The 60,948-nt window shown below is 42.9% G+C and overlaps 1 protein-coding gene across 1 annotated transcript; it reads right to left on the reverse strand.

The window, feature by feature from the left end:
- Nucleotides 1-6,989: 6,989 nt before the first annotated feature.
- On the reverse strand, nucleotides 6,990-53,559 carry GUCY1B1 (guanylate cyclase 1 soluble subunit beta 1). Its single transcript, XM_032466232.1, is given in 15 exon segments — nucleotides 6,990-8,151; nucleotides 9,130-9,256; nucleotides 9,590-9,675; nucleotides 9,677-9,745; nucleotides 10,232-10,372; nucleotides 11,388-11,625; nucleotides 13,942-14,139; nucleotides 16,678-16,811; nucleotides 18,512-18,628; nucleotides 20,385-20,615; nucleotides 23,479-23,676; nucleotides 35,722-35,840; nucleotides 37,313-37,413; nucleotides 52,633-52,706; nucleotides 53,177-53,559. Coding segments are annotated over 15 exon segments (1,860 nt in total). The 5' UTR covers nucleotides 53,180-53,559; the 3' UTR covers nucleotides 6,990-8,127.
- Between the last annotated feature and the right edge of the window lie 7,389 nt (nucleotides 53,560-60,948).

The following is a 60,948-nucleotide window of genomic DNA, read 5'->3' on the forward strand; positions in this document are numbered from 1 at the left end:
CTCTGTGTACGTACCTGTAATCTGAGAGGCTGCCGAGCAGGCTGGTTGGAAGTGCAGACCTTTGCATCCGGTTACCACATATAATCACTGGCTGTTCCACTCGGCCCCTGTTTGACCTTAGGAAAGTAACCCAAACTTTCTGTGCTCCAGTTTCCTTTTAAATAAAATGTAGGTGATAAGAATATCTTCTCAATGGGTTACTACAAGGTTTAAACACATGCAGAATGTTTCAAATAATGCTGGGCAATGGGGGCATGCTGTAGTGACTGTAGTATTGCCCCCTGTTGCCGCCTGGAGGTGTGGGTTTTGGCATAAGCTTCAGGGAAAGCGGGGGTTCTGATCACCCCTTATCTGAACCTGTTCACATTAGCAGTTACAGCACAGACAGCATTTAAAGAAGTGTACATTTTTCAAAAGGGGTTTGTAACTTTTATTGTAGCGTTAACACCGTTTTTAAAAAGAACTCCTTTTTAAAAAGGCTTTGTGTGTTAAGAAATGAAAGGACCTGGGTTTAAAGAGTTTCAAATCTCAGAAATTCATACATCAGGAGCAACTTTTTGGTAAAATCACAGAGAAAGTCTTGTGGCTAGTCTGAAGAGTTCCTGCAGTTCTGGGACATTTTGTTGAGCACAAATTTTTTAAAAATTAAGACTTTTTAAATTATTATTTTTATTTTGGTGGGACCAGTAATTAGTTTTATTTATTTATTTATTTTTAATGGGGGTACCGTGGGTTGAACCCAGGACCTCATGCATGCTAAGCACTGAACTATACCCTCCCCCTCCAGAATCCTGCATGTATATACGTGTGCAAAACTTCTAGTGGTAGTCATCTGCAGTATTCACTTTTAGTTAATGCTTTGGTAATATTCTTGTCAAAGTACAAAAATAGCAGGTTGGGTCGAGGGGGAAAGAACAAGCTTCAGCAAGAATACAGATGAAAAGGAGAAAGGAGCGTGGGTGGTGATGACGAGCAAGATCTTTAGAAAGGGTCTTGCTTTGTCAGAAGATAATCAGTGCTGCTGGTGCTTTGTAATTGCTTCTTATGCAGAAATTGCAAAAGAACTGCCAAGTGAAAATGTAAGGTCCTGTGTCATCTCAAAACCTTAGGCTGCTAATGTTAGCGACTTACAAAAAGGTCCAATTTCTTCTTCCTTAAATATTTTTCTAAAAATCTCTCAGATAGAACTCATTTTTCTTTATTACTCTGCTGATCACCATTTAAATTGTGTTTAAGTTCAAAAGAAATGCTCTTTTCAAAACTGCATGTTATAAATTAAAATTGGAAAGTATAATGTTGAAAAATGAAAAAATACACTTTTTTCCTTTATTCAATGACCACTTTCAACTATTCATCTACTTTTCTTGTTTTGTTTTTATAAATAACGAAGTAGGACTCAATGTGCTGGCAAGGAGGAAACAAAACAAATACCTAAAATGGTGATTCGCTTTTTACAGTTTTTTTCCAGTTGTATCCATGAGCATCCTGTGTATCAACGACAACCACTGACTTCCCGTAATCAGCCAGCACTTGAGAAGTGGCTGGTGTTACATTAATTAAACAAGGAGGTGGTCGACATAAACAACCCAAACTCTGACACTGCAAATCCTCATGGTTAGAACACTGAAATATGAGGACAGCCAGTCACAGTCGGCCAACTAGCCTTTAGCCTGCAGCCTATCAACAATTTCTCTACTTTGCTTCCACCTTTTCTCCATGAAATTCTCTCCCGAGCTAGGAAGAGGTCTTCTAACTACTTCCGGTCGGTGCTGCATTTTCGCTCAAATAAACCTTAGAATTTTTGACAGGCCTCAGTTTATCTTTTACATTAGTCTACACTGAGATGTGCTGCAGATAGAAAATGCATATCTTAGGATGAAACACAGAATACAAATGTTTCATTAATAATTTTTTGTATGAACTACCTGATGAAATGATAGTATTTTGGATATATTGTGTTAAATGAAATATATAATTAAAACCAATGTCCCCGTTTCTTTCTACTTTTTAAAGTGTGGCTACTAGACATTTTTAAATTTAAAAGTTCACCTCCTAGGTGACTTGCATCTCTGTCGGACAATTCTACTGCTGCTCCATGCTGCTGAGAAAGCCCACCCTTGCTGTTTTCTAAAGAGGCTTAAAAAATTGTGCTTTGGAGGAAAAAACAGCTGTATTAGTCCATCCAGGAATTGCAACCACTCGCCTATGTAAATCTTGTTCTGTACTTGAAATTGAAGATATAAAACTATTAAACAGGTATGTTGCAAAACGTCATTGCACACACACTGGGCACCAGCAAGAGGCCTTGGGCTCCAGACACATCTCCCTCCCAGTCTGTCCCGCACAGAGCTCGTTCCCCACGGGGCTCCTTTGACAGCCCTCCAGACTTTCTGCTCAGACCTCAATCTGAATTCTGCCTGCTTTGGGAGACTGGCACTTTCCTGTGTCTCTGCTTCCAGGACACAGACCCCGCCTACCCCACTCAGGGCCCCTGCCTGTGCAGAAGCAGAGGAATCAGTCTCCGACTCATCCTGGGCCTTCACTGTAATGGTCTTTGCATCAAGACAACGGAAACGTCTTTGGTGACGTTATTTGTTCTAATACAGTCAAAGCTATGTGAGCTCACAGTGTCAAGTTGCGGTGCTATGGTTGCCAGAACTTTATGATTGTATTATAATCATGGGTCTATACAAATTATATTGAAGGTTATTCATGTGATGTGGAGAACCACAAAAGGGAAAGTATTTAGGGATTTTTAAAATTTTATTTTTAAAGTTGGTAAAAATATTTTTCTCAGCTTTATTAGGTATAAATGACAAATAAAAATTGCCTGTGAATGTGTGTGGCTGGTGTGTGTGTGTGTGTGTGTGTGTGTCTGTTGTGTGTGTGTGCCCACGGGTCGGTATTTCTCAGGAATCCTAACTTGATTCAAATTACAGTTGTGATTATATAATGAGTCTCCGTACAGAGGAACAAACGCGTGCATTCACTCTTAGTTACAATGGTCTCCGTGTCATTTCAAAGGAGAGGATCAGATTATCTGTTTATACACAATTTGATGTTAATATATTGTAAGTACACCATGATTTTGATTGTCCTAAAGAATTCTACCTCTGTTAATACAGTGTTAAAAGTTTTAAAAATTTGCAACAAGATTGTAGCAAATTATTGTTTAAGGAAAATAAATCATGTAAAAATTCTTTTTTAAAAGGTATTTAAACATAAATGTTACATTGAAGTTTATTCATGTGATGCAGAAAACCACGAAAGGGAAATTTTATACCTATTTGAGGTGTACACTGGGCTGCTTTGGTGTATGTACACCTTGTGAAATGAGCACCACGATCAAGCTAATTAGCAAGTCAGTTTGCACACTGTTATTTCTAGTATACGTCATTCACTGGGGACATCGTGCTGTATATTCGTCTCCGGAACGTATTCATCCTATGACTGAAAACCTGTACCCTTCTTCCAACTCCTGTCCCCTGGCGACCACCCTTCCACTCTATTTCTGTGAGTCCAACTTTCTTAGATTCTACCTCGAAGTGAGATCATGCAGCAGCTGTCTTTCTGTGTCTGGCTAATTTCACTTCACGTAAGGTCCTCAAGGTCCGTTGCTATTGTTGGAAATGGCAGGGTTTCCTTCTTTTTATAAACTACGTAACATTTCATTATATATATATATATATATATATATAATATATATATATTATATATATATACTCTTTTCTTTTTTTAAACGGAGGTACTGGGGGTTGAACCCAGGACCTTGTGCATGCTAAGCCCACGCTCTACCCCTGAGCTATCCCCTCCCGCAATGCCATGTTTACTTTGTCCATTTATCCACTGATGGATACCTAGGTTGTTTCCATGTCTTGGTATGGAATTCTTTATTTCATGGGAAATTTTTGTAAGTTGACACAAAGTGGGCAATACGTTTTATTAGTAATAATAAAAGCATTAGGGGAGACATTATAGCTCAAGTGGTAGAGCATATGCTCAGCACGCACAAGGTCCTGGGTTCAACCCCCAGCATCTCCTCCAGAAACAAATAAACTCAATTACCTCCCTGCTCCCCCTTCCGCCAAATTTTTTTTTAGTTGAATAATAAAAGCATTTACATGTCACACTCACTGATACTTGCTGTCTTCAGTGTTTAAGGGGTTATTTTCACTTCAAAAGGATTACTGCTTGAAAGAGAGGTACATTTTCTCCCCTTTTTTTGTGCATCGAAAACACAGCTCTTTATTCGAGGATTTGAACGTGAGTAACGTACTTAGATAAATGTTATAGGGCTGATGTTGAATAGAAACACATACAGCAAGACTCTTACATCCTAATACGACCTAGTCATTCTGATTTTAGCTTAAGTCAAAAGTCCTCACCAGGTGTCTGCCTCAGAGTGGTGTATTTCGTAGGCGTTCGCTTTAAAATCTCTCAGCTCATCCACTCATTGTTCCTCGACTGTTAAAAAGAGTCCAGCAGAGACTTCAGAGTGTCTCAGAATTCCCAAAGGTCCAATCCAAAGTCATAGTATCCCTGCCCTGAAATGCTCACCCAAGGAATGATGGAATTTGAGGGCAAGGATTAACTTTAGATAATCGTCTGGTCCTGCTCCTTTTCACTGGTTAGGAAACTGGATCCTAAAGGGTCCAATGACTTGTCAGGACGCAAGTTTGGGTTTTTGGCCGGGACTGGATTCCAGTTCCCGACTGTACAGTGATTTTTTTTGTTTTGTTAATTTATCCTATACTATTTCCTCTCTTCGATAGAGTAGAAGTCGCAAGAACGAATCATTCAAGTGCATTTTTTATTAATGCAAAACATGGGGCTTTCCAGTTTTCTCCTTGTGAATAAGCAGTGCTTTCTCACGTGTATTTGACAGCTTTCAGCAAGAGCTAGATGCAACTTAGTTTGTCTATAATAGTTCTGTACAGAATTACAGCTTCTGTTACCAATTATCTGTTTTAACCAATGTACACAGCTTCCTCCAGAATTAGCAGGAAAAATCTGGGTGACATTTCTGAACAGGATATGTGTGAACAGATTTTGCAGTATGCAAATGTTTAATGTCTATCAGGTTAGAAACAACTATTTTCCTGACAGTTCTTCGAACATAGGGGAGAGTGGAGGGATAAACTCAAGACTGCACACAGGAAGGACAGGAAGGGTCTTCAGCTGACAGCCAGGGTGCTGAGCTGCACCTCCAGGGTAGACCCTGTTCCCCGTTCCCCCGCTCCCCCCACCCCTTAGATAGTAAGCAGCGTTCTCTGCTGCCCTCTAGAGGCTCCCAGAGCCACTCATCGGGGCAGCAAAGAGACCTCTAAAGGGAAGCAGGTAAGGGATTATTTTTCCCCTTTAAGAATTCTGCACCCATGTATTATGTAGAGTGTTCCCCCCCCCAACCACAAAGCAATTCTCAGGACCCCACCTGGTGTCCTCCAGTTCAGCTCCATTCTGACACCATCTATGCAAAGCTAGCTCCTGATTCCTCAGGGTGGGGCTCAGTCCTACAAGGCTGTCAGAGCTCAGTGGCAAGGCCAGGTTGTCACCTGTGCTTCTGACCAGCTGGCAATAGAGCTAAGGTTCCCCCAACTCCCTGTTTGGGGCCGATTAAATTGCTAGAGCGGATCACCAACGCAAAGAGCCCTTTGGCTTACTAGATGATCAGCTTGTCATGAAAGGAAAGCCAGAGGGAGGAAGCTCGCGGCCCCGCCCCCTGGGCACACCTCTGTCCCTGCATCTCCACGTGTTCCCCACCCCGAAAGCTCTCCCAACCTTCCAGGGTTTATGGAAGCCTCACTACAGAAGCCCGTTTGATTAAATCATTGGCTATTGGCAACAATTTGACCTCCAGACCCTCTTCCCTCCCAGAGGTCAGAGGTCAGGGTGGGACTGAAAGTTCCAACCCTCTAATCTCAAGGTGGGTTCTCCTGGGAACCCGCACCCCCAAGTGCAGCCCCCGAACCACCTCATCAACGCAAAAGACACTGTCATTTTCATCACTGAGGAAATTCCTAGGGTTTTAGGAGCCCTGAGCTAGAACTGAAGATGCAGACTAAGACCAAATCTATGTATTTCTCATTCTAAATCGCATCACACCTTTCAGTGGCCAACAGAACATGTCATCTGGTGAAACAATCACAGATTCTAATAAGATGAAATAAGAAATTGGTTCCAAAATATACCTGTGTTCGTGTATAAATTGCTATTCTACTGTAAAATCTAAAAAACATGTACATGTATCAATTCAACCTGATAAACTCCTACCTGTGAGATAAAACCCGTATTTTATGGCAAGACATGAAAAATTTAACCGTGAAAAGCTTTCTCTGCCCTTTGGCCTCCTCTCCCGGCAATGAGCACCGTGTATCCACATTAGGCACCACTAAACCTGCCCCATTGGCAGAAATGTTGCCAGAGAGTAGCTTCTTGACGGAACGAATTCAAGAGTCAGGCACAGGAAAGGGAAAGCAAGTTTATTTAGAGCGATGCACACTCCCCAGACAGACACGGAGTGCAGGCTTCTAGACTGCTTCCGCTCCATTAATTCACCTTTAAACTAAACCATCATAAAATCCAGGGGACCCCTGCCGCCTCCTTCCCATCCCACCTGGTTCTCATTCTCTACATCTTTTTTCTGTGTCTGGAGAATGTTTTATCACCATATCAGACACTTTAGTTATCTCTATACAGGTCTTCCACCCCTAAAAGACTAGGCACTTTTCAGGAGCTGGCATCACTTTACGTTTATCCGCGTGTCCATCCCTCCAGGTCCAGTCTCCTCCTGTCACTTTGTTGGTACCAAAGAAAAACGCTTCAGAAGATGCTCGGTGAAGAGGTGGCGTTCAACTGTATCAACAGCAGCGGGGAAGCAACATTCAAGTTGACACTTGCTAAAATTATAAAGTGGACTTACAAAAATGGCACTGATCAAATGCTCAATGAGAACTTGAATATCATTTGTATTGAATTAAAAACCATCCAGAGACAAGTGGAAAAAATAATTTATTGCAGGTTCTCTTACGCATGAACACGGAACATGTACACACATGTCAGTGTGCTGATGCGAGATACTCAAATTCAAGACAGACATCTTTACACAAAAGTAGCTGTACTTGATTTCAGAAGGATGGCTATGAATAAATTATCAGAGAGAGAAAGGACAATGGGCCAATGAATCCAACAGGAATGCATTCTAGGTCAAAATTAAAGTCACTTTTCTGAACCTGATGCCCTGGATATAATCACATTCTTGTAAGCTGAAGGGAAAGGAGCTCATTTCTGGAAATAAAAGGCCAGGGAAACCCAGCATTCTTCCCAGAGCTATCCCTGGCTGTGGTTGGAGCCCTAAAACGTATCCCAAACTGCCGTAACAGCTCATTGTGAAACAGCACCGCTCCCTGTAACAGCTGTGTGTGGTTTACTGAGAGTCGTAATACAAGGAACACGATGCAAATGACAGCATTCTAGAGCGATGATAATCACCACGTGATCTGAGTGAGTAACCAAACATCTTAGTCCCAGAGAAGTGTGCTGTCTCTGTCTGAAGCAAAGTCTGCACAATTCAAAACAGTCCCCATGTTCTCAGCACGGTTACATTCATTCTTATTTGAGGAGTCTGAAAATAAACCACTTTTTTTCTCTAAAATTGTGAATTCATTCTTTTAGAAAACGACTTCTCTAATGATATACACCGACATGATAGAACTTTTTTATATGTTATTGTCATTAAAATTTACATACACATATCTAGAGACAGCACTCAACAGATTTGGAAAAACCACGGTGTAACTACTCATGGCCAAATACTGTTCAGTTTCACGTCATTAAATTCATCGAGTATCTATTGGGTGCCTACGACTTGCAAATCACCACGGCAGGTGATGCCTGTAGTAGATTTTAAGACACGTGAAGCTCACATCGTCCACATCTAAAGGCGTAATATACTAAACCTTGAAAATTATCAAAAGCAGAGCTGAAATTGAATAATGAACAGTGAAAGATACACCCAGGAGAAAGGCTTGGGAAAACTGAGAAGGACAGAGGGGACGGCTGTCCCTAGGACTGGCGTGTGTCATGTGGGGATAACCCCACCTCTGTCCTCTTCGCCCCGTGGTCCAAGATTCAGTCGTCATCCTGCTCTGTCTCCTTTAAAAAGTGGAAGAAACACGCGATTAATTTCTAGTGATGATAAAGCTTCTCGAACTCCCCAAAAATATTTCCTTTCTAAACAAGCGCGATCTGCATTCCTATCTACGGTTCTTCTAGGTCATTCCCACCCTGACGCTGGAGGAAACAGGCACCAAGTGAAGGAGCAGCACTTGAGGTGGGGTTTAACCTAGAAGGACACCAGTAAGCATGCCAGGACTGCTATTTAAAGGGAAAACAGCGCAAAGAAGATAAAGATAAATATTTTAAAACTTGGCATTCCATTCCTTTTAGGACTTCTACCCTGAAAGCATTTTGAGGGAATGCATATATCCAGGAAAAGAGAGAAAACCAAGCAGCCCCACTGCCTCTACGGAACCAATACATCAATCCGGGGACAAAGTATCAAACTTGTTTCTGACCCAACCCAGGGTGATGGGAACCAGGCGGGGCAGGACCTCAGGGTCCGGAGTCCACCCACTGTGGTCCCAGGACTCCAGGGGGAGCCCCAGTGTTCCCAGCCCCTCGAGCACACGCGTTCTGGCTGGGGTCAGCTCTAGCACGAACCGAGAGCTTCCCTAAGGAAATCACATGGACTCTGGAACAGTACACATCACTTGTCTCTCGAGGAAAAACACACGAGGGACTAGCATGTCCAAGACCCCCAAACATTCCACCGGGGGACAGCATGGCCCTTGGAAGGATCTGAGTCTTCAGAACAGAAGACAGGTCTTCTCCATCTAGTGCTCTGGGTTCTAATTCATTAGCGGACAAAAGCCGGCAACCACCAAGAATCCCCTGGGATCTCTGCATTGTTCTCACCAGCTCGTTAATGAATCAGTGCTTCCGCTGCTTCACTTAAGGGTTCGTGGAAGCAAGAACTCTTTTCAAAGGCAACATATTTTCAGTGATTAAGATTTAGCCACCCATATTTATACTCTGCCCTCAAAGAAGGAATTACCCTCTGATTAGTCATACCTTTGGTCCTGTGTTTTTTCTCGAAAGAAACCAAACTTGCATTGGCTCCTTTTTGCCCTTCATGGACACTGGGCCTCTGTGCTCCAAGTGGAACTGTGGGTCTGAATTCTCTGGTGTCATAAGACATCTGAAAGACAGGGGACAGGGGCAGGGAGAGGTGGGTGGAGTGTGGCTTATGGGGAAGTGACATCTACCGAAGTTATAAACTGAGACGGTCAGGACACCCACTGAAGTTATCTGAAGGGACCTCAAGTTTTGAGTAACAATGATCATATCAGAGATTCCTAAGACAATGTAGAACCATTTAAAATGGAAGTAATGGCACAATCTTCTCAAATAAGAAATGTCATCCTAGGAGCAGAGGTGATCACTGTTAGAGGAAATAAAACCCCTCAGGGAGTCAAACCATGGGCAACGGGGCATTTCTCAAGTCAGTAAATCCGAGGATGTGTTCTCTTACCTGTATGTATATTCAGACACATTTATTTTTCCTTTTTCTCCAGTGGTTTCTGTTCTGCTCGTGAGGTTGACAGTATTTCCGAAAAGGACAGTACCGTGGCATCCTCTGCCCGATGACACCAGTAACCACCTCCCCCGTATGAATCCCGATTGTTATCTGTCGAGACCAAAGCTTTGCTTCAGTGACGCCAGCGACACAAATTCTTTGCTTACTTTATATTATGGAACAATGTCATCATATGAAAACCGCAAGAATTCCACATATATTAGACAGAATCAAAGACCCTCACGAAATCTGTCTTTCAAGACTTTCTGTAAAGTTTGAAGCTTTCAAAGATAAGAATCTGGTAACTTAATATGAGATACAGAGAAGAAATTAAAAAAAAAAAAAAACCAGAAGCGATAGGAGGTTTTATCTCATCCTCATGACTTTCAGCACATGAAATAAACTAGGTAATTTCAAATAGGCGGAAAGATTTTCCATTTCTATGGAAGAACACAATACAGTGGGTTCAATAAAACATCAGTCTTCATTGGCAAGATGCTCTTCCTTGTACATCATTAACGATTATCTGATCAAGGATATAAATCAGTTGTCTGACAAGGTCTACCACCACCGTTATGATGTCTATTTTGTACTAACCTGAACAGATTCACCATCTACTTGAACCTGGCCAGCGATTTCCATCATGTCCAAGGCCAGGTGGCAGATGGACCTAGCGTGGTGTATGCAGGGCTCTGGTAAACCACTCACCGTCATGTACTTGTCACCAACGGTCTCCACCTAAGAGCACAGACACTTACACGTGCATCAGGTAGTTATCAACAGGACGGCTTCATTTGCTATCCTGATACACAGAGCATCTTTCCAATGCTATCCGTAACTTTATAAACTCCCCTCCCGTGAATCTGATACATTCAGCTCCAACAGGAAGCAACCTCCTCCTTATTTGAAATTTCACACCTGGCACTCGAGATCCTTGATTACAGGCAGGTGCAGACGCAGCATTACTTCTCCTCCAGGAAGCCCTGGTTTCTCACCTCAGATACCCTTCCAATCCAGTAGAACAATTTATGATCCTATTTCCCCCTAAAACAGGGATGGTTTGAAGGGCCCAAGAGGCACTGCCTGAAGTTCAGTGATTTATCCTGGTCATTAGCCGTTTATTTATATGATGTGCTCACCAAGTGTGACACTGGAGCTCAGAAGAGGTCTATGAAATAAATACGCCCCGCGGCGCTCACATGCCTCCAGATGCCTGGGGGTGTTGCAGCATGCACTCTTGCCTTTATGAGGCAATATTCCACTGACTTCATTTTTCCAAGATCATATTTGTTTCCAATTGAAACAAAGGGCAGAGAGGCCTTAGAACTGTTTGTCTTCAAGCTGATGCTACGTGAAAGCAGGTCTGAGTCCCCAGGACCCTCCTCAGGCTCCCCGACTTCTTTACCGTCCAAATCATTTATAGATTTCAGTAAAAACGTCTCTCGCAGAGCACCGAAGCCAGTGCTATGTTTACGTTACGCGGGATAAACCACCTGCATGGACTTACTCGTGTCATCGCACGTAAGCTGCTGAACATTTTATTTTAACTAGGGAAGCGTCTGCGCCATCCGTCTTGGTTACGAGGAAGGGAGTGTTTTAGAACAAGAGGTAATTATTTAAGAAAATGGTAAATAGCCACGGCCTGCGAGCTGACTGCAGCGAGACTGCGGGGCTCCGGGCAGCGCCTGGGAGCCGGGCCTGAAAACCCAGAATCCAGAAGGGCGCCCGGAGGGCGGGCGGGGACCCCACTTGCCTTGTAAACAAAGGGGTTTTTCCGGGAATCCGTCAGGGTGTCGAAGCGGGTGTAGAGGTCGTTGAGAAGGTTGACGATCTTCATGGCGCCTTCCCCGGACGCGTGCTTGCTGCAGAAGGCGTTGAAGCCCACGATGCCGCTGAAGAGGATGGTCACGTTGTCGTACCTCTTGGCAGGCACGGGGCGCTTGTGTCGCAGCTCGTTGGCCACGGACGGAGGGAGGACGGAGTACAGCAGCCTGTTGGGGGCAGGACAGGCCGTGAGGGGGCCGAGGGCCGGCCCACGCCCTGCGCCCCGAGGACGCCCGAGCAGCCACACGTGTGAGTCGGGGACAGACAATGTAAAAAAGAATACTTGGTTTGAATCACAGGAAACGGCCCCAAATCCAAATGCATTCAAGCCGAATCAGAATAAGCCAACAAGCAGAGAGACGAGATAAAGGACGGACAGCAGAAGTCAAAGCTGCGTCTGCGGTCCCGGACTTGGGCCCTCCCACCGCGACACTCGCGGGCGAGAGCATCTTTGTTCGCACAGCCCCGTGTGGGCTGTGGGAACCACCAGCCGGAGCACGCGGCCTCTCAGGTGCCAGGATCCTTCACGTGTCCTTCATTCAACACTAATAGAAGCAGGTCCCCTCCCCACCCCCTGGCTCCCTCGTGCCTCAACCCCAGGCAGGACACAGAGAAAGCAGGTGCGAAACAGTCTAGGCAAGACAGTCGTTTCCACTGACAACCCGGGACCACACTGATGGCACCAGGGCTGTGCCAAGGGGACCAGAGAGGAAGCACCGCAGGGCAAGGGTGGGCGCTGGACAGAAACTACCGGCTTCAGATGACGACCCCGGACCAGACGATCCCGAGGGACAAATGACACCCCTCGGCCCCTGCCTCCCTGCGCCTCTTCCCTTCTCCGCGCCTCTCCCTCCTCGAGCCCCCTCCCTCCCACAACCTCTCCCTCACTGCGCCTCCTCCCCCCAGTCCCATCCCACCCTGCGCCCCCTCCCTTGCCGCAGCCCCTCCCTCCCCGAGGCCCCTCCCTCCCTGAGCCCAAGCATCCAGTGCCGGTTTTCAATGTGCCCAACGGAGCTGAGCGCCTGTGGTTCCTAGATTCAGTGGCTTGTCTCCAGTCCATTTCTAACTTTCAAACAGAGAACATTTTATGAAAGATTTGGGAGCTGTATTTGAATATTAAATGTGGGCAGTAGAACAATTCCGTTTCAACAAAAATGATGAGTCAGTGTTTAGAATTAAATCACCTTGAACAAAAAATGAAACCGAGGTGGTTTTTAATATAACAGCCCGAGCAGGGCCCTGAGTAACTCAGCCTTCCAAATCCATGTGCCTGTGAGCCTTAGTCCTACACACTACCTGATGAGCTCCATATATGTGTTATTCTTGACGGATGGAGCTATACCACGTACTAATATAACACACATTTTGTGTTGTTTTTCACAAGTAGGAGGAATGTGAGTTGCCCGCCCCCATCCCATATCCTTTTGGAAATTTGCAAAACACCTGGAAAGATGAAGGAGTTCGGTTCAGGTCATGAGGAAAAATCAAGTGGCCTCAGAAGAACCACAGCTTCCAGCTGCATTATACAAAGGCAGGGCAAGCCAGGTAAGGTTTCATCCAGGCTCCCGATAACAGCTGACAGGTATATGTTCCCCCACCCATGGGCAACAACACACGTATCTAAGCAAGAACAGCGCAGAAAATGAAGCTGGTTCCGAAGTTCTGGTGTTCAAGCAGCGACACAGTTCTTAAAGGAAGAGACATCAGCTCACCTCGCCAACAAGGTGACTTCCTATTACAGAAATGTTAGAAATGAACACACAAGGCCCTAGGTAAGATCCTCCCATCAAAGTCAGAGATTCAGTGCCTTTACTTAATATACTCAAGGCGGCCAAGGATGTGAACTTGTTTAAATGAGTTACTTGAAAATAAAATGTTGTCTTAAATGTTCCTTGACCGATATTTCACAATTGACTCCACCATTCAGAGACAAACAATAGCTCTGTATCTTGGTACTTTTGTTCCTTTAGCACATTACAAATGGAGTTGTTGTCATCCCAGGTGACATTACAGCCTGTCAGATTCACATCTGCCAAACCCTAAAATGATCTGCAAGTCCAGGAAAATCAATCTTTTATAATATAACGGCCAATCCGAACTAAGCTCCGTGTTCAGTGCCCCCCTCAGCACTGGCCAGCCCCGGGCACAGAGAGGATGCTCAGGACACCCCACCCCGCTCGTGTGAGACACGAGTGCACGGAGAGCTGGACTTGATCTATGCATCTGAACTGTCCCAGTGGCTTTCAGAGGGATGCTTTGGTGTACGTTCTTTCCACTTGGTTTGTCACACTAGAAGCCTTGCCCCTTTATCACTGAGACTGACTTATCCTTGTGGACAAAATCCCTGTTAAGTGATGTGGAAGAGACCCCTGCTGCCCAGACCCACAGGGTTAAGAGTCTGACCCTGCGCTCGCCAGCAGCAGAGCCGGTGGCTATGGGGGTTAGAGCCACGCACTTCCTCCCCGCGAGGGGGACATTCTTACGTGTCTGTCTTCTTCTTCTCGTCCTCCAGGGCCCGCAAGGTGAGCTGCAGCCTGTCTGTGAGGATCTCCAGCTCCTGGGTCAGCTTGTACTCCTCTCGGAACTGCTCCCCCAGCAGCACGAGGTCCCGCGTGGCATCGTGCAGGGGGATGTCGCTCAGGTACAGCCCCCTCCGTGTCAGGTCGTCCAGGTTCATCACGCTGTCCGCAGAGAAGCAGGCAGAGTCAGTCCCTGGTGTCCCCGGGCAGCACCGACCCCTGCCCGCCGCTGTGGAGCCTAGCCCTGTCCCCCACCCGTCAAAGGGCGGGGCTGAAGGGGAGCCAAACACTGGAGGGAAGCAGCAGGAATGTGACGCCCTTCTTTTGAATGTCTAAATAGAGCAGTGAACTTGACCTGCACCCTGGCCAAGCTGCACTTTCTGATGCCCTCAGCCGAAACTGAAAGATGCTGTGAGAAACTGACTGTAAGCTGACTACTTCAATCCAAAAGAAAAAAAGAAAAGAAAAGATACTGTGAAAAACTGCCCTGTGGAATCTGCTCAGGTTTCATTTAACACAAGGCTGTCATTTGATGTTGCCACATTTTCCCCTCATTACAGAGAGATGGAGGAAAAGCCATCTTTACTCTCTTTAACAGGGACAGTAACAGTTTGTTTTGAGAAACTCGTTCACTGTTGCCTCATGGGTTCTGTGACTCTTTTCTCCTTCAGACACAGTGATTAAAACGTTGCGATCTGTGGCCCATCTCCCACGGGACGTTACATAGGACTTCCTAACATGTATTTTTCTGTGTTTCTCATTTCAGGCTCTGATGTCTTCTGCTACTCTCTTTATTTATCTTTTTTTTGACTAATTTTTCTCATTTATTGGAAAGATTATTTGTTCTGGCTGAGCTGTATGTGTTTTTGCAACTTATGTCATTTTTAGGAACATGGTATTTATTGATTCAGTGAAGATCTGGCAAGGGAAAAGTTAACTGCTTTCTAAAAATGTATTCTTTGGCTAAAATGGCTTCCGGTTACATGATTGGCTTGAATTCGTTAAATGCAAAGTCATTACGTCTGGTCATTAGCAATAATCATTTCTCTAAAGCAACATAATGGAGTTGTGACTTCACTGAAGAATTTTGGATTAATAAAATGTCTCCATGTGATGCATTCTCAGCAGGAATGTGCATAAATCAAGGCAAAAATTAGCATGCCAATGAAGAAAAATAAAATGAGCCAAGAGTTTATAATTGACACACACCCCTGAGGAAAGAGGCCAGATCACCCACCAAATGGTACACAAGACCTGACAGCAGCAGAGGAAAAATGATTATAAGCTTAAAATGAAAATGAATGGTTAAATATGCTCATATGGAGACAGAAAACTTAATCAAATTATAAGTCTCATTGTTCTAAAAATTTATGTATTATTTATTATTTTAATGAGCTATTAACTTTTCTCCTATATTTAAACTATCACCTTGGAATTATTTATTTTATAAGTAAAACTGCTTTTAGCTGCTGTCTTAGTTAATTTGAGTATAAATTTTCTATACACATGAGCAGGCCCCATGCATGTATCAAGCTGTGAGTGTGTCTCTATGAAATCGATTTCTGCATGTGGTGATTAGCAGACAGACTCCAGATTCCCTGCTTATGTTTCTAAAGAAATCATTTTTCTCCATGAACAGAAATTGTCCCTGTTGAGAAGCTGTCATTCTGCTGATGCTCAACTAAGAAAGAGGCAGAAGGAAAAAACACAGCAGATGAAGATGTAGTGACAGCCCCATAGGTTATTGCTTAAAAACCATAAAGAGTTTGGGTCCCCTAATTTTGTCTCTTTTATTTCCATAATATATATTCTCAGGGGGGAAGAAACCCATCATTAGTCTAATCTTTAATACTATATTTATAATTTTAAAGAAGGTTGCTTCAAAATTTATTAGATTTTTCAGAAATTTTAAGACAGTATCTTCAAATAAAAAGTGATCATTTGGACTTTAAATTTTTAATCACTAGCCCACCAAAACATGCTTTCTCGAGTGTTTACTGAACAATGTGCCCAGATTTCGGTTATACAAAGTAATAAATTCACAAAATATCACCTAACACTGAGTTTTACAATTATGTATTGCTGCTGTCCTAAAGCGAATTTCGATACAGGTTTCTAACTCTGAATTCTTATGCATCTTTCAATAAAACGCTTTGTCAAATTGGGAAACTACCAACTTACAGTTTTATTTCCCTCTGGAGTTTACCATAAATAATATAATTTAAATAAATTTCAACTTAATAGTGTATTTTGCATAGTGTATCTCTGTTAAAGTAGCTAAATATTTTTAATATAAAAGTTTAAATCCAGAAATAATTAGAAAAGTAATCTCTTGGGTGCCAAATATACCCACATATTCACCTATCGTACGAGATGCTTTATAGAATCAGTTGTCTATGTGACATCTCTCTGGGAGGTACGGAGCCACAGAATTAACTAACTTCAGATCAGGCATCCCCTGATCTAATAGCATAAACACTCCGCAAGTTGCTAAGACATGGCAGATAAAACAGAATTCACGATTTCTTCTGAGTTTATCACAAACGTTAAATGAAAGTACCTTCATTATGGAGAGAAGTTTAACAGAGCTGTAAAATCTAGTTACACTTTGTGCACCCGACTGAATAAAATGTCACCGAATTCCTTTGTTAGCTAACGGTGGGTACTTGCAACCATTATAATTAATCTAAAAAGGATTACCTTGGTGAACACAGGAAGAGAATGCTGTCCGCTTCAGGCAGGTAGATCATCTGACCCTTGAGACGTAAGCAGCTGATCTCGGTGCCGGTCAGCTCATCCTCACACTCTAATTTCTCTACATCCAGCAATCCTTCCTTGAAAGGGCAAGACACAGCCATTAACTCCTGCCCTTCTCCCCACCTGACAGATCAGCAAAGGACATGCCGAGCCCGCTTCCCACCAAACCCAGGGCACCAGTTAGAACAGGACAGGCAGCAGGCACCCTCATGTCACTGAGAAGGTCAGCTGACCTCCTCCTCTGAACCCAGAAGAGCTACTTTCACACTTGTTTTTAGAGTAAATGGAAGAGCCAGGGTTTGGACCTGGGCACTTTTCCTCCAGAATTCCAGCTCCATCATTTGAAAGCTACAATACTGGTAACATCAACCAGAAATACCAAATAATGAATTCAAGACCGATTTATTGAGAAGTAGTTCTTTAACAATACAAAAGCTTTCTTCGGGGTGAGGGGTGGGAAGGGACAGACTGGGATTTCCAAATTTGTAGATACTGACAGGCATATGCAGAACAGGTAGACAAGATTACACTGTACAGCACAGGGAAATATATACAAGGTCTTATGGCAGCTCATAGCAAAAACAAAAATGTGACAATGAATATATGTATGTTCATGTATAACTGAAAACTTGTGCTCTACACTGGAATTTGACACAACATTGTAAAATGACTATAACTCAATAAAAAATGTAAAAAAAATTAAAAAACAAAACTGCTTGGCACAGAGATCAAAGACGGGGATCATCCATACAGCGTGGAATCTCAAAATTACCGAGTCACTATGCTGCACACCTGAAACTAACACAACACTGCAAGCCAAGTATCCTTCAATACATGTTTTATAATTTTTTTAATTGAAGTCTAGTTGATTCACAGGGTTGTGTTAGTTTCGGGTGTACTGCAAAGTGATTTAGTTACACATGTATTATCTTTTTTTGATTATTTTCCGTTATATGTTACTATAAGATATTGAATATAGTTCCCTGTGTTGTACAGTAGGACCTTGTTGTTTATCTATTTTATATACAGTAGTGTGTATCTGCTAATCCCAGATGCCTACATTCAAATTTTTATTTAAAGCATCTATGAATCTTACTTCTGATTTTCCAGTCTGGCTCCAGCACCTAATCCCAGGCAGGCTCCAGCAAAGACCCGACCAAGCCTCTCCACTCCCCACCCCCGCATTCACAGAGCAGCTGGAAGCAGTTAGTTCCAAATGCGTGAAGTGTGTGGGTATGACTCTGGGAGGCAGGAGGAAGGATGAAATGCATCCTCAGGGGCACTTCTGCTGTATCAGTACCAAGAACAGAAACTATGAGATCTGGGTGCTACCTACATTATCAATTGAATGAAAATGTTACCACTTTTATTCCCTCCCCCCTCAAAGTGGTAGAAAGAATAAAAGACAATTTAAGGAACAATAAACCAGTGGCTTTGAGTAAAGTTAAAAAAAAATCTTTATGAGTTCTGATTTCTAAAATAGGACACTGTGGCTGTACCAGGAGTAAAAGATGTTGGTTTTCATATGTGCAACTGGGCTGTTCCAGCAAGATGTTCTCAGAATTTACTTTTGTTAATTCTAATCAGCTGACTGAGCTCCATGGCCCCTCAGGCAACCCCAAATCAATAAGGTTGCCCTTGAAATAGGGTCCTTCAGGGCTGGCTCTGATCTCCCTGCCTTACCATCTCACAGAATGTTACTAACTACCCCTCTGGAACATGTCTCATCTGTGACATACCTTACTTTCCACGTTTAGAGAAACAGTATCTTGATTACCTTGCTTCTCAAGACGAAGACCGTGTTAATGTGTGAGAGGATGCCATGGAAACTAGTGTCAATGTGAGGGCGGACCAGGGAGAAGACAGACAGGAGGCTGCAGGTCCCCGGCTGGAGCTAAAGTGCAGATGAAAAGAAAAAGACAATTTTGAGTCAGAAGAATTCTTGCAATTTGGCATTAATTATTAGATTAAACCAGCTCAATAATACTTAAATGTAGAAAATCATAATTATTTGCAGAAAAATTACCTCCACTATGAACTCACACCTGCACTTATGCAACTCAGTGACTAAACGAACATCGTGTGGTTGTGTGAACAAAAAATCAGACAGAAAAAGAGAAATACTGTATGTTGTCACTTGTACGTGGAATCTAAAAAAAATGACACAAATGAACTTATTTACATAACAGAAACAGACTCACAGACACAGAGAATAAACGCATGGTTGCTGGAACGGGGAAGGGGGTGGTGGTGGAGGATAAATTGGGAGTTTGAGATTTGCAGACACACAATACTATATATAAAATACATAAACAACAAGTTTCTACTGTATAGCACAGGGAACTATATTCAATATCTTACAGTAAGTGATAATGAAAAAGAATATGAAAACAAATATATGTATGTCTATGTATGACTGAGACATTATCCTGTACACCAGAAATTGACACAGCATTGTAAACTAACTATACTCCAATAAAAAAAAATGAATATACTAAACTAAAAAAACAAAACACATAAAACCGAATATGGCTTCAGACAACTAATATTCAAATCTAAAGCTAAGCTAAATGAGAAAAGACTTTTTAAAGAAAAAAGAAGAGAATTTGACTTTCAAAATATAGCATGAAGTGTTGAACATGTATGGCTTAACATGAAACTTAAATACCACAATCCCCCAGAAACACTCAGTTTATCAAGAGATGGCTGATCCAACAGTAACAGGTAACACTTAACAACTGCTCACGGGACCAGGCGCTGGACTAAATGTCCTTCCTGCACCCTCTCTCCTCACGTCACAGCAAAGGGAAAAGCGGGGGGAGGGCAGAGCTCCGTGGTAGAGCACGTGCTTAGCATGTAGGAGGTCCTGGGTTGGACACCCAGTACCTGCATGTACATACGTAAGTACATTCATACACACATACATACCTAAATAAACAAAACAAACAAATTAAATTACCCCTTCCAAAACCAAAAATATTCAAAACAAAGGGAAAACAGGCAAAGAGAGGGAAGAAACACGTTGTCGGTCATGCCTGGGGGAGAGAGCCCCACCCACACACTATTCTGCTTCCAGACTTACAGGTTTATGTCAAATTCCATTGCAGTTAATCCTGAACTATTACGTCTCCTTAATTACAAGCAAAAAGTATCTCTAGACATACGTTAGAAGGTGAGAGAAAAGAGGAAGTGGAAAGAAAGGAGTTTGCAAATGGGTCTGAATGATCCAAGCCAAATGTGCACTCAGCATCACCCGGTGCTGTCCTTTGATGCGTTTTCTACTAAACTTCATGGTAATCTCTTCCCCTTTCCTCTTTGGTATATTTTACATTTCCTTTTCCTTGCAAATGTCATTAGTTGACTTTGAAAGCTATACTCAGATAGTAGATATCCAATGAATATTTGCTCAATGGTGAATAAATTCAGTGAAAGCTAACTGCTACTAGAAAGTCACTCACTTTCTCACTAAAACAAGTATACAGTTCCCACATAATTTTCCCACTGTCCTTTTCCTTGGGATTAAAACAGGAAAAAAAGCAGCTGTCTTAGGGCACAAGTGCACTCAGCTTCCATTACACAACTTGTGTGGTGCCCAGTGTGCTCCACACGGCCTGGCGTGTAACCGAGGGGCTAGATGAGTGAGGGGCTACCTGCGGGAGCACGCGGTATATGGCGTTGCCACACTGGGTGACCACCAGGTTCCGGTCAAATATGATGTGAAAAGGGAAAGCTTTGCAGAAGGTGTATGGGCTGATACGTGACTCCTGGGTGCCATTTTCTTCAAATCTGTCAAGATCTTCATAAAAATCCTCTTCCTTGGACTCCTTTTCTTCAATTAAAAATTGAGTGTGATCACATTCTTCATTTCTTTGCTGAATAACCTGATGCCAAAGGGGGAAATGATGTTAAATGTCTGTATTTCCACTTAGTTGAAACACTTAAATATCTAAGAAATTGGTTAGGAGAGTTGCATTTCTAGAAAGTTAACTTCAAATTTTTAATATGTGCAAATACTATACAAGCCTAAAATGGAAAACTATTTCTGGACATTGATCTATGAAATTTAAAGACCGAATAATAAATTGCAATAAAATTGCAAATCTGGTCCGAGTTCACTAGTCGTCCGTGCAGCCTCTTTGGTGGACTTTGGAGAAAAGCACCCCCTTGTCCCGGTGGGCTCGGCGCCCCCAGCCCAGCACACTCATCAAGTGAACTACGTGGTACAAAGTGGGGCTCTATAATATGATCAAACCTGACATGTACCGACAGAGGGAAATGAAATGGGGGAAATGCAAATTTTAAAATATACGCAATGTCATTTTTTACCCATCACTTGGCAAGTATATAAAATTACAGCACCAAACTGGGTAGGACACAGAAAGAGTCCTTTCACATTACCACTAACTTCAGAAAGGTTCATTCTGATGAACCTTTCTGAAGGACAGAGTGACAGAATGCACAACTGCCCCTTCCAAATTATATTCTTAGATTTAATTCCAAATCTGGGAATTCATTCCATGGAAGTAATCATAATTGTGAGTGAAGTTCTATAACTGAAAGAAATAACTACGTTTCTAAGATAATATTCACAGGCAAATGCATTATTAAGGTATAAAAGATTTTTTCCTTCTGAATTTAAGAAATGCAACCAACACGTCCTCTTACAAAGGGAAAACCTGTATTTCAACTGCAGTCAGATCAAAATACAAAACAGTGGGGACAACATTTCTTCAGTTACAGCTAAATGACAAAATGTTCCTCTTTTTCATTTTTTTTTCAGGAGTTCACTGCAGCGTTCTCTGACGCTTAAGAACAAATTGCAATTAATACCGCTGTTGTATGTATTCTCCCAGATACAGTTTCATGGTGAAATTAGAATCTTACTACTAAAACTGTCACATTCATCTACTAAACTGGTTAAAGATTAGTATTCTTATTTATGATGTGAAAATTGTGCCTCATGAAGACTGATTTCCCCTAAAGTCTCATGAACAAATCAAACCAGAATCCATCCTGGAAGTCTGACATTCTGCTGTGCTTCCATTTCAGCTAGAGGAACAGAATTATATGCAACCTAAATTTACTAGTTAACTCCTCAATTCTGCTCTTCTGCTTTGGTTAAATTAGCAGAACGAACAGCTTTTCTGATCATATTTTTAACTTCTCCATAAATCACTTCCTGACATGGTCTGATAGTTCTTGTGCAGTTAAATTGTCTGGTAGCTCTGGACCTATTAAACTTATGGCTTCAACATAAGGATTCCTCAGGAAATTAAAATAGGGCCTTTGAAAAAAAAATTAAAATACAAAATATAATTGCCAAATGCAAGTATTTCAGAAGTCTGTACTGGCATAGCTGGTAAGTGAAGTCCACGAGACAACCCAAATTATATAAAGGGAACTACACAATTAGGTAAAAACTTGAATTTTCCACAGCCCATGCTACTGCCGTCAACCTTCCACACCAAAGCTCTGGTAACCATGGCAACTGCAGCTTCCAAGGGAGCCCTCATTTATGCTTCTTTCCCGAAGTTTCTATGTACCTGCGTCCTGCTCGGCTTGGCTAAGTAAAAAGCAGGCCAGGAGTCGAGCCAGGATGCACAGACCCCTGGACACAGGCTCCCCACTAAACTTGTGGTGTCAGCTGGGTGTCAGGGTAAAAAATTGGAAGTGAAAAGCACAGATCATTGTAACTGAAATTCAGTCAGACTCCTAACCATGGAAGAATTTCAATCCTTTACCCAAGTTTTTAATTTTTAAATGTCTCTGGATTTGACAATGTCATATTACACAGAAAAACTAAGGATGAGCCTGGGGGTCAAGGAAGAATGGACACCAACTCCTGAAAGAAAACAAAAACGTCAAATCCAATGGGACCAACTGGATTAAATACATGGGATACTTTTGTAATAGAATCAATTTAAATGTTACAGTTTTTATTTCTATAAAATTGTACTTCGAGTTTGGGCTTCCCGTATGTGTTAGAATGTAACTATGGCATCTAAAAAAGCACTGCACTAGTTTTCTCATAAGGAAAGAAAACTGAAATAGGGCATCCCTCTGTCCACTTTTTTTAAATTTAGGGCCACTGAGAATGGCTCTGGGGGGCTGATACCCTGAGCACACAAACAGCAGCTCAGGGGAGAGGCCATCGGGGTCAGAAATACAGAAAAACGAGGGTTCTCCATGGCACAGCTGTGCTATCAATACCTTGAAATCATCACTCAAAACTAACATTTTTTTCAAGTATGAGGCTTGGCTTCTTTTACCAAGCAATCTAATTTTTTTTTTTTTAAAAAAGAAAAACTTTTAGCTCGTAAAATGAGATATTCTATCTACATCTCAGGGACGGACAGAAAAAAAACAAACCCACAAGGAAACAATGAACAGTAAGATAATACCTCGGTTCACATTATTTTAGCATGTGCTGTGTCACGGGTTTTCCTGTATTCTGAGGGCCACCACTTCCCAGCGAGTGTGTGCTCACAGGGAGTGCAAACCAAATTTCACGGTGCCTCGAGCAATGTATAATTAGAAAGCAAAATCTGCTCCCACCAGGAAAAAAATCTTGTATGTTGCATTCCAGGGCCAACTATAGAAGCCTGAGGGTGTTGCTGCCGTCACGGCTTACGTGGACCTCTGCTGAGGTCCAGCAGCAGCACTGACAGCTGAAGTAGACTCGCCGAGCATCCTTAACCCTCCGCAGGGGGTCTGGGCTCAGGCGTCCCCGAGACGGACCGTTACCTTCATGTCTATTTCAGTGCCGTGTATCTGCTGGGCGACCGTCTTGATGATCCCGATGACGATGTCCTGGAGCCCCTCTCTCTCTGAGTAGTAGTGCAGAATAAGCCCTTTGCCCTTTTCTGCATCAGTGCACCTGAAGGAAGGCGCCCGCATCCCCGGGTAGATGGTGGCCAGGTGGTCATGCAGGGCGTCGAGATTCTGCAGTGAAGAGGAGACGGTGCCGAGTGAATGAGGCAGCCACATGGGCCGACCTGGGGAGACCAAGCTCAGGGAACAAGCCTCCGGCCTGCGCTTCGGGGGCTGACGGGCCAATACTCCCACCGCACACCCTTTCCCAGCTGCACCCAGACGTCTGCAAGGCAAGAACCTTGGGGAGATTGCAGCAAAAATGATGTGATTAAGAAAAACATTGGGGGGAGGGTGTAGCTCAGTGGTAGGGTGGTGCTCAGCATGCACGAGGTCCTGGGTTCAATCCCCGGTACCCCCGTATTCGATAAACCAATAATACCTAATTACCCTCCCCCCAAAATATAGAAATAAAGTAAAATGTAAAAAGAGAAACATCTGTAACTATTTAAACAGTTGAAACATTTTAAGGAAGGTAAACGAGCAAGTGGGATGTAAAATGGTTGCCTGAAATAGAAAGAGACACGCAGTTATGAGTGGAAAGCCGAGATGTGCATCATTACGGGAGTTTGGGGGCAGTTGTGTGTTTGTTACGATAAACAGTGAGGAGTGATCAAAGTGCACACATGTTACCCTGTGTTTACACTGCAACCCTCAAAGTGTGTTCCTGATGAAAAAAAAGACTCCATCAGAGCTATAAGCATATGAAAATATAAGCATTTTCTTTAGTGAAGTAATATTTTAGAAATTAAAATCACTTCAGGAATTAAATAATCATCATTTCTTCATGGTCATTCGTAGTCTCCCATCAAGGGACAGCTTCACACTCACCTGTGAGACGGAAACTTCTGAAACTGAAGTCTTGGAAAACCAATAAATATGCCAGTAAGTATTTTCTGTTCTTATAGCCTGGTTATTAATTTAGAACATACCAAACTCCCCACCACCTTGTATTACTAATATTAAAAAAAAATGAAAATGAATGTATGCGTGTATATTGTGCTGTACACCAGAAACTGACATATTGTAACTGACAGTACTTTAATTAAAAACAAAGGAAAAAAACAGATTTGTTTCAAGATTCCCAGAAGACATGGTGCAAGCTCTACTTTCACTGGGTCCTCCATGGGATGAAGAACAAGGTGGCTTTAGCACCAGGTAGACTTGAGTATAAATGATGACACTGTCATTTCATGATCACGTAGCCAATTCGCTCAACTCTTCCAAGACTTGATTTCTTCTGATAGGATGGAAATAAGTGAAATGCTGTCTATCAAGCACTGAGCACCTCAGGGGCAGGAAGCAGAATCGTGGTGTCCCCCAGGTTCCCAGGCCCCGGTCCCTTTGACTAGGTTAGCCCAGATGGCAGAAGAGAATTCGCAGATGGGGTTAAGGTCATGGTTCTCGAGTTGGAAAGATTACCCTGCAGGAGTGGCGGACCCCCTGATCACAGGACTGACTGAGTCCTTAAAAGCCAAGAACCTTTCCTGGTTACAGGGGAAGGGGGGTACAGTGACAGAAGACTGGAGGGACAGGAGCATGAGAAGGACCTGGAAAGAGGTCTCTAGGGCATGACCCAGCCCCAGCTGACGGCCAGGAAGGACACAGGATCCAAAGCCCCATGGCCTCATGGAACTGAATTCTGCCTACACCTGTCTGGTTACCCACCCCCAGAGCCAAAGGAAAGGGGTTCAGCCCTGCTGGTTCTGGTCCAGTGAGACCAGAAATGGACTTGCAACCTACAAAACTGTAGGATAATAAATCTGTGTTGTTTTAAGCCCTATGTTTGTGGTAACTGGTTCCCATAGCAATAAAAAAAATTCATTGATCAAATAGTAATCTGTCAATACTGATACCTGGTGATGATTGCCAGAGAGAATGGGGAAAGCAAACCGGTCTCAGAGCGCTGTGGGCCTCAAAGAACCCGCCTTAACAGGGGGCGCTGTGGGCCCAAAGGAACCACAGTTCTTGTTCAAACGTCTCAGGGAGGCCAGTTAGGGAAACAGAAGGATCCAGTAAGACATCGGGAAGGAGCTGGAGGGAGCATGGGTCCCAAATTCAGGAACCGCTCCATTAGGGCCCCTGCAGCCAGCAGTTTCATCCTCTGTCCCACCGTCCAGTCATCCACACACTGTGTGAAGCCATTGCAGGAGGGTGACATGTCCTGCGGTGTGCGGTGCAGGCTGGGACAGGGCAGGGCACAGGCTGATGACACAGACCCTGCCTGTAAGCTGATCACAGCTTAAATCACAAACGAACGTGCAGAGTGGCTTCTGACGCGTAAAGGGACAGGAAGACAGGTCCGGAGATGTCAGTGTGCAGCCAGGATCTGTGCGAGGCCACAAGAGGTGACACTGATTTAGATAAATGTTTCGACAGCTTCCTCAACGAGGTGAATGTGGCTTCTTTGAGAGATGCCTTCGTGCCTGGTGCTGAAATTTTGTTTTCTTTCCCCGAATTACACCTCTTATGCTCAAGTCGGGCCAGTTCTTTATTAAAATATCAAGTGGTCCTGAGAGTCTCGAGAGGCCGCCGTCAGCGGGTACAAGGACTCCCACATGGCGGACACTGAGAATGGACCATCCGGAGAAATCTGTAAACAACCAGAGGCCTAGAAGTGTCCAGGGTAAGGGGTGCCAAGGGCTCTCCTATGACAAGTTCTCCTCCCGGGAACTCTTTCCCGGGAAAGGAAGACAACAAAGGTGGCTCCCCAGCCCTCCTGGATCCCTTCACACTTCTGCTGATGTTGCAAAAGGAGTAAGAGAAAATCCGGTGAGAAAAAAAAAATCACTAAAAGAGATTCACATGTGTCTCCATCTCCCCTGAAGCCAAAATTCAGCTCGGTGCTGCATTTAGGAAATTTCCTAACATGCTCAGACCCAGGTACTGCGTTGTGGCTCATTTTCAAGAAAAAATGTAAACCTGAGTTTAACAATAACTTGAAATATGTATTTTAAAGTTTTTTTTTTTTTCTATTTGTCTTCTATAACGTGTTCAAATGCAGGATGGCGTAAGTCAGCATGCCAACGTCATTTCCACACGCGTCTTTTCCATCCTGGGTGGTGTTACATCGGCGCATTTCCACGAGCAGCTAAACGGACGGCGGGAGGCAGTGACAACAGCATCGTCCCCCTGATCTGCACCACCGACGCTGACGAGGACGAGACGGGCCAGGATGCCGAAGACCACCACATCACACACCACCTGGAGACAGCCCTGCACCCTAAACGTGGAGCCACTTTAAATAAAAGTATTGCCAGTACATAAGTATTCATAGCAGTAATAAAGTGCTGCTGAATTCACCAAGTCAAGGCGAGTGGGAAACCAAACACACGAAGTCAGATGCTAATCCTTTAAGTCTTAGTGGTCATCAGCTCCCCAGAGACTGACTGTTTTATTGGGTCTGCTATTAATTAAGTGGACAAGTAAAGTGCTTTCCTGGAGCAGAAAAGATGTAACACCACTTAATGTAATATTGATTTTCTTTAGATGGTATCTAACCATAAAAACCACTCTTGGGATTTCTTTAGTTCCAGCTTTCTCTCCTTGGTTTTATACTCTCAAAATCAAAATGATCACCACAGCTTGTCTACCATGAGACATGGAATTCATGATTGAAAATTAAATTATTTTCATTGGAGTACATTTAGACTGCTCGAAAGGTGCCTTCTTCATGAACTAGAACTGTTTGCAGCAACCTCAAAGGCCACAAAAAAGATTCTCAAAAGAGCCAAGAGAAAACCTTGTCTGCATTTTATAAAACCATCTATACAAAATCAATTATTCATCCACGTGGTTGTAGCAATATCTTCTGGAGAACAAGAGTTTCATGTTAAAGCTGGTATTCTGTTCTGTTTCTAAATAGACCCCTGGAGATTGGTACTCAGAGAGAAGAGCTAATGGACGATGACAAACATCAGAGAAACAGAACACATGTAAACACATATAGATTGAACACTTTTAAACACAAGTAGATTCCCGGGAAACAGTAAATTAACAGTCAAGCAAAGCTCAGAGATGCTTTCGCTTCATTCTTCTTGGCTTTACGGACACTAGAACACAGGCAAGTCCACTCATCCATTTTGCCTCAAGACGCCAAAAGGTTAGTCTGAGGTTTTCATTTCATTCCTTTCATTGTTCTGATGTCATTTTACCACTTTGTCTACAAGCAAGATGAATGTGCTTTTTCTCAGGAATTCTGCTGTCTGTAGCCCAGTTCACCCTTCCCCCAGGCGTTACCATTCACAGAAGAAACACTAGCGCTGGCATCTCAGGAAACTAAAGTTCGAGATTTAGCACACACAGATTTGGGAAACAAAAGAGAATTTGTTAATCCTGTGAGAAATACTCTGAAGTTCCATGTTTTTCAAGATCTTGAAAGACTGCAAAACAAATGCAGAATCTCTCTTAAGATGTGTGGCAAAAAAAGGCTTAAACGAAATTACAGAGGCAAAGTTTCCAGGAATGAACCACCTCATTTCTCTGCTCCCAGAGCATCTAATTAAAAATTCCCAAACGGTCCATATAAATAGGTAAAAGTAAGACCTTGCATCGAAAGTTTTGAGAGAGATTTTTCAGTCTTCAAGAATCTTTTCGCAGTGGACGGCATGAAGGGAGCTGTGTGTGTTATTTGAGAACGTTACTGAAGTTCAGATCAGGAAAACATCCTAAGTCAGTCATTGTAAACCTCTCTCTTTTAAGCAAAGAGGACAAATCGCCACATTTCCTTTCTTTTTATTGGTCAGGTTTCTGAAAAGCAAGACCGACACTAGCATTCACAGATGGAGTCATGTGATTTGAAAACCCTTTTTAAGTCTTACAAGAAAGAAGTCACTGTAGAATTTGAATATGAAAAAATTTAAACAAGTAAGACCTAAAGTGGAAAACTCCGCCCCATCTAACGAGAAACGCCAGGGCCAGGGCGTGAGGAGCTGGGGGTTCAGAGGAAGTAAGAGCTGGTGTTTAGCGGTGCTTGTCCAGCCTTTCCTTCTTCAAGCTGCTCCTTGGGGAACAGCCTTCCAACTGAAGAGATACAGCGTGTCCCTTTTAAAAGAACTACTGTAAGGCCTCATTTAAAAAGAAAGTGTACAAGAGTCACTAAAATTATTTAAATGGTGGTATTTTTAAAACTGCTTATAGTTATTACCAGCCTCTCAAGAGAAATTTTAAAAAAAGTCATAGGAATACCTGTGTAAAGAGTTTCACTCGTCATACTGCTTTTACATTTGTGTTTTAAAAAATCTCATTTATATACATGTGCCAACCAATATTTTGTAAAAATTGTGAAAATATATACGAGCTATTTTTTTTTTAAAGTCTTAAATTCTAAAATACTTATCTTCCTTTAAAAGTTCTCACATGTCAATTTTAAAATTGCAGGTGCCAACTAAGGGACGTTTCTTGCCACCCGGTTCTACAAGAAGTTAGTCATTTGGCCACTGGAGCCCTTGACCTGCAGGACACCCAGGAAGGAATTCAGGGTGAAGGTCAGGAATGAGGGAAAACTGTTACAGCTGGCCCTCAGGGAGTTAGATATTTTCAGGAGAAATGTTTCATGAACCCGGATTCTTGCATCTTCCCACACTTAGAAAAGCAATAAAACCATTAACTAAGATGTCTGTTCCTCGTGCTGACAGCAACCAAGCCGTGTCCTTGAGTGCACGCACCCCCTTAGTCAGTGTCACACATACACTGACCCCCCCAACTGAACTGACCTCCTCAGAACAGTCCTCAGGGTCATCTGAGAGGCTGTACCCACCCCCACCCCCCCGGCTACAGTCCTCAGTAAGATCCTGAATAAACCCAACTCATAGCTCTGACGCTGTGCGTTTTTTTTTTCCCCCAAGTAGACACAGGTTATAGAAATTGGCGTTTTAGAGGTTGAGAAAAGTTCCTTCTGAAATTTAAAAGTTAAACACAAAAAGAATGGTACATTTTTTTCTAAGAAATATTATAAATAATTTAGAGAAGTATTAGAATGTCCCAGCTGTTCAGGAAAATCCTCATTATTTCCCAAAATAACACTTTGCACAAACATTGAAGAATTTTAGTTCAGTCATCAATCCCAGATTGCTCCTGGTGGGCTGGCCAAGCTACAATGCTGCCAAAACCGGGAGCCAACACGAACTGAAGAAAGTCTCATTGCAGGCTGAGCAGGGACCCCAGTAGAGGACTCAGTCCATGAACTGACAGGGTGAGTGAGATTCCACCAAACCAAAGTCAGTGGAAGAAGCCAGAGCTTCCAGCAAACTTGAGAGAGTATCAGGTTTGATCACTGCCCTGACATTTCTCTGCGTATTTAAGCAGGTGCCTCATTAAATCCTGACTGGTCTCTAAGGTTGCATATTACTCCTTTATTTTTCAGTAATACCTCCCATGCTCGTTCAGGTTTTATTTCACCTTTGTACAATTACTGGGGAGGTAAGAAATATATAGTGTAAGAATAACATATACCGCTGAAAATGAACTCAGAACCCTGCTGCGCACTGATTTGGGTTCCATTTGCAAAGGTTATATATCATCTCCCCTTTGCAACACGGACTCCTCAAAGCTCCCGACTCACCCATAAATACGTGAACACATGTGCACATACTAACGCAGATCAAAAAACAGGAAAACAGTACACAAAGTGCTGTTCCCATGATCCACTGCTGCATAACAAGGTGCCCCAAACTTACTGGCTTAACACAAAATGTTGGGTGGGAAGAGACAGACTGGGATTTCAAAATTGTAGAATAGATAAACAAGATTACACTGTATAGCACAGGGAAATATATACAAGATCTTATGGTAGCTCACAGAGAAAGGAATGTGACAATGAATATATATATGTTCATGTATAACTGAAAAATTGTGCTCTACACTGGAATTTGACACAACATTGTAAAATGATTATAAATCAACAAAAAATGTTTAAAAAAAACCACAAAATGCTATTCCGCATGGTTTTGGGGGCTGCCTGGACTCAGGCAGGGGGTTCTCCTGTTGGAGTCAGAAGCTGGGAATGGAGTCACCATCATTCTTTGACTTCCCAGGCTGACTTCCCAGGATGGTCACCCTAACGGCAGAGAGCTCAGCTGGCCCAGCTAAGTCTTCTGAGAGCCCGCACATGACCTCTCCGGGCACCATGGGCTCCTCAGTCCACATGACGGGGTGCCTGGAGGGACCGTCCCAAGAGTAAGTGCTCCCAGATACTCGGGTGGAAAACTCAAGACCTCTTAGGAACCAGCCTAGGAAGGATCAAAATGTTACTCCTGCCACACTCTGTTGGTCAAGTAATCAGCAAAGCCATCCCAGATGCAAGGGTCGGGGGGGGACTCCAGCCCTCGACAGAGAACAGGGAAACTCACACTGCAGAAGAGGGTTGAGATGGGGGACGCAAGTGCAGCGAATCTGGGAAAAACCCACCTGCAGGGACGCAAGAGGACACCGGAGAGCAGAGGTGAGCGGCGTCTACGGAGGACATCCCGTCAGACCACACGCTCCTCACCAGCTGTACTTTTAATGAGTTTTCAAACCCTACACATTCTCTGCTCTGTTTTAATCACTATACTGGATGCTTCAGACAGAAATTAGCTACAGCAGCAGCATGGTACCACATTTTATCCCTAATTTAAGAGTAAGAAAATGACTGAAATATGGTCTTATCTTGAAGACAATAAATACAGATAAAATGTATAAAATCCAAAAATCTACATCAAAATGTCTTCCTACTTTTTGTAAATCTCTTTTTGATAAACCACGTTTCTGCTTACTAAATCAGCTAAAGGATAATAATAAATTTCAAGGATTATCTACTTTTATCAATAATCCACAAGTTGATGGTTTTACAGGAGATTTAAGAAAAATCAATTCCAAACTGTGTACTATCTAGAGAGAGTAATATTTCTAAAAGGCTTCCTCTAAAAATGTTTCTTATATTTTGTTACTTCATCAACTTAGGATTTTTGGCTACTTTTTGTGGGAGTCTAGAGGTAGATTAATAATAGGCATGATGTAAACAATTTTAAATCCACTTTTGAAAAAATGAAAGCGATTGGCTACTCAGAGCCAGAAATTTAATACTGGCAGCAAAGCCTTTCAAAGGGACATTGTCCATTTTTTAAGCTGTTTGAATTGTTAAATTGTTTAAATTCACTAATCAAAGGAAATGACAAAAATCCACTTGAGAAACAAGTATTTTTCTGAAACTAAACTACAGGTACGATCTATGCAGCATCTCTTTAATATAAAATGTCTACAAAGAAACATAAGTATTATCTGGATAAAATAGCTTGGGCCAAAACAAATATATATACATACAACTCAGAATTAACTAATTCTATCATTCAAAGACTATTGATTGATTGCCTGTTACATGCCGCGCCTGGTTCTTAAAAACTTTCAAAAATTACTTCAAGAAAAGTAAAAACAGAAAAATGTATTTTCAACAGAGAGCCATTCTTGATCATGTATCCAGTGAGAGGCTGGGAGAGACACATGTCCCCTCCCCCAGGAAGTCCTCCCTGGAAGGACGGCGAGCGGTGGGAGGCGCCCAGGCTCCGGCTCCTGTGTCACCATTTCAGCAGCTATGTGGTTGCTGCCTGAGAGCTTCAAGTGGAAACATTAGGGTAAACATTTTAAAAGTTTCAAGTACTGTCACTTGTATACGAATCAATAAACAGTACTTTGCCATGTCTGCATGAAAAGGAAATTGGTCCAGTGTGTGTCTATTCTACATTTCAACCTATAACTCAGCTCTAAATATATATCTCACTCCAAATGGATTTTTGTTGGCCTTAATAAAAGGATTAATCTTGAGCTACTGGAGTATTTGCTTCCTATTTTTGTATGAACAGCAAATCTTCATTTACAAGAAAAATGTTCATTCATTTCCAGACACACATTGTATCTGTGCCGATAGCATCATTAAGAAATGACATGTGATCTCTGCCCTCTTGAAACTTACAGCCCAGCCCAACAAACAAGCAATGAACACAGTGTGAGAACTACTGTGTCTGGGGAAATAGGATGTCCTCTGAAAACACGAGACGTATCAGTCCCCAGACTCAAACGGGGCTGAGAACAGAGAGAGGGGTGGAGCCTTCCTGGAAGAAGCAATTTGACCAGCAGGATGACGAGGACTGATCTAGATGAAAAGGAGCAGGAACAGTGTTCCAAAAAAGGGAAGAGCAGGTGCAGAAGCTCAGAGGAGAGAGAGAGAGAGCATGCAAGACTGGAAAAAAAAAAAAGATTCTAAAGCAGTTCTGTTCGGCTGGGCTGGAGGAGAGAAAGATGGAGACATAAGTAGTTTCAATTATTTTAAATACTTTTTACAATTTCAGTGAGCAATTGGGAATCACTGAAGGGTTTAGGCAAGTGATATGATGAGATATATTTACATTTCAGAAAAATCTCTAGTTCTAGAATGAAGAAGTCATTGGAGGGATTCGAAGAGAGGTGGGGAAACCCATCCTTTCTGTAGATACTGGAAGACTCTCCCACAGAAGTGCAGGGAAAACGAAGAAAAATGGTAGAATTCTGAAAATTTAGTATTTAGGGAACAGACTCTAAGGATTTCATGACTGGGTAAAATCAGGTGGTGTGAGAGAAAAAAAGTGAAACATCTTTACAATAAGGCCCAGTTTATCCTACTTTTTAATGAAAGGCTGAAGTTCACCATTAAGAGTATTTGATTAATGTATGGAATGAAAAATGTCTATTTTAAAATGTGAGCCAGGATCTTAAAACAATTTATGAAGATCAGTTGCTTAAGTCAGAGTCACTTATACAGGATAAAAGTCCATTTAATATATTTGTAATTAGCCTAATCCTAACATAAATATGTACTTTTAAGAAAAGCAGTATTTTAATACATTCAGTTTGCCATTAATATATGCAATTTCAAAACCAGGAAAAAAAAACCTCGATTAAAAATATACAATATTGATGAAAACTTTACAGTTTCCTCATTGTTCACACTCACATGAAAAGACAAATAAAATAAAATCGTGTATAATTTAAAGCCATATTAGCTAAAACTGCCTGCTGACCTTGAGGAAAACAGACTTAAGAACTATTTAAGATAATGCTGGCATTAAAGCAAGTCACAAATGTCAGTCACATACACACTGTTAAACTTTCTAGCAGTCATGTTTTAAAAAAGGAAAAACAAACAGCTGAAATTACTGTTAATGATATATTTGCTATCACTCCGTATTTCCAAAATAATATCTTTTCAACACATGATCAATACGGAATCTGCATGAACAACCCCGCATTCTGTTTGAAACCTGGTGTGTATTTCATGCCCGCGGCACCACCTTTCAAACGCTGGGCTGTTATGTGGAGGCCACCCCCCTGGGCAGCCGGCTCTAGAACCTGGAGCCACACACACCAGGAGGCTGCCTGCTCGGTCACCCCTCTGTGCCTTTGCAAACTTAGCCGATGATCACAATGAGTAAAGGTTAAAAACATTTTAAAGCATTTGTACTGACTGTTTTGGTTACATAGATGTGACCATCAAGAGAACGTTAAAATTAAGAGAGGAACTGTGGGTTGACACGTTGCTGAGAAGGTGACAAGAGTCAACAAAGCTACTTAATAATAGAACATGTAATCAAAAACCAAATCCCCAAATACTTTTAAATCTCAAACTTAATTCATTTAAAATAACTAATGTCAGAGAAAGGCAAATATCCTATGATATCACTTACATGTGGAATCTAAGGAATAAAAATAATAAATGTTATTCACAAACCAAAAACAGACTCAGACATAGAAAACAAGCTATGGTTACCAAAGGGGAAAGGGTTAGGGAGGGGTAAATTAGGAGTTGGGATTAACAGATACACACTACGGTATATAAAATAGATAAACAACAAGGACCTACTGTATAGCACAGGGAACTATATTCAATAGCTTGTAATAACATATAATGAAAAAGAATCTGAAAAGAAAATGTATATATGTATGTGTATGTATAACTGAATCACTTTGCTGTACACCTGAAACTAACATTGTAAATCAACTACACTTCAGTAAATTTTTTTTAATTCATTTAAATGCAACCAGTTAAAGGTTAATTTGAATATCTCCTGGGGGTTACTTCCTTTGGAAGTGACCGCTCTTTTGGAGACCAGGAGTTTGGTCAACTGCTAGCGGGGACTGCAAACCAGCTTCCCTCTTGATTTAATGCCATTTTAAGTTTATAAGAAAAAATGTCACTATGTAAACAACAGACATTTTGATTAAACACCATAGTTCTTATTTTGGCTGTTAAATCAATAATGCAGCTGGACTGAAAGTAGTTTACATTCCATCCAAACTGGGCCCCAGTTCAGCTAGTATTGTTCCGACATCATTTTCCAGCAAGATTTGGTTCTTCTCAGTGGCCAGTTTAGAAATACCCTTCACATAATGTTCAGTGTGAACACGTTTCCAGAAGAGGGTCTAACAAATGCCTGTGCTTAAAATAGCACAGTCGATCCAAAAATAGTCTCCCATCTAATGTACAATTTACTAGTTAAAAAAAAAAAAAGGCAAGATAATTTTAACAAGACAAGAAGACAAAGGCCTTTGGCAACATTATTTATCTTTGACTTCACCTGAGACTAACTTTGGAGAATTTCCTGTTTTCCTTTCCTGAGAAGATGAACTAATACAGAACTCGGAGCAATGATCTCCAAATCTGAACTCTAGGTGCTTTAGCCAAAACAACGAGCTTCGGGCAGGACATCACAGACACTGCTACACGATTTAATTACACAACACAAATTCAGATGACTTACAAATAGAAAGTACGCCCATATTATATACATAAAAGCCAATGACCAGCAGAAAGCAGCATTTAGAAAAAGGCAGTTGAACAGATCACAACAGGCCAGGTCGAGTTTTTCAGAGAACACAACAACTTGCGTATTCAGAGTCAGGAACCAAAAATTAAAGAAAACAATGCCAAAATGTATTCAAGACCATCCAAAAACTATTATTATTTTATGTGAATTAGAAAAAAATGTCACTGTGATTCCATTTCAGCAGAAAGACACTCATGCAGCTGGCTGGGCAAAAGTATTCCAGCATCTACAGGTAAGAATCCAAGACTCAGAATTTTTAGCCACAGGACCTCAAATTGCTCACCTGGAGAAACTCTCTGACATTGGATCCCAGGACTCGCAGGATTGTATCGTAACCAGATTCTTGACAGAAGACAAAAAACATCTTCCCAAACATTTGGAGGATTTCTCCAGCATTGAGATCTATTTTATAGATTTGAGAGACAACAACAAAAACAAAACATATTAGAGGTGGAAAATTGTTAATGAGAGGAATGAAGGTATGTATATAATTTAAAAATGTTAAATACCCTGTTTTTGTGCAGAGTGACCATCTAGCCAAGAACGTCCAATGAAGGTTTGTACTTATAAACAAAGCAATCAGTTTCTTAGCTCCTGTGACAAAATTTTGAGCTTTTTTTTAAACTTATATTTAAGGTAGAACTTATTTTTTCTGAAAATTACATAAAGATCTTGAAAATCATCAAGAACACACATGCTATTTTGGTACAGAATGGCTTTTCCTTATGCATATGTAATAACTTGGTTGCATACAGTAAGCACCCAAAGATCCTGCTTTTTCCTTAATATTCAATTATTATGTCCCCAAATTAAAATTTTTTTTCTGTAATATCAATTTTAATCACTATCTTATTCAACACAGGTATGCAACAATTTATTTCACAAATGTCAGCTTACTCAAAATAGAGGCTCTTTCCAATTCTTTAAAATGTAAGTTACTCTGAAATGGAAACACTCATACATCTTAATGCACATAAATCTAATACTTTCTTTAGGAAAAATTTCTAAAGGATTTCAACATTTTTAAAAAAGATTTTGACTGATGACGCAAAATTATTCTCCAAAAAAGTTGTCTTATTTTGCCATCAGATTTTAAAGTGTGAGTTTCCCCTTTAACTCTCCCCTTGACTATTTCATTTTTTAATTGCCAAATTTATATAAAATTATTTTACATTTGTGTCAATGTTGAGTACTAATGAGGCTGGATGTTTTTCTTATTATTAACAATTTACCATACTCTTCCATAATTCTTGTAGTTTAGTCTGCAAAAGGTGGTGTTCGCTCTTCCAAGTGTATCTGAGAAAGCTGAAAAGCTGCTTTCTATTCTATCCAAACTGTAGCCCAGTTATAAATGAAGCACTATGAGAATAAGAGATATTACCTTAAGAACAACTTTTTTCCATAAAGCTTTTTTTTTTTTTTTTTGCAGGGTGGGCGACTTGCCTTCTTTGCATGAGTTTTGACTGATACAGATCTCTGTTCTTGTTTTTCTTACCAATACCCAAGAAAACTTGTGATTACAGAAAAGATTTGGAGAAAATATTTTCTGTATACTACACTTGTAATTCCTAGGCCATTGACACTGCAATATTAAGTTATTACCACATTATTAGCTCATTACATTAAGTAACAACATTTTTTTCCTTCCTCAACACATGGCTTTTTGTAGGGAGGGGCAGAGAGCTCCTCTATTCTCCAAAGAGTTTGTAAGAGGAAAGATAGAACTCAGGGTAGCCTAGGCCTAACATTATATGTGAATATCCCCCACAACCAGGGTTGTGCAGTGCATAGCCTGCACAACCATACAACATTACCCTTTGTCTTGGACACCTACTTGTAGCTCAGCCAGAGAAGGAAAGTCACGTTCAACTTACTGAGGACTTTGCTTGCAGCAGCAACCAAATCATAAGTTTTAGAATCATCATATATGATTCGGACAAGAAACTGTCCTTCTTCGTCTAACTGTGCCTCTTTTCTAGAAAAACAAAAACAGCAGAGACAGGGGAAAGAGTTGAGATAAAAGAGCAGGGACTACAGCTCCAAGGATCACATAAAAATGGTTTTATATCTGAAACAGAATATGCTTTTGGCACATTTGTTCACATCGATGACATGTACCTAAAAGTCTGGTGACTAAGAACATCTTATTTCACATCCCCGTCCCCAAACTAAAATGATACATTTAAGTATGTCTTAGGAAGACTAACATGTGTGTGGTACTCTAATGCCCAGCACAATACCTGATAACAGCTGTAATCAAGAAATAACGTTTGGTAAATGAATAGTCAGCAAACATTTGTTGAGTCCCTATGTGCGCCAGGTCCTCTTCTAGGCATGAGGGTTCCAGCCTTTAGTAAGATTAAGTGCCCGACCTCTTGGAACAAATGCATTCTAGGAGGGGAGGCCGAAGAGGCATGAAACTAAGTCATATACACACAGATATAAGGGTGGGTGGTCTGGAGAAAAATTAAGCTGGGGAGGGGGAGGGATCTCATGTACAGGCGCAGGAAGCATCACTGAGAAGTTGCCAGTTGAGTCAAGTCTGAAGCCGCTCTGCGGGACCCGAGCCACCCGGACGGGCAGGACAGGCAGGTGTGTTCCGGGCGGAGGAAGAGCAGGTGCAGGAGGTCAGCCCGGGTGTTGGAGGAACAGAGGAGGAAGCAGAGGAGCCACAAGAGGAAGGATCAGAGGTAACCAGGGCCTGGTGCGAACGGGGTGATGCTTTCATGTACTTGGAAGAGATGAAGGTCCTGACACTTGTGATACAAGCGGTGAGATGAACCGACCTCAGTGAAGGACGGACCTGCGGCTGCGCTGAGAATGGACCAGAGGCGCACAGGATGGAGCAGGGACGGAGCGAGGACAGAGCGAGGGCAGAGCAGGGAGACCAGCGGGGAGGCTACTGCGACATCCAGGAGAGAAATGTCGGTGATGGACTCCGGGTGGAGGCAGCTGGAGGGAGGGAGTGGCCCGGGTCCGGATGTTTCCTGAAGGCAAGTTCAGCACGGTTTGCTGATGAACTGGACACAGGATGTGGGAGGAGGGAAGGACGCAAGGATGACACTGCAGTTCTGGCCTGAGCAGCTGAAGGATGCTGTCACCGGGAGCTGAACTGGCAAAGAGGGTCAGCCCCAGAGCTGTGGTTTACATGTCCTAAGTGTGAGGCGCGAGTGGACTGGTAAAATCTTGCAGCACATCCCTCAGCGTATTAAAGGCTCAGAACGCACACAGGATTAAAGAGGGGCAATCACAGTTCTCATTTCAGTAGCTGCCACGATTACATGAGTATGTTTACTTTGGTGGGATCTGGATTCTTTTTCTCCAACAAGTGTCTGTGTTGTTCAAAGTACCGTCTGCTTCGGAAGAGCACTGACGGGCAGGGTCCCAGAGAGCTTGTCCAGCTTGAGACCCACGAATTCAGGATGCATCCATCTCCACCTCTGACTCCAAACCCAGCCATCCAAGCCCCCGGAGGCTCCAGGAGAACAAACACAAGTGACGGAAAAGCCCCCACCCGCCACCCAGGCGGACACAACCACCTTCTCCCCTCGGAGGCGCTGCTGTCACAGCTGCTGGGACACCCGGGGCTGGGACACCGGCGTCTGCTCGAGGGAACAACTCCAGGCGGCAGCACAGCTTAGGTGCAGGCGGGATGGAGACTTCTCCCAGACAGCCTGTGTCCTTCAGGACAGGCCACCTGTCTGCCTGCCAGGACGCGCCAGCGTGCACGTTGGGGGAAGAGGAGCGTGATTTTGGCGGGCACGGAGATGTGACCTTCAGAGCCCAGAATGTACCAGCCGATGAACTTGGGCAAGTCACACAGAGCCTGTGAGCATTAAAATCCCTCTTTTCTAAAATGGGAGCAGTCGCATAATCCAGCTCCCACAGCTGTAAAGAGGTGAAGCACATACTAAGCGCGACGGGTATTACCAAAGCCCACAGCACTTATGTTCACAGACTCAGAAACGCAAAGGGTGCATGTAGGTGTGAGGTTCTCGCTCTGGCTGAACAGACACAGCTGTTAAACGAAAGGAACACATCTCTAAGACTTCAAGTCTTTTTAAAGCCAAAAGTCAGTGAAATAGCCCCAAATTATGAAGACAGAATGTACAAACACTGACTTGCCTTAAGACAAATGCTAGTGTGTATCTTACACGTTCTAATTTCTAACTGTATAAAAATATACAGTGTGGGAAAAGAAAACCTTTACAAAACCCTCCAGTGTCCTGAGATGACCACTGCTAATGTTATATTCAGGTTGCTGATACTTGAAATACTTGGATACGTTACACACACCAGATCATACTCCTATGAAACCTCCTTTCTTGACTTCCTATTGGAAGTAAATGTCAGTAAATCGATTTCTATGCCTGGACTACATAGAATTGCCTCGGTTACACACATTGAAGTTTCAACAGGTATTAAATTGCTCTTACTTTTTCACAAGCACAAACAAAAGGTTGTGATGAATACCTCTGTAACTAATATTTATATTTCTACGTAAAAAATAGGACACATTCCTAGAAATGGAATCGTTGAGTTGCAGGATTTGGAGGGCTTCATTTTTTTCTCCTTTTTGTCACTAACATTTTATTAGGAAACAGCAATGGTCTACAGATTGGGATTTCGAAGCCTCTGATTTAGGGCATTCTCATAAAACATAAACCAATCTTAATTAAAGATATAATGAAGTACAAATTAATTCATTGCTCTCACTGTGTCCTATCCTTTTTCTTCCAACTGGGGTAAATCAAACAACATAAATTTGTGTAACAGACTCAGTTTCTCAGAAACAGTCACCAATGAGCTACAAACAGAATACACAGTTCTTCTGCATGAAATAGAGAAATGGCCATCTCCCTAGGGACTCCCCCCCAACCATAAGTCAGTGCGTCCCTCTCTTCTGTCTCCTGCTTTAATAAAATAAGCTCCCTTATCTTTTAAGCTTTACTTCCTGAAGTGTTCAGCCCAACATACCTCCTGGAGGGAGGCTGAAACAGAAATTAAACAGCACTACATGAAAGGAAATAACCATCTTCTCTTAAAAATTTCACACTGAAAACCAATGAATTATTCAAAAGACTTAGAATTCCTTATTTACAGTTGTCTTGGGAAACTTTGAGTCACCTTTTAATTATCCTTCTTTTCCTCCTGGCGGGAGGGGGATGTTTTGCCGCAAATACTTGAACAGCTATTATGCCCCAAGCACTTTTCAAAGCACTTTTACTGTATCAGTGAACAAAATAAAGATCTCTGCCTTCATAGAACTTACACTTCAGCTGGCAGAAATAAGCGACAGCATATATATATATAATTATATTTATGAATCATTATGTTTACATAACATACGTGCAAATTGCATAATTTACTCCAAGATGATAAATGCTACAAAAGACAGCAGGGGAGGATACACGGTGAGACGAGGGGGTTGGAGGAGGAGGCGGGACACAAGGTTAAAGGCAGTGACAGCCGGCGGCTTCCTGAAGGAGTTAATGTTTGAGCAAAGACTCCAGGAGGCAGAATGACCCAATCTCTCTGGACCCACTTCACTTCTTTCTGTAGCCCATTCCTCCAATTCTTCCCTTTTCAGAGTGAAAGCTAATTGGAGATATTACACTTTATTGATGATCAGCTCACTCCATTCAGCTGAGCAGGGGAACTTACAGTGCAGAGAAGTAATAGCCAAAAAATTAATTTCAGGCAGTATTATTGTGATTAATGCCAGTAGACATTTTGAGCTAATAAACGCTTTCTTGGGGTCTCTTGATTCTCAATACAGCTTTTCTTCCAGCTTCCAGGAAAATTTAGGTTTGTTCAGACTTTGCGCTGGTTCAGCCTCCAGAGAGCACGGACACGTGATGACAGTAATCTCTCGGATATATTTTTAACATACATCTGCCTCCATCCTTTCAGGGAAGCTCTACAGCCTTCCTTCCAACGTGACACAATTTCTTCTCTCCTTAGTGTTAAAAATGTCTCTCACCAGCGACCTGAAGTCACAGAGGGTGACCACCACATGTAAGAGAGGTTGGGAAGGGAGCTGGTATTCTGGTTACATAAACAATGTCCACAGCTCACGCACTCTGACCGCGTAATTCTCCATCCCTCACCTTCCCAACCCATAACTTTCAAGGACTTTTTCTTCTTAAAAGCAAAGTAAAGGATGAATCCAACATACAGATATAACACTTGTAACAATACTTGACTTATTTTCTTGATGTGTAGAATGCCTTTTGTGCTTAGACCATCCCAATTCAGTCAGGCACATGAACCAAGTCTTCTAGACTCATTCATTATTCAGAACATATTTTTGAGCATCAATTTTGTCTAAATTGTTGTACTACACCAGGAAATTATGTAATTTCCTGTAATTTAAATTATATTTACATAGGAGGAGAACACAGGCTTCTCCAAGAAACATAGTTTAAAATTTCCCTGAAAAGAAAAAAACGACTTTGGACATAGGTTTGGTTTTCTTTCCAATACTTTTTCGGTGACAAAAAATACCGTATCAAGCCATAGGCAAAACGGAGCACAGTGTATTCAACACTGTTCATCTACCAAATGGTAACCAATGGAACAGCCATCACCATATATTTGGCTGGTGTGACTGCATTCCATTGTTTCCCATTATTATTATAAAAATCCCTTGGAAAACCCCAAACAGACATAGTGTTGCACTATTTCCAGATAGTATGACATACAGTAGTTTGTGTTATCTTCCCCTGTATACTTAATAACTGTGGTTTGGCAGGGGGGAGGCTAAGCATTAGAGTTTTCTACTTGGCGCATCACTCAGTGATTCGAGGGGGAGGTGTGGGGGGAGGACCAGGAAGCAAGTGGAGGAAGAGGGGGAGGGGGACAACACAGCCTTGGTGGCTTTCACTTAGCATCAGAATAATTAACCTAAAGTTGCTCTCAATTTGTGGATTCGCTGATAGGATTCATTCAGATAGCCAAAATCAAACAACTTCTAGCCCTCCTGGGAGCTTTAAAAACAAAGTCCAAACCTTCACCTGGAGACAGAACCAGAAATAATCCTATTCTATATATCTGTAGCCAGAATAAGTGTTAAAAATTGAGGAGGCAGATGTGGACAATTTTCCCACTGACAATTCATCTCCCACTTGCTCTTAGAAATGGTTACTTGCTGGAATTGAAACTGATCATTTCTTTACACTAATTACCTTTCCCCAAAAGGACAGTTGGCATTTTTCTCAGGGTGGGATTTTCTGGTTTTGTGGTTTCGCCATTTGTGTTTTTGATCACTGGTGCCTCACCTGGGTGCCCGGAATGGAGCCTGCACTCAGTGGATGTGTGCAAGTTTTAAAAGACATAAATGGATTAATTAAGTGTATTTCCTCACTAAAAATCAAACACTCAAACATCACTGGCAAAAAAAAAAACATAGTTTGTTTTCAAACTTAGGAATTTTTAAACTTACACCTAGATTTTAAAGTAGGTATACAAGTTGTCCGAAATACCCAGGCAGCATTCTTTATAACTCCGCATTGGGGAGATATCTTCCTTAGCTGCAAAATGTGAGCGTACAAAAACTGAATTCACGTTCTGACACTGAGCTCCTGCTACTGTGCGCCCCTCAAGTAAGCTTAGTACATGGCAAAGGCGCTGGCTGTGAGGTAAAGAAGCTTCCCGGGGAGGTAGGAAAACCGGTATCCTAGGATGGGAGAGTCTGAATACAAGCATCCTGAAAATGGAGCCTCAGAATAATGTCTGGTCTCAGGCAGACGAGGTCAGCGCAAATCAAACCACCACCCTGACCAGTGACAGCTGCTCCTGCGAAAACCGCACTCACAGCCCAGGCTGTTTCAGAGACAGGATGCAGATGTCGCCTTGACGATAAATCCTAGGACAGTTCGTTTTAGTGAGGTCAGGACGGCACAGTCGTGGGGTGTGTCCAACCACTATTAAAGTTAAAACCTCCAACTGCAGTCTAAACACAGGTAACATATACACATAGTATCAATATATATAAACATATATATTATATATATTATATATATAATGTGTATATAATATGAACATATACATAGTATGAACACAGGTAACAATTATAAGTAACATCTAAAGATTAAAAATGTATATTGCTTTTTTTGGAGTAGTTGGGAAGCATTAATGGGCTCTCAGTTTTCAAGATCCCAACTCAAGGATTCCCCAGAAGTCTGAACCCGGAAGCAGGGAGCCGTCGAGGGGAGGAGCCTCTTCCAGGTGGTTCAGGTGCGTCTTCCTGGGTCCATGTCGTCACTCGTCCCAGCACTGTACACAGTGACAGTGAATGCTCTCCCAAGCGAGCTGCATTTATGAAGAGTATCACTCTTGATACATAACTGCATTTTTTTCTGACTGTGTCCAACTTGTCTTACTAATGAGACAGTCTCATTAGTAAATTGCCCCAGTTCTGGACACACAACCACCACAAACATCTCCAATGAGCCCTTTGCAGTCTCTTCATCGGACAAATGATGTCCCTCTGCCTGGGGTGTGGGTCCACCTCTGTTAACTCGCCTCCCCAGCACATCGGCCACAGCGCCTCCAGAAATAAACACACTGCTCTTAATTTCTGAGGCTCTGATTCTCTTTAGTAGACGTTCTGTTTCTGAATAAAGCCACCTTTAAAGACGTAACAGCCACAAGCACCTGGACAAGAGCTTGAAAAGCACCGGAAAACCAAAGCAAAGAGCACGGTACTAACACACCTGTACGAAGCCCGCTTCCAGGCTACGCTGTCTTTGGAAAGGAGACAGTTATAAGTCCTTCTCGTGTGGGGATATCACATAACATCCATGTCCAAACCTCTGCTCTGATGATTAATAAATGAGTGGTTTGAGGCAGGGATTTAAAGTCTTGAAGCCCCAAGGAGGGTATAGCTCAGTGGCAGAGCATGTGTTCAGCAATGCACGAGGTCCTGGGTTCAATCCCCAGTACCTCCACTAAAAAATAAGTAAATCTAATTACCTCCTCCCCAAAACAAACAAAAAGAGGTGGAATAAAATCTTGAAGCCTCAGTTCCCTTACTTAATGAACAAATCTATTTTCTACAGTGGATTTGAGGACTCGGGGAGTTGGTGACTGTGGGACCACACGGTAAGTGTCAATTTCTACAACCTGCTACATTCAAAACAGAGAGGCCAGGTGAGCATTCTCATCTAGTTTTCAAATTGAAGTTCAGCATTTTACAAACCTTTATCTGCAGTCTGTGACGCTGACCTTAAACAGCACCACAGATAGCTGCCTTGCAGACACCTGCTAAAGGAGCCAGTCTTCTCCTGAATCCAATCCAGTAAGTGTCTTTGAGTGTATGAGATCAGGGGTCTGACAGCAGCATTTTGAATCCTTTTCTTACAACTACGTATGCACTCTGACCCTTCCAAAAAGAGATGCTGTAACTTATTGCCATATCATCTGCCTTTGTTCATGTAAGAAATGCCCATTTCAATGGGGTTTCTAGTTTATTACATAGTAGTTGAAGATGTCACCGTTCTGACATAACAAATCCTGGCTACAGAAAAAAAAATATGTGTGGTGAATATATCTGTGCTCTATTCTCCAGAAACTAAAATGTGAAAGATAATTCACTTATACATATATGAATACGCAGAGGGGGGCTTTGTGCTGGTTGCAGAAGCTGCAGTTAAGGGAGACAAGACAGGCATTAATCACGCAATAAAATAGTTATAAACGCATGCATGTACTGTGAGGAAACAGCATAGTTCTGGAGGCGACAGAAGCCTTCCGTTAAGAAGTAAGACCTGTCCTGCCAGCTCAAAGCTGAGAACTGTTTCCACTGGAGGAAGGGTGGGGAGCATGGGGGAGAGGCCCTTCTGAGCACAGGTGTCACCCCCACGGGGAAGCTCAGCCTGGCCCAGGACCTGAAAACCTGCCCGCGAGGCTGGGTGCTGGGCACCGGTGGGGGTGTGGACGAAAGCTTCCTGTGTCTGGCTGATATGAAGACTGACCACAAAGAATTTCAACAAAGGAACAATTTACTATTTCGCGATCCAACACTAAGTGGCAAGTCGGTCAGAGTGTTCAGTACAACCAAGGACACGGTAACGAAAAGGAAGGATAAATCCATGGGAACGTTTATGTGTCCCCTGGAGAAGACACCGCTAACCTCATAGCTCTTGATATAGAAAAGATGCCCCACTTGCTGGACTTAAACAAAGACATGTTCCCCCCACTGTTTCCTGGTTAATGAGCCGAGAGGCAGAGCAGCGAATAGAAAAGCTGCAAGTCCTCACTCAGGTCCTGGCTGTCAGCCTCCCAGCCGGGCGGGGCAATAGATTTCCCTAACGCGCTTTCCCAGTGATGTCTGCATGGTCTCGACTCCTAACTGGCTTTCCAACACACAGGAGAGAAGGATGCACTTGAGTTTCCCATCCTGGAGAGAAGTGACAGGGTCAGAAGGACACTGTCCGCTGTGAGCAGGACGAGAGAACGGTCGGCGTTCGCCCTAAGGGGGTCTGGGAGTGAGGGAGGGAGAATGAGGATTTTCTGATTCCTCCTCCATCCCTGGTGCCCATTTTAACCTACAAAGCTTCTTTGACACCTGATTACATAATATGCTTCTGTGAGCTTTCTCCTTTTTTTTTAACTTCAAAAGATGACAGAATTCAGTTAAAACAAAGACCACGCTTGGCTTCTGGGTGATATTTCGATCATCAAAACAAGCCCTGAGACAAGGCTGCGAGCTGGCTCCCCACCTCAGCCACTGCTCATCACACGGCCGCGTTCTGTGTCCTATGTTCTGCACACAGAGCGCCCCGTGGGTCATGGGAAGGGGTCTGCCCTGGACACCAAGCCCCACCTGCACAGGTAACGTCGACCCTCAGTGAGCTTGTCAGCCCACACACTGTGCCTCCCGTCCTTCACGCTAACTGGCAGGTCTTCCTAGAGAAAAAGGTCCTGATCCTCACAATTATCTCATTTACTGACTTTTTTAACCTGTGTCTTCATTTGTTTGTTTTCTGAGGAAGTTTCTGGGAATGAAAATTAATACGGTTTCATTTTTGTATGTAAACTACATTGGCTCCTATTTCTTTCTCAAAAGTAGCAGCAACCCTGGCATCAGAAGAACAGGGTTGGATCACAAAAAGAATACATATGTATAACTGAATCACTTGGCTGTACACCTGAAACCAATATAACACTGTAAATCAACTACGCCTCAATTAAAAAAAAAAAAATAAAGAGCAGAATTGGAGGTCTGATTCAACTTCCTGATATAATTCCTTAGAACAGTCCTTTAGCCTCTCGGGAACACAATTTCATCATTAAAGAAAAAAAAAAAGCATTGAGCTCCCTTATATATGAAAACTGAAAAGGAAAAACTCAGAACCACAGGACAGTGGCGGGTACCAGGGGCTGGGAGTATGTTGCTCGGAGGGTACAGATCACCAGCTACAAGACTAACAAGTTTGGGGACCAATGTTCTGCACGGCAGTTATAGAGAACACGGGACCACATACTTAAAACTAGGAGAGTGGCTAGGAGAGCAGGTCTTCAGTGTTCTCACCACACACACATAAATTGTAACAGTGTGACGGGACGGAGGTGGTAGCTGATAATGTAATGGTACTCAGTTTGCAATGTACAAAAGTATCTCATCCACACATCAGACACCTTAAACTCACACAATGTTATGTGCCAATTCTAACTCAACAAAGTTGGGACAAAATGAGCTGGAAAGGCCTGTCCTGTTGCACGTGGATGCTGTGGCACTCGTGAAATTTCAGAGAGGAAGGGACTTTGGAAATTTTAGACAGCTTTTAAAATAAAAAAGTGCTGTTAATATTTTAAAACCTACTTGAGCAAGAATACAGGAAGGCATAGAAATGTAATGATATATATATATATGATACATATGTGACAATATAGCTTCATGAATATAAATATGAAAATTTGATTAAAACATGGCAAAATGTGGAACATAATTTGGTTTTAAGTTGTTTTGATAAAATGAATATTAAGAGCATATGGGAGCAGGGGGGATGGTATAGCTCAGTGGCAGAGTACATGCCTAGCATGCAGGAGGTCCTGGGTTCAATCCCTAGTACCTCCACTAAAAAAATAAATAAAACCCTAATTACCTACCCCTCAAAAAAAGAACTTAAAAAAAAGAGCATATGGGAGCAACCTAAATGTCCATCTACATGACTAGATAAAGAAGAGGTGATGTGTGTGTGTGTGTGTGTGTGTTTTCCACACAATGGAATACTACTCAGTCATGAAAAAGAATAAAATTCTGCCATTTGCCACAACATAGAATGGCCAGGAGGGTATTAAGCTTAGTGAAATATGTCTGATAGAGAAAGACAAATACTGTATGTTATCACATATATATGGGATCTGAAAAAAATCAAACTAATGAATTTTTTTTTTAAAAAAAAGCATATGCTGCACCTTCGAATAACAAATGGGGATGGGTAAGGGGGGATGCAATGAGGGCACACTTAGATGGGTGTAGCACCCAGACTTCCAAGAGTGACTATCATGTAAAGGAGCCTTTCCTATCTTTCAGGGGAGCTGGCAAAGGGAAAAGCTGAGAAACTTTGGTTCTGGAGTAAAACTAGTAACAGCTACCATTTATGAGGCAGTTCTCTTTCACAACCTGTGTGAAGCACTTTACAGACATCATCCACCATCTCACAATCCTGGGGAGGTCACATATCTAGCTTATATTACAGCCAAGCATTTGATGAATACTGGAGTAAGAACCTCTTTTATAGGTTCCTCGTTATAGGAACCGTAATGATTAATTCCTTTTTTTAATTGAAGTATAGTCCGTTTACAACATTGTGTCAATTTCTGGAGTACTGCATATAATGATTAATTCATGATAAACAAATTCAACCAGATGCGTTACTTTCAAAACTGGAAAATAAGAGTATACTGCCCAACAGCCCAATGTTCCCATGTGTAAGTTACAGGCAGAAAAACCCAGACATAGTGAGAGTAGAAATAGCCCGACGTCTCTAGACTTTATCTGAAAGCGAGTATTGTTATTACATGCTTTCCTATCCTCTGTGCCTGAATACCGGACTATGCTCATTAAAAACAAGCTTAATGAGAGAATGAAAGAATGTTTAGGTCAATGAGTGAAAAAGCTTGCTGCCCTGCTAGAGGAAGTCAGATAAAACCATGCTGAACAATTATGCCTTCTCTGCACAGGGGAGATTACGGACAGCCTCCTAGAGGAACTTACTCCAGTATTTACCAACTAACAGTGTCATTAGTTCATCTTCAAATCTCATACCAAGATTTTGATCCAAATTTTTCTCTCAGTTCTCTGTAAAGCAGAGAAGAGCTAACCCGTACACCATGTCGCACTCTGGACTCTGGACTCTTCTTTTTATGTCATCCCTTGTCCTGCTCAACTCTAGGCAAGAGAGTTTTCAGGAAGGTGTTTTTTGTTTCTAATAGACTCTTTTTAACTGAAATATAGTCAACTTACAATGTTGTGTTAGTTTCTGGTGTACAGCATAGGGATTCATTTATACATGTATATATACATACATATATTCCTTTTCACATTCTTTCCCATATGGTTTACCCCAAGATACTGAATATAGTTCCCTGTGCTGTACAGCAGGACCTCGCTGTTTATCTATTTCATATATAATAGGTAGTATCTGCAATAAGATTTTTAATCATCTTAGATTTTTTTCATTTTTTGAATCCATCTTAACGTCCTAGTGAAGTTAGAAAATCTAAAACTGAGCCCAGTAATTTGATGTGAAGTTGCTTTAGTCAGGGCCACTGGGTAAGGAGGTGATTAAACCAAGGATTTAGGAGCTTTCTGAATATGTATGTCCTGACCTCATTTTTTTTTTTCCTGAAATGGTTGCTGTTTATCCTCACTTAGGACCCAGGACATCTAGAAAGGGCCACCTGAAAACAGAAAGGAAACCAACAAGGCAGGATCTGAAGTCGATTCAGACGGCTCTCTGGCTTTTTGATACATGTTTATGGCCACAATCAGTTCAGAGGGACAGAGGACAGCCCAGGCATCAGAAGATCCCACCCACCACCTCTTTTTGCTATTTGGGAGCTAAGAATGGCTTCTGCATTTTTGACATTTGACTGCTGTACAGGTACGCGTACAATCCTCGATACTGAATCCTGGCCTGCAGCACCAAAAATACTTACTGACCCTTTAAAGGAAACTGTCCCTCTTGACAATTTTTTTTCTTAAAAAGAGGAATTTAAAGCTCTTGGGAAATGGTTATACTATTGGTAGGAGGGAACGTGGGTACGGAGTTTACAGTGAAGCATTTCTGGCTTTAACCAGTCAGAATCTTCCATCTGGAATCTGTTACTTAGGACTGTCTTTGTCACTAAATGTGTGGCTTCCTTTCTCATGAACCATGGATGGCCGTTTCCTCCCAAACCAAAACAGTAGTATACGATGTTTTATAAACAGCAACAATTCAGATAGTTTCTCACAGAGCAAAAAGGAAGATAACAGGAGTTTGGTATGTACTGAGACAAAAAAAAAATGTTTTTTATATATTCAGTTTTCATAAAAAGGCAGAACTGAGAGTATCTTGGAGCAGTGTTCGCTGTGCTCCACCTCGGAGGAGATGGGGAGGTCAGAGGAGGGGTCAGGATCTCCCCAGGAACACTTTAACATGAGACCTTTCCAACTTCTCCCCTCCTGCCCCCAGGCACTGAGACTCTGCCACGCTAAGCAAATGCTCTTCCAGGGAACACACAGGCATCCCTCTGGGACGCTGACCGGGGAAAACCAAGGAGCTGTTATAACACCCTCAGTGCAGAAAGCTGAGCATCTCTCCTCCAGATGATAAACTGGGTCCGAGACAAGATGGGCTCCAGCAAGACAAATGCTTAGACAAAAACGAATCAGACCAACACCTGGACTGCAAACCCTGCTATAACTAATAGCATTTCCCTTGCAGGAGCACATAATCCCCGTGGTAATTCTGTAGGAAAAAGATTCATGTGATTTGCTTCATTTTACCGGAAGAAAAAGTGTGTTGTATGATTTAAATTATTAGCACCTAAATGAATTAAGAACATCGCCTGAGGCTACTTAAAGATATATTCATGAATTAGAAGATGTTGATATTTAATTAAAAATTAATAAATTATTTTAAAGTAAAATGCAACAGTATCCTTAGTGTGGTTTGGTAAAGTTCTCACCTCAGAGGAATTTGTAAAATTTTTAGATATTTTGATCTTCTGTGTGGAATAGCTGGCCAATGTAAACAAATCATTTGATAATTTAATTTTTTACATTTCTGAAACATTTCTCTATGATATGTCACTTTTCACCTCTGTATCTGACAACGATCTAAACTCATAATGGGTAAGACACGTTCTAAATCCGAGTAATATATATAAGACCGTTTAATCATAACAGCCATCTTTTATTGTGCTCTCAAAACTCATATTCACTGTCATCGCTTATCCACCAGGAAATCTGGGAATTTCTATCTTACCAATGAGAAAATATTATGTGGGAGATATATATGATGCTTTCATAAATTCACAAAGAAAGTGGTTTAAAAGCGAACTCATCTACAAAACAGAAACAGACTCACAGATAAAGTAAACAATCTTAGTTACCAGTGGGAAAGACGGTGCGAAGGGATAACCTGGGAGTTTGAGATTTGCATATACTAACTACTGTATACAAAACAGATAAACAAGTGTCTTCTGTACAGCACAGGGAACTATATTCAATACAATCTGTAATGAAAAAGACTATGAAAAGGAATATATGTATGTACATGTATGACTGAGACATTATGCTGTAACCAGAAACCGACATTGTAACTGACTACACTTCAATAAAAAAAGATAAACAAAAGTGGTTTAAAATCTTGCTCTTGATGCCTGCTTTCTCTGTGACACAGTCTACCAAGCAAAATAAAAACTGTAATTAATAAAGTTAACTAATAAACAGAAAATTCCAATTCCAAAGTAAGCTTTAGTGCCTAGGTTTTCACTTCACTGAACTGCATAAATGCCCAATCTCCATTTCTCTTTAGAATATGCAGATGTGCCCCTGGGGGGTAAAGTAAACCTCTTATGGAACAAGAAACAGTGCTCAATAATACAGACCCAAAGGAAGGAAAAGCTGCATTCCACTGCTTAATATTTAACCCTGGTCATTTCCATGGAAACAGATTTGTGTAAGAAATCACTGTCATGTAACTGCATAATAAAGCCTGCTAGAATTGACTGCTAATAATTGTAGTCTATTTAGGAAAAACAGCATGAGATCATCACCTACTTGATATAAGAAAATGAAATCAGTGAGTACAGGAAATCAGAGTAAATAACAATGTGGTCTCAGTCCCTCTGCCTCTCTTTGAAGGTGGCAGTTACACTGCCCCAATATGAAAATCCACACGGTACAGGGTTTTGGTGTAGCTACTTCGCTGTGGTCATCTAAACAAGTTAACGCGCAAATTTCACTAGAGTGGGAGAGAAAGAAAGAGATTTAAACTATGAGATTTCAACTTTGTTAAACCTCTAACTTTGCAAGATTGAGATGCTCAGTGTGTTCGCAGGGAGAGTGGCCCATCACTGCAGCACGTTCGGACTCTCAGGTGGGTGGGCTTTTCTGCGCACACCCAGAGCACGCGGCTCACAGCTCTGGACTGAAACCAGGACGCCCTCCCACAAGTGGCAGGCTTCACCACAACAGAAACAAAAAAAGGGGGGGGGGCATTTTATTCAGATGAATAAATGCACTCAACCAACAGTCTCGGGCAAAGTGGGTTTCAGCATCCCCAAAGGGCCGCACGGTGTTTGCTGATGTGGGCAAGGTGTGTAAACGACAAACGAGCTGGTTTCCAAGGCCTCTGGAAGCCCGAGCACGGCCGAGGCCTCTTGGTCCCCCGGTCCCTCCGCGTGGGAGCCGCCGGCCCCCAGGCCCGGGAGCGGCGGGCGGGCGGCGCGTTCCCACGCCCGGGCCGGGTCTGGAGGCCGCGGTGACCCCGGCCCCCCCCGCCCCCACCCTCGCCGCCCCGCCCGCCGCCCCTCCTCCGGGTCCGCTCCGGGGCGTGGGAGCGCGGCTGCGGCGGGAGTGGCGGGCGGAGCAGCGCCAAGGATGCGCGCCCCGCCACCCGGCAGGAAGCGGAGGATGCGGCGAGGCGCAGGGGCTGTAGCGGGCCGGGCGAGGCCGGGGCAGCCGGTCACTTACTTGATGTCCTCCCACACCTCCAGGCCGTAATTGCGGATCACCAGCAGCTCCAGCGCGTGATTCACGAATCCGTACTGCGGGGGCAGGAAACCGGGTGTCAGGGGCCAGCTGCGGGTGGGAAGGGGCGGGGGCCCTGCGCTGGACACTGGGGCCCGCGCCCTGCTTGCGCTCCGTTCCTGCGGGCGGACGGGTCCTCGGTGGTAAGGCCGGGCAGCCCAGGGGCGCCACCCCTGCCCCAGTCAGGGGCAGACCCTCCCGGTCTCTTCCGCCCCACCCCAGGACCCGCTCACCTGTCACCGCGTGGAGGTCGGCCGGGCATCCGGAAAGCGTGGCGGAGGGGACCGAACCCGACGCCTCCCCGGCCGCTCGGCCGCCCTGAACCGGGAGACACGCGCCTCGGCCGCACGTCCCCTCCCCAGCTCCGGAAGCAAAGGCACCGGCCGCCCCCGCCGCGACCCCCGACGTCCCCGTCTCCCCACTCCGGATGCAGGCCGACGGCGGGAAGGCCCGGCGAGCGTCTCCGAACCCAGCCGGGAGCACTCACCATGGTGTCCGCCCCCGGGCTGGGGACGCCGCCCCGCGCCGAGGCTCGGCGGAGGGACCAGGAGGCGGCTGCGGCGGCGACCGCGCAACGAGCCCGCGGCGCAGCGTCGAGCGGCCCCGGCGCCCAGCCCCGCGCGCCCTGATTGCCAGCGACGCGCAGCGAACCGCCGGGCGAGCCGCAGGCCTGGCCGCCGCCCCCCGGGCTTCCACCAATCGGCGCAGCGGAGCGAATTCGGATGCGCGCGGGGCCCGCGCTCGGGCCTTCCCACCCCCGCCCCGGTGACCCACCCGGCTGGTGCTGGAGGCCGCGACAGGGACCGCGGAGGAGCCACCGCGGAGCTCCCCGCACGGCCCGGGGCAAGGAGAAGGCAGTGCCGGGGACTCATCAATGTGCTCTTATCCAGAGGGTGCCCTTGGGTAGCGAAACCAGGGAGGGGAGTGTGTGTGTGTGTGTGTGTGTGTGTGTGTGTGTGTCTTTTGCAACGCACAAGCCTTAAAAGGAATCCGCCCTCCCTCGTGGTCAGCATCCTCATGTTCACAGTCGTGGTGCAGATAAACATTTCCTTTGTGGCTTGGTCCCTCCACAGTTTAAGGCAAACTGAAAGCTATTAATACAGCGCTCCACACGCTCCACTCTTAGTCACTGAGCCCAGTGGGTGAGCCAGCTGGAGCTGTCAGTGGTAGAGTTTTGGTGTGGGTCCTGTCAAAACCAGCTCTGCCCGTGACCAGCCTGCCCAGCAAGATCTAGTGAGGTTCTGGGCTTGATCCTGGGGGGACCCCGACCCTGCGCCCGGGCTGGGAGCCACCTCTCGCTGCAGGAGGGCATCTCCGACTGTCCACAATTTGGCCTCTGTTGCTGTGTTTCAGAGGTAACTGCTGAACTGGAAAAGGCCTGTACAAAACGAGCAGACTTTAATTACTCTACCTCCCAGTCTACTTTCTACCAGGCTCTTAGGATGGTTAATGCCCTGAGCCCCACCACCGGGACCCGATGGGAGAGCAGGGCCTGTCTGTTGACTAAAACTCCAGTGCCTGGGGTGTGTGGATACCTGGACTGTTGTAGGTCAACAGTGAGGACGGAAAGGCAAGTTTCGCTTCTAGGTCACCGGCTCAGAGCAACTGAGAAGCCACGATGGTCTGCCACGATGGTCTTCCACGATGGGCGGGTCAGATCAAATGTCAAAGCAATAAAACTCTAGGTTGTTCTGATGACGTACAGATTTAAAAGATGTGGTTATCACAAGTCTGTTGAGGGGGAAAACTGCTGAGTAAAATAAGCAACTTGGAAAAAAGTAAAATAAAACCATACAGGCTTCTGTACGCAGGCACTTCTGTTGAAACATGATTGATACAGAAATATTATATAGCAAACAAACAAAACAATTTCTATTACTAATGGTGGAATTTTTAAATAAATTTGAGGCTTTCATACAATGAAACACTTTGTATAATTATTAAAATATTAAGCCATTCTCGAACGTTAACAATTAATTTTGTTAGAACAGCCCATTACTCTAAACAGCCATGAAAAAGCTGGACGCATAGTGATGAGGAAGATAGCGTTAAATGGACAAGTGGCATGTGTATGTAATCACCTCCAGTGTTTTGTCTGTAAAGTGCTTGTGTAGAGTAAGGTGCTAATTGGATAACAACACACCCGTTGTTATAAACGTAAGCTTTTGGGAAGATGCAGAGGAGAGTTCTGAGATGCCTACTGTCTCTCATTAGAACAAGTGGCTGGAGGAACCAACATTTTTACTTTTTGATTTTTTTCTACACAGATGTAATTTTTTTTAAACTTGTGAAAAGACTTTTTGATGTATCTCGACCTGTCTTCCTTTGAACGGCAGTAGGACCCATGGTATGTCTCAGTCCAGAGTGTGCCACTGTGCCCCACACTCAGATTCTCTAAGTAAAGGGAGAGAATGTTGCTCTCTGGTGATGGAAATGGAGGGAAGTCCACCAGGAGAAGGATGTGAAAGGAAAGGAAGGATGCTGAGCATCTTTTCCTGTGCCCGTCGGCCAACTGTATGTCTTTTCCTCATTGGAGAAACGTCCATTTTCTGTCTTGTGCCTGTTTTTCACTGGGTTGTTCAGGGTTTTTTGCTATTGAGTTGTATGAGCCGTTTGTATATTCTGGAAATTAAGCCTTTGTCAGCTGCATAACCTATAATGAAAAAGAATATATATGTGTAAGTATGACTGAATCACTACACTGTCCACAAGGACCTAACACAACACTGTAAATTAACTTCAATAAAACAAGGAAAAAAATGGTGGGCTTCCCTGCCAGCTTTGTTTCTCTCTCTGAAATTCAAACTTCTGCTCTCATAGTCCATTTTGTCCAAGAATGTTTGCATTTGTCAATATATTACACTGTTTTGTTTGTTAATTACCTGACCGTCCCCTGAATCTAAAGGAAGTTCTGTTCACTGAAACTTTGCCAACATTCATTGGCCCACAGATACTTTAAGGGATTTGATGTTTAGGGAGAGAGGATGCCACCAGCCCTGAGGGCCCCAAAGTGCGTCTCTTTGCTTCTGCAAGAGTCCTACCTGTTATCAGCAGGACAGCCAGTTCATAAGCAGATGACGTGGTGTTCCTGGAAACCGTGTAATGGTGGCCTCTCCGAGGAGGAGGACCAGGGCTAGAGGAAAGAGAGCCCCTGGGGAAGGGCTTAGCCAGCCGCAGAGTCAACGCCAACTATTTGAAGATCAGCCTACTGTGTGAAAAATAAATAAGTAGAAAGGTACTATGTGGCTTTCCCAAATGCCAGCTGAAATGACTCACATTTTCAGCTAATAAGAGGAAATTTGTTGGGTACGTTAAACATTAAGCACAGAGTAAGCATTGTTTTCAAGGCTTTTCCAGCGACGGGAAGATAACAGACCCAAGGTTGGGTTAAAGAGGAAACATTCGGGGACTGTCCTCAGGTCTGCACGTTGCTTTTCAAAGCTTTGGTGTTTTGCCAGATTCTTCCTACCGCGGAATTAGGGCTTCTATTTTTGGACCACGTCACAGAGCATCGTGTCCTTTAATTTCAGCAGTTCCTTATACAATGTTTTGCTTGATAGTCATACGCTTCTTTAATCTGCGTGGCTCAGAGCCCGATTATTGTTTCTTCGTGAAGCTTCTGTTGCCAGTGCTGGATAAGCACAGACAGTCACACCTCCTGTGAGATTGTCGCTGCTACAGTCCCTCCGTCCTGACAACAGCAGAGAATTCCGAGTGCTCGTGAGCAAGGAGAAGAGTACGTTCCAAGTGTCATGTTACGTGATGTGGTTCTGATCGATGGCAAAGGAGATTCAATAATTCAGATTCCTAAAGAGGTGACATTCAGATTTCCTTTTAATTTGCAAATTAACTCTAAGTCACAGGGAAAAGGTATTACTGAAACAACAAAGTCCTATTTTATAACACAGAGAACTATATTCAATACCTTGTAGTAACCTATAATGAAAAAGAATATATATGTGTATGTATAACTGAATCCCTATGCTGTACATCAGAAACTAACACAACGTTGTAAATCAACTATACATCTATGTATATATGCAGAAGGTATTACTGAATATTAGGAGAAGCACTTTCTAAAGTTACTCTTCTGTACCAAATTCCTTTCAATGTTTATCTTGCCATCAGAATTTATAAACAAACCAAAAATACACATACATATATATGTTCAAGCATATATATATGTATAATGCTTGGACTCTATAAGTGAATTGAAAGAAATTAAAAAGAATTTAAAATGATACTTAGTGTCATGTTATAATAATTAGAAGCTTTAAGATAAATCAACTCATCACGAAGATGTATATTGGAATATATGCAATTAAGGAAAAATATGTTTTATTGCTGAGAAAAAGCTTATGAAAACCAGACTCAGCTCTAATGCTATGCTTCTGGAGTCAAACTGATTAAAATAAAAACTAACAAGTTTCTTACTTTGGCCACAGCCTACACTTACATGTGGCTGAGAGAGATAATGAGACTTAAAAAAAAAAATAAGAATAGATCTACCATGAATATGTCAAAGATTCAAAGATTTATCTACTTTGAGCTCTGAAAGGTATTTTTACAGGTCATTTAGTAAAAACCTTTTTCCATATCAGGAAATTATGCACTTTGCTTTGCTGGGGAACAATGAACATTTAAAATATTAGCCAAGAAGTATTAATTAGTAAAGTAATGAATTATTGTCCTTAGAAGCCCTGGAAGATTTTAAGATTCCTAGGAAGACAGGGCTAAATATACCTTCCTCTTTTCTCACGTAGCGGTGGTTGGAATCGAGCCCTTGCATCACATATGTCGGTTTCAAAGTGGTCCACGACTCTTAAGAGCCTCTAGGTACTGCATTGAAGTGTGACTCCGTTCAATTACACACTGAGTGTCACCGGTGAGAAGGAAATAGAGGACCATGAGAACCACACATTCAACTGTCTGAATGCCTCTCTTTTTATCTTTCCCTGGTTGAAAAAGCAAAGGGCAAAGTTAGCTACGGGGACAGTCCAGTGTAGGAGTTAACCTATAGACTCCTGAGTCAGACTGCCTCTTTTTCACCATTGGGTAGAGGACTGATGTTGAACAAGTTTCCCAATTTTTCTCACTTATCACATGGGGAAAATAACAGATCAATACACTCCAGGGTTAAGGAGATTAAACACATTACCTCCCTCGCAGGTTTGTTGTGAGCAGCACATGGTTTTGTGCGAGTGTGATCCTCCAGCAGTGGAAGGCGCACTCTGAATGCTCAGAAACTGATCACTTATGTTATTTTTCAGGTTGTCGCTGTGATTGCTGTTTTCAGAATCAACCACTAACCTGACGAAACTCCTTGTGCCCCTCTTCCAGAAATGCGATATGTCCCCCTCGTGGCGAGAGCACGGTGAAAAGAGCTAACATTTGTAAATCTCAAACTCCCAAACTTATCCCCTCCCACCCCGTTTCCCTAGTAACCATAAGATTGTACAGCAGAGACTGACACATTGTAATTGATTGCACTTCAATTTTTTTTTTTTATTAAAGAGAGAGTGAAAAAGAAAAAAAGAGCTTAGAGGCGGCAGTTAGATGGTCCAGCTCAGCCTTGTCAGTTTCTTGCTGGGCAACTTCCCTGGAGCCTCTGACTCCCCATTTTATGACCGGGATGGCAGTGCCTGGCCCACTGTGCTCAGCCAAGGTACCAGGAGCATCACGTGAGATGTGTTTGAAAGCATAGCATCAGCTTTAAAGAGCCACCCGACTGTTACTTACAGCCTGGAATTAGGAGCTCCGGCGAGGACTCACTTAGGAAGCCCTGAGTGACACGTGACAACCTGACAACTCCTCGGCTGCATCTACCTTGCATGTTCAGAATTCTGTACTTTTCTTTCTGTTAAAAATAAAATCCAGGGGAAAGGGGAAGGTGGAGGGATAAATTGGGAGTTTGGGATTTGCAGATACACACTACTGTATATAAAATAGATAAACAGCCAGGTCCTACTGTGTAGCACAGGGAACTACATACAGTATCTTGTAATGACCTATAATGAGTCATAATATGAATCACTATGCTGTACACCAGAAATTAACACAACATGGCAAATAGACTATACTTCAATGAAAACATAAAATAAAATCCAAACCTAACTAAATTTTACAATAATATTATCAATTTTCTAACAAATATGAGTTAAAAATAATGAAAAGAAAACTGCCCTTCAATGCATTTACATAGAGTGTGAGCTTTTATTCTGAAGGGGTGCTTTATGAGCAACATAAAAAGTTGAAATTCTAGGCTGACGCGGTAAAATCTTACTCATTTTCATTGACATTTGAAGCAAAACAATTGCATTGAATGTACCCACTAGTATGTTTATCAAGTGTACATATTTATTAAAATGCCCTTTAGAATGCATTTTGAAGGCTCTTTCCTTCGCATGACAAAGAACATCAAGCTGAAATACAGAAACAAAAAGCCCTAAACCGGTTTGGCCAGATGCAAAGAGCCCTTAACGCAGCTTCCCTTGTGAAGCATCAGTGCCGTTTTGAAAAGATCAGAGTGTGGAACAGTATTTGCTCCACTGGAATGAGTCTAATGCTCTTCGGTTTAAAAAGAAAGTCTTACCTCTGGGTAACTTTTGCCGTTTACCAAGTGTTTGCACACACGTTGTCTGCGGTGTAGACGTCTCACTGTCTGTGAGGGAAGATACCGCTTTGCTGATTATGGATGTGAGCACGTGAGGCTGGAGGAGAGAGGAGCTCATAAGCTGGTAAGAGGCATCCTTCCACTGTGTGACCTGACCCTGCTGAAGGTGGTTGGTCCCAAACCCATAGTTCTTTCCTTCTGATGTAACCCTCTACGCGTCTGAAGAATCAACAGTTTGTGTTTGTTTGTTATGATGACTGAATAGGTAGAAATCAAAAAAGGAGTTGGCTGCAACTTGGTCACCATGTACATAGGGGAGTTCACATGACTTCCCTTCTCTTTTCATGTCTGTAAAACAAGGACATTATAAATAGTCATGAGATAATAACAATGACAGTAATGATAAAATGATTTTATGCCTTCTGTAGTTTTGATAAGGATCAAATGAATTAACATCCATGAATGCATCTTGCATATAGTACAATTTAATGCACTTTGGGCTTGCTGACTTTATCACATGATTCTCTGTCTGAATTATATAAATTTTGAACATTCGTGGTGTAAGAAAACGCCGTGAAGAGGATAAGAGAATGGGGTTCCTAAGGCTTCTGGCCTTTGGCCCTGCTGTGGACAGCTTACTAATCTCTCCAAACCTCTGAAAGTAAGGCCGTCGTGGAGATGAAAGGACATATGACAGCACCTGATACGCAGTGAATACTCATCGAACGTGACCTGGATAATGCAGATCAGAAATGTGCTTCTAAAACAGTCCCAGTCCTTTTTGACCTGCGCTGTGCTGGTGACAGTGCTGGTCCCTGGTCATCAGCTCAGCGCCGCGGCCCGGAGCCCGAGTCAGCTCCAGGTCTGCTCTGCTCTATTGTCCTGAGTGAAGGAGAGTCAAGCCACCCCGGGGTACGTTTTTCTGTTCTCTCCACCAGAAATCTGCCTTCATGTTATTGAAAAGCTCTTATTTCTTCCTTCTTGGACTCTGTTGTTTCATTTGCATCCTTGCCAAGAAACCAATAAAAAAGACCACAAGTAACTGGCCATAGTTTCCAAGGCTGCTCAGACCTACTTTTTTGGCCTGCTATGGAAACCTGTGGATTTTTTCCAATCTGATCTAGGTAAAGGTGATTTTAGTGAAACCAAGAGTTTTTTTTCACATTAAAACAATAGTACAGTGGTGTGAGCTGTGAGCTAGTTAAGGAGTCCTGAGCTGTGATGTGGGTGATCAGGTGTGCTGTAGTGACAGAATCCAGACCCCCACCCACCCTCACCCCCACCCCAAGATGTCCGTGTCCTCATCACCAGAGCCTGTGAGTGTGTTACCATATATAACAAAAGAGACTTTGCACATGTGAGTAAATCAGGAATTTTGAGAGTATCCTGGATTTTCTGAGGGACCCTGTGTCATCACAAAGGTCCTTATAAGAGAGGCAGGGGTGTCCAAGTCACGGTCAGAGATGTCAACAAAAGTAGAGCCTCCCACTCTGCTCCACCCACCCTGTTACTCTGCATGGCCCTCTCCCTGTTCTCCTGCTGGCTGTGTTGTGTTTCACACGTACATCACACTGATGTACCTTACGTACAGTATAGGAACCCACACACACACGATGGAGGGCCACGGCTATCTTTGAAGGAAGGAT

This window comes from Camelus ferus, chromosome 2 (assembly GCF_009834535.1).
Source record: "Camelus ferus isolate YT-003-E chromosome 2, BCGSAC_Cfer_1.0, whole genome shotgun sequence".
Classification (NCBI taxonomy): Eukaryota; Metazoa; Chordata; class Mammalia; order Artiodactyla; family Camelidae; genus Camelus; species Camelus ferus.